Source organism: Passer montanus, unplaced genomic scaffold (assembly GCF_014805655.1).
Source record: "Passer montanus isolate IOZ18808 unplaced genomic scaffold, ASM1480565v1 scaffold10, whole genome shotgun sequence".
Lineage (NCBI taxonomy): Eukaryota > Metazoa > Chordata > Aves > Passeriformes > Passeridae > Passer > Passer montanus.
The window spans coordinates 6,754,628-6,826,716 of NW_024356505.1; the positions used below are offsets into that span (position 1 = coordinate 6,754,628).

At 37.9% G+C, this 72,089-nt stretch overlaps 1 long non-coding RNA gene across 3 annotated transcripts; it reads left to right on the top strand.

Moving 5' to 3' along the window:
- Window positions 1-3,823: 3,823 nt before the first annotated feature.
- LOC120502713 lies at window positions 3,824-58,915 on the top strand. 3 transcript variants are annotated; one of them, XR_005627579.1, is made up of 5 exons: window positions 3,824-3,953; window positions 28,888-28,975; window positions 54,284-54,455; window positions 57,513-57,675; window positions 58,402-58,915. It is a non-coding gene; the product is annotated as an uncharacterized LOC120502713 (long non-coding RNA). The 3 variants fall into 3 exon arrangements; XR_005627580.1 differs by having other exon boundaries at window positions 58,414-58,915; XR_005627581.1 differs by lacking the exons at window positions 57,513-57,675; window positions 58,402-58,915 and adding an exon at window positions 55,140-56,005.
- The last annotated feature ends 13,174 nt before the right edge of the window (window positions 58,916-72,089 follow it).

Genomic DNA, 72,089 nt, shown 5'->3' on the forward strand with positions numbered 1-72,089 from the left:
TATGCTTAAATATATATAGGATACTTATAATAATGGCCAAATTAATGTTTTGCTTGATAGTGCATAAGTAAAGCACATATAATTTAGCAGGGTAATTTATGTACACTTGCGGGATTATAGCATGGGGTTTACTCTGCAGATGTCAGGAAATTCACTGTATTTGAACACAGTGGATTGGTGATGTTTTGTGAAGCTGTGATGCCTAGACATACTGACAGCCATGCTGAGGGCATGGCTGCTTGCTCAGCAGACATCTTGTATGGAGCAGACAGCCTTGTGGGTTGGATCTTCCTCTTGAGCACAAGAGACCAGAGCATTGGGGAAGGCCTCTGTGAAATTTCTATATCTCTTTTGTTTCCAGATGTATCCTAAAAGGGGATTGGTATGTCTATAGGGACTATGGTATAGTGATGTTCTTTCTTAGCCTTCATGTGTCAGTACCTCCCCCAATTATCCCCTTTTATTGTATACACAAAAGTGTCAACCTTAAAGTATTCATCTTGAGAATGTACAAAGATAGCTGTAATTTGTCAACAGTTTTAAAATCTCCAAGCAACTGTCTCCCTTTCCATCACATTCTCTGTAGTTGTTGTTCTGCAGGATGACTTGAAGTTTTGCATACAGGGGTGTGTGAATGAAATTCTTACAGTTAGTTATCTTGGCTTACTTTCTGCATGGAGAAGGAATTAATTTCTAATTGTAAAATGAAGTGTCTGTATAAGATGAAAAAAAAAAGAACTGTTTCATTTGTTTATTGTGCCAGGCTATCCCCACTCAGTTATCACTCATGTGCATTTAAGTTTACATTGGTGTGGCTGGTGGCTCTATGACACTATAAGTCTTACACTGTTTGATTCCTAAGAAGTCAGTTCAATAACCACAATGAGGATGGATTTTTTTGTTTGTGTTACAAACCTGTCAAGTAAAGGGATATTTTTCTAAGCAATTGCTCTCCAGGAGAAGCAGAAAGGTGGAAAAACGGCATTTGGTCTGACCTTGTGCTATTGAGCCAGGACAATATACTGCAGAAGAAAAGCTGTCAGCAGCCTATTGTGGCAAATCCTTGCTGCTCCTCAGGGCCTCACACCAATGAAAATCTGTGCCAAACAGATAACTTGCTTTCTAATCTTCCTGTTCGGCTTGTTTGTATCTGTGGCCAACTATAAAATATACTATGCCTCAAAAGACTCAGAGTGGATGTGCTTAAACCTGTCCATGAACCCTTCCTCCATAACCTGAGCCAGACTGCAGCTAAGATAAAACTGTCTGTATGTCTGTTCTTGGTGACAGCGGCACATTTCCCTTCCTGCTACATTGCACCTGGCTGAAGATCATCTTGAGTTATTCTGGAAGGACCCTGATATGTGGTTCCAGAAGAATTTGGCTCTTTAGTGCTTGTTTACTCTGCTTGTATCTTCTGCTGCTGTGAAATACCAAACTGGTAAGGGCAGCTGGATTAACTACTTGCTCCTCTGTGCCAATCTTGGGCAGCAATTGTTGTTAGAAATGTGAACTTCTATTACTCTGGTAGATGCTTCTGCTATGTAGCCCAGAGGAGAATTTTCCCCGTTATTTCCTCTCCCGTCTTCCTTGTCCCCAGGCTTTTATAAGCAAATACTGTGAGAGCTTAACTCCAGCCCTTCATCCTTCAATAGCAATGAGCTTGCTGTCTGATCAGGTGATAGGGGATTTTTTTTCCCTCCAAACTGAAGACTTTGGAAAATTAAACTGCAATACTTCATGCTGAAGTTTTTCATGTGTTTGAGTGCTCTTTGGATAGATGGTTATGTTTACACTGTTTTATTCCTCATTCTGTGTGTAGTTCATTATGTAGGCAGTCATTTGGTAGACAAAAAATAAATTCTAGGAAGGCAATGTACTATTAGAGTTCATACTAGAGCTTCTGATGTTGTTCTATTTAAAACCTGATGGCTATGCTTTTCCACATAATAATTTTTTGATGACTTAACCCAATGCAGTTCAAAGCAACTAGGACTGGTGCAAATGGCTTTTCTTTACCACATTCCCTCACACACTGTTTCCAAAATATACTAAAGATAATGCTACTTTTCACTTCCTCTACCTAAAGTTAGATGTGTTTGTGCTGTGCTGAATCAAGGATTTTAAGGCTCTCAACTTGATATACATGAAGCAGCACTTCCAGTACATAAAATTTTGAAAGAGTACTTAGTACTTACCAGGAAAGATTGATTGGTTCATTGGAAATGAAGTGAAGAATTTGACAAAGTTACTTGGCATGAAGAAGAGAAGCTATATAAGCATATGTATGTGGAGTTTTTTTCCAAATAAATCTCCCTCCCAAACTGAAATCAACCTGCTGTAGTTTCTTCCCTGGGCTACGTGACCGGTCTCCACACAAAAGCCACAACAAAATGAGGTTTTTGGCCCCTGTGGCTCTATTAGTCTCAGTTCTGTTGGAAAATTAGGCACATGGCTGATCACTAATTCTTTTCCTAATGCTGTTATTTGTTTTCCCTGCTCCTCTCCCATCCTTTTTTTCTTATTAAGAAAAGGTACATTTTATAAAGTGAGTGTTTCTGTGTATTATCTCTCAAGGAAAAGCCCATCTGTTTAACAAGCTTCATCAGATACATTGTTCAGTACTCCTTACTACTCGAGCAAAGATGATTAGTTGGCATGTACATGAGATAAAATATCAAAGTGTTTAGGACATGAGCTATAGAAGAAACAGAGAGAAAAATGTAGCATGAGGGGTTAATTTTTTTTCTTAATCTCAACATTAATGAGCATTTAATGTGAGTGTATTATCTCTAAAGACTAGGAACATAATGAGATAGTAAATTGGTGTGTCAAGAATTTTCTGAAGCAGAGAAATCTTTGTAACCAACTTGACTTCAGGCAAAATAGCCAAATTGCTGCCTTTTGACAGTGTATTATAATATATCAGGCAGTGATGTAAAACATCTTAGGCCCTGGGAAATGTCTGTACAGGATAGGTGCAAATGCACTCTTGAACTTGGGAACAGGGAAAGAGTTGAGGGCCATTTAGTGTTGTGCAGGTCGTGTGCCTGGACCAAACTTAGTGTTTCCAAGTAAACACACAGCCTATTTCTGCCCCATCATTTACACTGTGGAGCTGAAAAAAAAAATCCTGATTGCACCTGCCCACAGGAGATTGTACCAGCTCACAGGCATAGAGCAGATAATGGAGGAAAATCCTGTGCGTAATTTTGTTGAAAGTTCTCCTCATAGCCAGCTTTTTAATCTTTCCTCACCTCCTCCAGGGAGGAACATATGTTTCTATTTCTGATAATAGCTGTAGTCCATAATAGCCCCTGTTATGAAGGTCTAGGCAGAATTATTAAAGTAAAAGGTCTCAAAAAGTCACTCTAGGTGGCTACCAAAAAGAAAAAAAAATTCAATCAGTCTTCAAGCATTCATGTAAAGCAGTGACAGTGATAGTGACACTAAATCAGCTGAAGCTGACTAAAGAGATTGAATTTTAATGGTTAGAATAAAGTGTCTCCCCCCCTTCTAAATTAGTTAGGGGAGCTACGCTTATGCTGGGTGGAACTGGTTGCTATGACTGGGGTTATCAACAGCTCTGGATGGGGAGATTATTTTCCAGGCAGGAGACAGACATACTTACAACATCACTCAGGCCAGACCTGGCTGCTGTGTTTGAGCCCAAATGGAGCCCTGGGTAGTGGGCAGGGCATGTGCAGGTGGTAGCCTCAGCTGAGGCCTCTCAGAGCAATCACAGCCTACAGACATCCTCAGGTGCTTGGATTTAAATTGCATTTAGTGGCAGGGAGGTTTGTATCATGGAAAGATTCTGGTTAGACTGTTCTTTGCTCCTGTGCATGCTGCAGACGTGGGGAAATGTAGGGAGTAGCTATAGTTCCCTGTGGATTTGTTCCAGTTCTCTTCAAAAGCAGAATGTGGTGGAGCCAGGCACTTGAGTTCCTCAGGTAATAGTAACAACCTTGTTTGTGTTTTAAGTGTAGCACTGCCTGGTGAAAACCTGTCCTGCTATGTGTCTGTGGGGACAGTGGGGAGTCAAGCTTGAGAGTGACCTTGTGAAAGAGCTTTGCTCTGATAATTCCTTACCTGGCACAGAAACTCAGCTGGAATACACATGAGGGAAGTTGTGCTTGACTGTACAAGTAGGAGCTTTCAAAACTCATCCAGAACTTTCACCTTGCTGAGTAGTTCCAATAAGGACACTGAAGCAGAGCACATAAATTTCAGTGAACGTGATGTAGTCAAGCTGAAAAAGTAATTTTTCTTTAAGTCAATAGTGTAATATCCAGGATTTAGCACGTGCAGATACAGTATTAAAGTTCAGCAAAAGTAGTTTCAGTGACCTTGAAAATGGGCCTTTCTATGGTAAAGATATAAGCAGCGCTGTCTGAAATGACCTGCAGAGTCAGCAAATGTGTGGAAGCTGTTGGATACAGCTTTTAGCTCTATAATGTACTTAGAAGTCTAATCAATAAGCCTGACTCTGGGAAATACAATCTTTTTCTCCTCCCTTTGCAATAATTATGATTTATATTCCCTTTCAAATCAGTTGAAAAATACCTTTCCTATTGTCCAAAACTCTGAATTACTAGGTACAAGGCAACTATTTTCTTGTTGAGCAACTGTTGAAAACTTTCAGATAAATATTTTCAGTGTAGGTACATCTGTGCTAAACCCTTCCTCCTCCCCTGCCCCCCACTTCCAAGTATTTCCTCAGGGCTTGATTTAAGAACGTTCTAAGGAAAAAAAGAAAAATAAATCCCAACACATGATGAGGTCTTGTTCAAAATCAGATGTTTGCAAACAAAGACTGAGGATAAAATACACATCAGAGGCGAACTTTAATGCTGATATAGATGAAAACAGCCATGGGGAAACTCGGGTTTGCATGAGGTCTCTTAAAGGCAATGAGAGCCTCTTGGCAATTGTTTGCAGCTAGTCCATTGGAGGTTAATGTGTTTCATGTTTGCTCCTCATGATGCTTTAACAGGCCAGCTCAGGTGCTACACAGCTTTGTAGGGATTCCTAGCCAGGAGTTGCACACAATCGCAGCATTATGAGTGACTTGGAAAGCTTTTAAACTTTTCCAAAGCTTTCTACTAATGATTGCAATTGCATTGTGTTCCTGTGGGCAAATAGGCTGTTGCAGGAGTTGCAGGCTGATTACTACCATTCCCGCTGCGTTAATTGCTGAAAAGCCTCCTGAGGTTTTAATGGGAATCCTTGCAGAGTAAAGTGCTAGCTAGGTGAAGAAGGGAGGCAGCCCTCTGGTAAGATCCATCGTTTTCAGCACAGGATAGAGAAATGTAGGGATAACTCACATTCTCCTCATTTTGCAAAAGGAGAACTCATGAGAGGAGGAAGAGGAGAAACAACTCACACAGGGCTTGGGGATTTGGCAGACCCTGGGTGCTGCTGCAGTTGTTCATGCAGTTGTCATGTATGTCTGGCCCAATGTCAGTGAGTGTCAGTTATTAATATTTTATCTCAAGAAAGTTTCTGATCATGACAATGTAATATTTCCTCTGTTTTGAGATTACTCAGCCATTTTAACCTTAAAAAAAGAAGGCAACAAACAGATCTACTTGGGAGAAAATCATCAATGTGGGAAATCTTAACACCAGTCTCAGCTTTTCATAGGTCTTCCTTTTGTTTTTCTTTGAAAGGTCTTCTAAATGCTGAAGGTATTTGGTGTCTATATCTGTCAGTTCTGCTGCGTCTTTGGTTTTTTTTTCCCTGAATTTACTTTTCTGGTGAGCTTTTATTAATATGTAAATTCATGTGTATACAGATCATCAGTGTCTGGCTTCTCAAAGTGATAAAATTGGCCTTTTTTTGTACCTATTTTAAACTTAGTTCTTGAATGTTTTATCTTCTTTCATTTTAAACAAAGGAAATTATTCATATCATACCATTTTTTTTTTCCTTAGTAGACCATAAGGGATTTTCTGTTTATTAATACAAACATCTGGAAAACACTTTGGAAGTTCTTTATGTTAATTTCCTTAACAAGGTTCATATTTTAAGAACAAGTTATGCATTGTGAAACAATTTCTGAGTGAGTTTACCCACAGCACTCTTATCTTCTGAGTGCTCATTGCTAATCTCTTGGTGGTAACTGGAAAACAATCATCTTGGAAATGTCAAAGTCTTGATACAGATTCCTAAACTTTCTGGAACAAATTCTGCACTCTGTTTTAAGTATGTCTGGAGTCATTGGATTTGTGCTGGTGTAGCAACCAGATATGACTGTCTCTGAGGGCCAGCTGGAACTTGTGTGCAGCCTGATTTATTAGAGGTCACATTAGTAGCAGACTTCATTATGGATCAAACAGTAAGATATTTCTAAACTATTTTGCACATGATTTTGTTATGTGCAGCATGAATTCTCCCAGAGAGTGTGGACCTGGAGATTAAACTACAAAGTTCCAGCGTTATCATTGGAAAGATTTACTTTGGCTCAGCAGCCTTACTTCAGAGCAGTGATACAAAACACTGCATGTGTATGTCTGAAGCTCAGGGCTGGCTGTCTGCAACTTATATAAGTCCTGTTCACAAGCTGTTTGAAAACTTTTCAAATTCAAAGTTTTTTGCTTTGATTTTTCTGTGACTGCTGTCAGCTTGTTTTAATTGGTAATTTTCCTTGGAGAGGAGGACTGTGTCTTTTCATGTCTAGGTCAGGGCTCTGAGAGCAGTGACTCTCAACTGTACCCTGCTCTTTCTTCTCAAGAGTCATGCCATTTTAGGGAGCCAGGATAATGGATGCTTTCCTTCAGGATCTAAGGGGGATGGAGTGATGCAGTGACTCGTGGTTCTATTTGTCTTTTGGATTTATCTCTTCATAAAAAATGGGTTTCTATTAAGTTCTATGGCATTTATTGAATGGTCATTTTTGCATGTGGATGTGTGGGTGTCTGGAAAGACTTACTGGTGTGTCACTACTTGGATACTGAAGATGGGATCTTGAGAGCCTGCCAGATGTGCTGCTGGAGTCTGCAGGTGTTTCATTCCGTGGATAGGAGAAACATAATACACAACTCTATGCAAATGCTGTTAGTATTGTCAGAAAAACCTAGCACCTACAGCAGCCTTTAAAAGGCTGTGTTCTGCAGGATTTTTTTTTTTTGTTGTTTTGGGTACAAGCTATGAATATTCATGGATGAACCCCAGACTTAGTAATGAGATGCAGAGCTTTTCAGTATGAGAACATTGCTTTAGAGATTTGGTTATGAAGCTAGTTATTACCTAGTGTAAGCTTTGTTGCTGTGAAGGGACCTTCCTCAACACAGGTTTTATAATAAGCTCCTTCTTTGGTCCTATATGGCTTTGTGTTCAAGCTACAGTTATTCATATTTGAAAATGATGATGTGTTCAGTAGGAAATAAATCTGTCTCTGGAGATAGCTGTCCTCATCATCTCATATTAGAGGGATCATGACTACTGGGGTCTGGAAGACAAAAGAGGAAATGAACTTTTAATGTGAATGCTGTTAAATTTTACAGGGGAACTTTGGCAAGTTATTTTTAAAAAGAAAGCCAATCTCCTTTTGGGCTTTGTTTCTTGTATATGGTGAAATATGACTGCTGAGTGGTGACCAAGTCTCATTTTACTGTGGTTTGACAAGACTGAAATCCAAGAAAAGAAAGGTAGTTATTTTTAAATCAGTATTTAAAACAAATCTGATGCACGTAGATTTCACTTTAAAAATAACTTGGATTTCTTCATTAAATCGAAGGAATCTTAGATTCCTTCTTTGCTGTATTCTTACACACTACTTTTCTATCAACAGCTCTCAGTAATTTATAATGGAGGCAAATGTCATAATTCCTTTTTGCAAATGAGGATCCCAAGGTGTGGGGAAGAAAAAGTGTTTTCCTTGATGCCAATAAGAAGAACAGTATCTAGTGTGATTGCAGGCTCTAAATCTGTCACATCCATGTGAAATGCTCTGCTAGGATTTTGTGCTGTAAGTGTAAAAATGAGATCTTAAAATCAGGTGTGTTCCATCTATTGTGAGGAAAAAAAATAGAACTAATTCTCTTAGTGCTAAAATGTACCTCTTATCTGCCCCTGAAACCTGTATTTGTTTTTAATAGACATTATTTCACTTGTATTTAACAGTATAAAGTGCTATAACTGTGAGTACCCACCTCACAGAACATAAACATTCACTTAGTTTGATTGGCATTAAACATCTTGATTTGTGCAAAACAGGTTTATCACCAGCTTAGGACTAAAAGTCTGCAAGTGAACTCCTTGTTTGAAAGTGATTGAGGAAGGTATTGCATAATAGGTAGACAAAGTATTTTTTATGGCTGTAGAATGTGTCCTATCTTATCAGATCAACAGAATCATTTCAAAAAATCTAGCCCAAGTTTTTTAACTCTGGACAATCTTTACTGGCTTAATGGTAGTTGGCAATGTTTTTCTGACACTTGTGAATTCCAGGGTCTTACATTTTTAATGAAGAGGAAGTCCTGAAAGTTACAGGACTGTATTTTTCAAGCAGAGAGGAATTTTGCAGCTAAATATTTAAGTTTTTTGCACAGGAATTTTAGTGAAGTAAGCTGAGATAAATTAACTTTGTCAATAAAAATACGCTTTGGACCTATAAATACTTACTGGTAGATATGCTTTGTATAGGTAAATAATATTGATGATTGCTTCAGAGATCCTTGCAAGCTCTTTTACAGAACTAAATTTAAAATAGCCGTGGAGGAACCTAGGGGTTGGTTTAGTTTTAGATCTGAGACTTACTTCTATGTATTCCCTAACCGAGAAATTCAAGGGTGTTGCTGTCTACTGAGCCAGGAAAACACCTTTGTTCCAAAGCTAGAATGGACATGACAGCCTGAGCTCTACCCAAGATGCAAGTATAGCTCTTGACGTGTTACTCCCATTGTATCTGGTAGGCCAGTATGATAGGCTGATGTGAAGGCTGGTGTAGATCAGAAGAAATAGGAATGCTCATATTCTTTGGATCATGCCAGTAGTACACAGTGTTATAAGGCGAGGAAATATTAAAGGCTGGTCTCATTTGATGTTTGACTACTGAATCAGCTTTAGTAGTCAAACTAGTGTTGTGTCCGTTTGGTGTTGGGTAGATTCTTTAACAAGCAAACCCTGTGCAGTACAGGGTGTGAGAGCTAGATGTGAAAGGCTGGAGGTGCACTCTTAAATAGATCTGCTTGCTTTTGGAGCAGCAGACTGGGAAACATCAACAGAAAAAAAGTGCATAACTAACGATTTATTTCCTTGACCATGTGGGTTGTAATATATCTCTCTTTGATCCACCTTTGAGACACTGAGGCATTTGGGAGTCCTCCTTTGTATGACTATTCATTTGCAGTGAATAAGTGCTTAAGTCCTTTGTGCTTTATTGCAAATATGGATATTAGGTCATGAAAAATAGTGGCCTGCTTATAATTAATTTACTGCCATTTATCAGAGACTTGAAACTTTTATGGCACAGAACAGTAGTTGGCCACAACACTACTGAAACTTATGTGAACAGAGGATCTGGCACAGTGCCCCCAGCTGCCTGTGAATAAAAAATTAGATTAATGTTGTCCAACCCTTTCCTTCTGCATGCTATTCAAGAGAAATATTTTGGCCCCTATTGTCACTTAGCCAATTTGTCAAATGCTTGATTTTTAGCATAGTGTCATTGGAGTATATATGAGGTTTTTGTTATCTTAATTCTTCCAAATTAGTCCATGTTATTCCACTCAGTAAAAGAGGGTTCAGTTAAAGATACTCAAAAATCTTATGTGCAAAACTCTGACTTTGCTGCTTTTGAGATCATTCTCTCCAAGTTGCTTTTGCTTTGTGGTGGCGAGTACCCTTTAGCTGAACTCCACTGTATGTTCTCTGCATTGAGCCACCACCACTGCTGAGCTTCTTATCTGTTGATCTTGTGCCATTGCCAGGCGGTAGAACACCCTCTCCCACTGAGAGTTACTCAGCAGCTTCTCTCTGCCAGTTACTCTGGTGAAGCCTTCAGGTGCATCTGTTGTGGCTCTGCAGTAGCTGGGAAATAGCAAGGATCAGTTTCCTTTTGCCTCTGTCACCACTGACTACAGCACTGGTCCCTCAGACTTTCTTGGCTGCTGTTTTGCTGTCAGATTTTATTGCTTAACATGATTTTTAAAAGACACTTAAATAGCAAAAAACAGAGTAGCAAGGTGGCAATAAAAATGGGTAAATGTGTGGAGGGTCAAAGCATGCAGGAAAAAGAGGAAAAAAAGATTAGATGAGTTCAGAAAAAGAGAGGTGTGTGTGGATGACTAATATTTCACTGTGCTTCATGATCTCCTTTCTCATCCTGAATATGTCAAAGGGCTGACTATAATTAGATACAGCCTCTTCCTGGGTAGCTGAGTGAGCCTTGTAAATATGAGGATCTCTCTTTTAGCTACATGTTCCTTTCTAAATCACTGATTAGACAGAATTATTTAATCTTGAATGAGGAAGGTGTTGTGGCTTTAAAAACGAAAAATGCTCCACCTTCCTCCATTTTACAATAGCACCATGACCCCTTTATCTTATATAGTATGTATTAATGCAAATTAATCATATTGCACACTGAACAGACCCAGGGGTCAAAGTTTTTCCCGGGGGAAAAACTTGGGTGTTTTCTGGTGTCTAAGTCACTGGCTGGTGTTTTTTAATTATTAAATGAAATTTTAATTGAGCTAATAGAGTAGATCCTGTTGGATGAGACCTACAATGGTCAACAGGTCCAATGGCCTGACAGTTTCAGGGCTGGCTAGAAGTTAAAGCACAGTACTACAGTAATTTTCCCGATGCCTCTTAAACACTGATGGACTTGGGGCATCAACCACCTCTCTACAAAACCTGTTCCTTAGTTTGACCACCCTCTCAGTAAACAACTGCTTCCTCCTGTTCAGTCTGAACTTCTCCTGCTGCAGATTTGAGCCGTTCCCATGTGTCCTATCAGCTACTCTCTCCCTTTTCCCTCTTCGGGAAGCTGCAGAGAGGAATGAGGTTTTCCCTTGGCCTCCAACTCTCCAAACTAGACAATCCTAAAGTCCTCAGGTAATCCTCACAGGACATCCCTTTCAACCCTGTCAGCTGTTACCTCCTCTGGATGCATCCAAGGACCTTTACATCCTTCTTTAGCTGTGGGACCCGGGACTGCACTCAGTGCACATGGTGAGGCCACACCAACGCTGAATGCAGTGGGGTGGTCACCTCTGACTGGCTGCTAATACTGTATGTGATACACCCCAGGATGGGGTTTGCCTGCCAGCATTCCCAGACTCTTTCCTGCAGGGCTGCTCTCCAGCCACTCATCTCCCTGTTTGTACTTGTGCCCTGTGCTACTGTCCCAGGTGCAGAATCCAGCATTTGCACTAGTTACATTTCATACTGTTAATGGTTATCCAAATCTCTCTATATCCCTCTGCAAGGCATGCTGTTCCTCCAGGGACTCAACAGCACCTCCCAGTTTACCATCACAGGAGTCTCAGCAAGTGTGCAGTGTGTCTTTAGTCACACTTTGGAATGCATACAGCTGAGGAAAGGAGGTGCACTTGTGAAATGTTACTATAAATGTAATACTTGCATTTTTAAAAATTGTTTAAATGTCCTAAATGCTGGTGCAATACTTTGGGCTTAGTTTGCCATATTTTGAGGTTTTTTCAGTAATTTTCCAGTAATATAGGCTTAAGATTATCTACTTGAAATTGGAAATACTTAAGCTTTATAAGGAATCATGTTGCCCAGAGATTGATATCATTACTGTTTGCTGAAACTGGCAAAACAAGAAGTTTAGAGTCTGGTGCACAACTGTTTATTAGTTTAGTTTGAAGCCTATAGGTAAATGTGAAGTATGAAATTTCTATCTGTTGAATTCTAAGGAGGTGTCAAACATGATTGAAATAAATGATTTGTTTACACAGGTGTTTCACTGGACATCACTGGAGGGTGGGGAGGAATAAAGTTGATATCATCAAGTCCTTGCTGGAAAAATCTCTCTTTTTTTTAAATTAGGAGAAACAGTGCATTCTTGAAAAATGTTCAGGAGAAAATCCAGTAACATTTACATTCCTTGTTTCATTTGGAGAACACTGGAGCCTTTCCTTTTAAATTGTGTTTTCATATGTTGCACAAAAAAATTTGTTTTGTATTATGTAATAATCTTCAGTTGAAGTAACTATGGGAATTTGCGTGCTTTCTTCACGAAAATAAAAAAACATCCTTGTTTCATTTGGAGAACACTGGAACCTTCCCTTTTAAATTGTGTTTTCATAATATGTTGCACAAAAAAAATTGTTTTGTATTATGTAATAATCTTCAGTTGAGGTAACTATGGGAATTTGCGTGCTTTCTTCACTAAAATAAAAAAAATATTTTGGTAATTCCTCTGATTAAAAAAATGTATATTTTAATTGCTTCTTCCTTGAAGAGGGATAAGTGGATTAATTGTTAGTTTTGTACCTGCTATACTCAGTTTAAAACAAAGATTTCAATTAATTTTGAACTCTCTGGCAGTGAGAGTGGCAAAGAGGCGTGGCTCACTCAGTTTGACATTTTTGGTTATTGGTTTGTGTAATGATTAAAAGATAATTGAAAGGCTGATCTTTTCTTTAGCAGCAGTGTCAAACTTATGTACAAGCTTGCTGTTTTGCTTTAGGTGAGCTTAATAATTCATTTTCTTTTATTAATTTGCTAATGAACAAAATTAATGGATATAGCCCAGCTCATAGGACATACTAAAGGATTTTTAGTTGACTTTGAGTTTTATTTTTATTGTATAACTTCTAATATTTGAGGTCATGAGGAGTTTCAGAATATCTCATATTTGAGTTCATGAGGCATTTCACAGACACCGATTTACTTGTTGATTAAAGAAAGACAGCAAAGCTGTCTGTAGGGTAATTTCTAGCTTGCTGTTCAGGAAGATGCTCTCCTGAAGACCTTACATCTTGAACATAGCGGTAGCTCTGTTCTGCTCTCTGAAGGGAGGAGACATTCATTGTGCCTCCTAGACTGCCAGTGAGCTTTCTGGGACCATCTGTCAAATATTTTCATATTTTAACATCGTGAACTCCTGGAGATTTGAGGCATAAACTGAAGGGATTGGCAAGTGTGTAGGTAGGGGCAGGGTGTTAAAGGATAACAAATCTTTTCCGCATACCTACTTTGTAGATTTGGACAAAAAGGATTTTGTAGCACACAGTTGCCCAAGCTTAATGGTCCTTCAACAAGGTTGTTTGCTCTGCTCCTGCTAGACTGATGGCAACTGCTTCTCCTCCCCTGGAGAAGGGATTCAGCTGAAACTCAGGTGCCTCTTAGGCTTTTGCCATCTTTCTATTGTCCCAAGCATGTAATGAGGCTGGTGCTGCAATAAAAGCTCAAGGAACTTCTCCCAGCAGTCCTGTTCTGCTCATTAAAAGAAAAAACCTCCCAGCACAAGCCTGTTCCTACTCTTGATACAGGTTCATGAGAAGGAGTCTGACTCGACTCACCTGGAAAGGTGTCCCATAAGAAACCCATAACATCTGTGTTATCTGAGCCAGGGCAGAAGTGCTGGAGCTCAAAGCCTGCTAAATGCATTCTCTTGAAACAAGGGCTCCTTCTTTTCATTGCCTTCAATTCAATGCTGAGTTCCCTTCCCAATGGGATATAATTTCTTCTGTGTAATTTTTACCAAGAGCTAGTTTCCTTTTGGAAATGTGTAATTCTCAAACCTGCAAAGGTTCTGGCAAGACATGGACTTTTTTTGTTTGCCCCAAATAATCTGAGCTTCATAATTTAGCTAATATTACTTCTTATTGATTTTATTTATTGTTAAAACCAAAAAGTAGAAGTCAAAAGTAGAAAAACGCAGCCAGTTTTAATCCTGTCTATGCATTGCTAAACATCTACTTCCAGGAAGAAGGCACACATGTTCTTTACAGATATGTATTTGTTTCAGAAGTCTTTATCTATTTCAGGTGTTAAAGGGTATAGAAAAACTTAATAGCTAGTTTCCTTGATAGTCACTGCAGTTAAACTGAAGAGCAGACTCAGTTTCTTCTAGTCTGGAAATTCAGATTTGATTCCAGATGTTGTGCTCAAGACATGTATCTAATTTTATGTCATACAAGCCGTTAAACATTCTAATACAGATGGAATTGCAAATAACTATTTCTAACTGCATGCTGACAAGTATTTGCTTAATTCCTTGAATGGTAAGTTTTTTTCCCAAATTTATCTTATAGAGTAAGCAAAAATCCTTTCTGGAATTGCTCTTCAGACAGAGTCTGTGCCTTACATAAAGCAGAATTAGCCATTTCTTGGGAGCTGGCTTATTAACAAAGTAAAACATCTCAGATATTCTCTTGGCTACAACTGGGATTACCCCTGCTGGAACTCTATGCTTCTGCTAGGAACGTATGACTAACAGTTGAAACATGCAGGAACTTAAACTGCCCAAGAAAAGTCTTCAACATTTTCCAGTTATATAGATATACTTTTTGCACAAAAAAAAAATTCCCAAAAAACCCAACCCATCTGAAGATTTGTAGTCCAAAGGTAGCCAAATATTTAGGGAGAGGAAGGAATAATTTTGTTTTTAAAAGTAATGGGTTCTTTGAACTCGCCAATTTTTCTTGTTTCTTTTTTAATGGGTCTCTGAAACACTACTTTTCTAAAGGGACTTGCCTATCTTACCTGAGGGTGTGGACTGTTTTCATATAAATGATCAGTACTCTCAAGGACAATAAATAGTCTGTAGTGATTATCCCTACAGAAATGTATAAAGTATTTTTTTTGTTTAACTCCTAAAAAATCCCGCTATTGTAACAGCTAATTTCTGCATACCTATTTTTTCCCACCTGAGCAACTTGAATACAATGGAGGAAACCCTTCATTGTATTTAGAGAAAAAGGTATTTAGTTTCTGGCTGATAAAATACAAGATACAGTGAGATTTAAACAGTTTTACTTTGAAAATATGCTGCAGAAATGGTTCATTGGTGTAGAGCATTACCACTAACTTTCCTTATACATTACCTTTAAAAATCATGATTTTATTGGTTTGGCATGCTTGATAACATAAAATACTTGAATTAAGAAATATGAGAGTGAAAGAAGATATCAAAGGTGTATATATCTCACTTTAGCAGGCCAAACTTCTTGTGGATTGGAGGGCTTCCAGTTCTTGAGGTTTAGGGAAAGAATATGAGAGTAGGCAGGCATAAAGTGTAGCTTTTCCCACTCCATCAATTGCTTTCAGCAATCTGTGTCTTAGGGACTCACCAAGTCAAAGGTTGTATCCATTTCTCCACATTTAATAGTTCTTGTTGGACTTTGTAACCTAAAGCTGTCTAAAAGGAAAGCTGCCCTAAAACTAACCCAAAGGCAAACAGCAGATAGCAACAGGCTTTACTCTGCTTTTTTCTTCCTTTTTCAAAAGCATGATATTCTATTTTGTTACTGGACGATTTTTGCAGCAAAAGCAGGATTGACATTTCCTTCAAAGAGGAGTTGCAAAACTGCATCATCCAGACCATGAAAAATGGCCAGTCTGAGATTGAGGGATGAGATGCTTTTGCTCAGACAAGCTACTATTATTTGCAGAGTAGTTCTTGCTGCAATGAAATTGGTGTTCTCAGATGAGAGAATTGGTGTGAAAGTGTTGCTTATTGCCTTTCTAAGGAACTTATCTCTGCCTCTCTAACTCAAGTTCAGGGCAAGTTCTACTTAATCCTGTTTATGATTTTGTCCCTCTAGATTTCTGGTTATGTACATTTTATTGAATTAGTGCTTCTTGAGGGAAATACTATCTAATAGGCTTAATCAATTTTCTTGATAAAAAGAGCACTCAAGCAACCTTATAAACGCTGTAAGGCAAGTGTGTGTAGTTGCACACTTATCCTCTAATGTAGGATGTTGACCCTGTTAAAGTTTTTTCTGGGAAGTGTATTAAAATTCCTACTGTTTAATTCAAAGTACTTTTTACTAACAACTGCTAGCTTAAAATGCACCAAAAATATTAAATTTTGAAAAGAAAGTGAAGACAATGATGACTAAGGGGCATTAGGTATTTAGACCCACTAAGACTTAATAGGATTTAATTGGTTGAGAATTCTTAGCCCTGTTTCTTAAGATCAGGCTTTTATCCAAGAATGGGTAAGATTGCCCAGAAGTAGTCCTTCTAGATCAAATTTCTCTTGATAACTTACAAGCAAGAGAGAGAATCTCTAGTTTGTGAAACTCTGAAACTGCATTTCTGCCTCTTTTATCAAAACAACCCATTGGTTAAAAAAAAAAAAAGAGCCAGATGATAGAAGTTTGTTTGTGTATCTTAGTTTATAACAAGGGGATGATTAATTGGGTAAGAAAATCAGGAAACCAACCCCCTGGAAAAGCAACATCTACTGTGATTACCATGCTGCAGAGTATGTGTGAAGTGCTTAGAAGTGATGTAAGTGGAGTCTCTCAAGGTTCTGGTTTCTTTCCTTCAAGGCTGCCCTGGCCATTATGTCCCTGCCAAATGCCATTTCTCCATTTACTTGATTTCCAGTCTGTGAAGTCTTTAAGGCCAGATGCTCCAGGTGATGAATTGGCAACAAAAATCTCTCTTGGTAGTTGTTCAGCAACTTCATCCAAATCACCTCAGAGACACAACTCCATATTGCCTTCTGCTTTTCCATTCTGTTCTGTCCCTGCCCAGTGCAAGTGCCTGAGTGCTGCTGAGATTTGTCACTTTTGGTCAGGGTCACGGTAGTGTGGAATTTGGTGATGGGCACTACTCTTCCCCTGCCCTCCTGCAATCAAGGGCTGTGTCTCACAAGCAGGATATAGCAAAACTTTGTCACAGTTTTGAAAGGACTGCTGCCTTGAGCAAGAAGGATTTCACGTTCATTTTAAAAAGTAACTATAAGTAAGGAGCATAAACCTGGTGCTGCTTAATGTGCTATGGGTAACATAGTTTCTTCCACTTTTGAGTGAAAATTATTGTTAATTGTTTTTTTATCTTTTCAGAATAATTTCATACCATTGTCCTATTCTGAAGCAAGGAGGATTTCATGTTCATTTTAAAAAGTAACTACAAGTAAGGAGCATAGACCTGGTGCTGCTTAATGTGCTATGAGTAACACTAGTTTCTTCCACTTCTAAGTGAAAATTATTGTTAATTTTTTTTTTATTTTTTCAGAATAATTTCATACCATTGTCCTATTCTGTAAACACTTCAGTGAAATGTTTCAGTGGACTCAATGTTTCTGTAAATTTATAATGTTTTCTCTAAGTTTATCTTATCAGATTAATAAGCAAGTCACATACTGTTATTACTTGCAGGATAAGGCAAACACATTTAGACATCAAAGGTCAATTTTCCCTTTCTTTTACCGTGAAAATTTCCACTACCCTCACATGTGTAAATATGTTTGAGTAATACCAAAAGAGGAAATTTAACTTGATTGTGGTTTACTCCCTTCACTTCCATCCAGTAGCACTCTTAATGCAGGGTCTCCTCTAGTTTCTACTAAACTAACAACAGTTTAGTCATGAACAATTTTCTTAGCGTTCTGCACTGGAGATAGTGTCCAGGGCAGTATTTCAGGTCAAGTGATTTATCTGATCTATTCCACCAGCAACCTTATCAGGTAGAGCTTTATCTTCTTTCAGTGTTGCCTTCAGAGTCAGATACTCAATACAGACAATGAATAGGAATTCTCAGGTTCTTATACAGAAAGTCTCACCTTTCCCCACTACCTAATTAAAAACCTGCTTCTGAGAGTTTGAATCTTAAACATGAGGCACAGTTGAAAAGAATGCAAATAGATTTAGGAAAAATCTAGCGTTAAGTCTTCTAGATAATTAAACTTACAGTACAATTAAGTGGCTTGGCCTAAAATATCAAATTCTTATTCTATGAGAGTTGGGATTTTCTAACTCCCAAAAAAGCTCTCAACTTTTGACCCAGATATATGGGCTGACCTGACTTAAGAAGTTTTAAATGAAATACATTCCTTTTAAAAACTTAATAGGTAGGGAAATGATGTTTAATAGTTTACTGATGTAGTATTTTTAATTAAAGACAAAAGGTGCTAAGGATGGACTTTTTGGTGAACTTAATGGCAGAATGAGAATCTAACAGAGGAGAAAAATAGAAAACTTTTTTCTTTTATGAAAAGTGCTGTTCTGAAGGAATGGTTACACACACCTACCAAAATTCAGCAGTTGTATGTCAGTCTTGTGACCATAGAGCTAATGGAAGTGTATGGACAAACCAGAGACATAAAACCCCAGATGAAATTTATTAGCTGCTGAAAAGTAAGTTCTGCAAATCTGAGAAAAGGCATTTATCTTTGTTTAAATCACTCTAGTCTGCAGCAGGGTTTTGTCTGAATCTCACTGTGTTGTCTTAAAACAGTCTCAAGAGGACTATTTAGCTGTTTCAGTATAGATTCCTAAGAGAAGTAGTTATCCCTTAATAGGTAATATTCTTGCATGACACAAAAAATGACACTTCATTTGCATGGTTGTATGATTTGATCCTTTGAAATAGTGGAACATTAATTGTCATATGTATGCTGTATAGTACTATATTGGTCATTGAAATAGATAGCATTGAAATTCTTTGCTTTTAGTCTTTTCCTAACTAGTGTAACAGCTCATGGCTTGCTTATTTCTGTTGGCTTTGATGGTCATGATGCCATGGGATTCTTGGAGGCTCTCCTGCTGTCGTTAGGTACTGGGTTAGAGCATGCCCGAGGGCATACTCCCAACCTGCATACAGGCCTGGCTATGGAACAAAGATTATCCACACAAAATAACTGCTCTAGTATTTTCCAACCAATTTTAAAGTGCTCTGGCTCTTTAGACACACTACAGGTCTTTGTTGCCATGAAATTTCTCCCAAGCTTTTCAGGGAAACCTTCCGAAATAATTTTGTATTCCTTTGCCTCTAGGCTGAGTGTTTTGTTATCTACAGAATGCCAGGAAAGATTGTTGATTTCATACTTTCACATTTCAAACACGCACTGTATCTATTTTTGTAACATCTATACCTCAAATTCTGCATACTTCTAGATATTACACACGTGTATTAAAGCAAAAAACCATCCTGGCTTCTGGATGTGCCATGTGTATGGTTTCCACAGTGGATTAGCCCAGTTTCAATTTAATTTTTTATAATTTGAGTCCTGATGGTCCAAACATGTGTAACTATATCACATGTTCTGTGACAAAGTTTCTACTTATGCAGATATGGGACTTCTGGCCAAAACATGATTTTGGGAAATTTCACTCTGTGGAAATTCCCCAGAGGGATTACTTGGTTTCTGGGAAAACAAACAAACAAACCTCTCAAAAATGGGAGGAGACAAATTGTTCTACTCTGACTCTGCTTTGCCTGTCTGGCTGAGATCACAGATAAAGACAGAAAGGATGAAGTAAGAGTTTGTCATGAGTTGTGTGAGCTTTTTAAAACAAAAAACATTTTAGCGCCACTGCATTGCTATATTGTCAAAAAAGTTTGAAGACTGATTTTTAAAATATTTTTGTTTTTCTTAACATGCTTTCAATTAAGTCCTCCAGTTAGTCTTACCTGGGGTTTTGTTGCTACAGATGTGTGTGGTTTGGCATTTTGTGTTAATTTTTGTGCAGAAGAAGTAGTCAGCTGTGTTTTCAGGAATCAGCCTTTATGTGGTCAACAGATTTTTCTGGGTAGAGATAACTGAAGAAGCTGATATCACACGCACAAAGTCTTCTTCGTTTGGAAACTTCATGCTGTATTACTTTGGATGCCTTTATTTTGCTTTCTTTTTCCAAAAGCAATCTTATGCGTTCTGAATATTTTGGGAATTTTAGTTAATGACTGGTCTGAAGACACAATCTCTTCCACAGTAAAATTGCTTCTTAAGTTTTTTTTCCTTATTTGTTCTTCTGACTCTGGGTTGGAGAGCTATTGATTAGGAGTAATTTAATTTGTTTCCCATTAACTCATTGTTCAACTTTTATCTCTAGTTTTGTTAGTAATTTAAACTTCCCTTAGTTTCTGTTCCCACAAAAGCTTGGGAAAGATTTCTTCTCCCCTTACCCCTTGTTTCCAGTTGAGATTTTGTCTCTGAAATAATGTTTTTCTCTAGACTGCAGTAATTTTTTAAGCCTTTGTTATCAACTTCCCTTTAAAATTTTAAAATAAAATGTGGACAACTTAAAATCATTGGTCCAGTAAGTGTTTCTGCTTAGCACTAGGCGTGACAGTTGGCCTGCCATACCATAGGTCCTGCTCAGTCTACACACTGCCTGTCTAGCCCTGTGTCCATGACCAGTAATTCAAGGAACAAAGTGGTAGTGTTGAGCCCAGGGTCTACAGATATCAAGTTTGGCCGTGGAACATGGTTTAGTACATGAGCTTTAGTTTTAGTGTAATAAACAGCAGTTTACACATGGGAAAATAGCACTATGTATTCCATTGTTGATAACAGACATAAATAAAATCTGCAAACAGGAGGCAATTTTTCTACTCTACTGTCCCCTGTAAAGAGCAGATATCCCTTGTATTTCTTAAAAATTTTTGACCTTGACTTCTGGTTACAAATGCGTGGAAGACCCTCTCGGCCCATTAATGCAACATTATGTCTGCTTTACTGCTCCCATAAATGTCACTTTATATAAACAGTACATGTGCTGTACACAATGACTTTTTAAACTTGCCACTTGATGTATGAACTCATGATCAAAATGCAATCTTTGTCATATGTACATAGCAATTGTCCTTACATGACCTTTGATCATCATTGCATCCTCTGAGTGCCAGTTCTACCAACTACCTTAGAATAAGCCTTTTATCTAGCCTTATAGCTTTTTTAAATTTTTTTTTTGTATGCTTTGGGTTTAATTTGTTTGGGGGTCTTTTTGAGGGGGTTTGTAGTGCCTCACTTACTTCTCTTAACCAAAATCCCTGAGCTCAGACTGGCTCTTTTTGGTCTTCAGGGTTTCTTAGGGTGTGGTTTTTTTTTTTTTTTAAATACACTTTATAATAGCATATTATTGTTTAAAATGTTGAAGTGCAGACTTTTTAATAAAATATTGAACAACTTATCTCAGCACTTTTTGCCAGATTCCATTAGAACAGCTAAAAGATTGGGAACTATTTTGTATGTCATTCTCATTATTGTCTTCCACTTACAAATTCTACTTAGTTTGAAATGGAGTGTCCCTGTGTTCTGCAGCCCTGACCTTGCAAATGTCACTTTTACTGACATATGCCCTTTATATCACAATATGTGCTCCACTGACGTTCTGGCCTTTGGGGTTGTGTCTGGATTAATAAACTACACTCTGTGGACAGAGCTGTCCTGCTGAAAAGGGAGCACAGTTTAACCGTGTGGATGCAAGCTGCACTGAGAGACTTTTCCTCAGGTGCAGAGCAGGATGTGTGCCATCTGGCTCACTAGAGCAGGCATAGCTTCTGTTGGCTCCCTGAAAGTGGGCACAGAGATCACTCCTTGTGCAACCTTAATTTGTTAGTGGTTATAATGCCCTATGTGGTGTTTTCTTTTATTATGCAACATGCCACTGTACAGGACATTGGCTTTGCTACTGTGGTCCTGGAATTTAATGTTCCTGGACTTGGTCCCTACAGATCCTTCTCATAAGAGAAGGATAGAAAAATATCTCAGAAAATGTTTTGGTTTGGAAAGGAAAAGTTAAGGCTTCAAGGAGTCTCATAGAGAATTTGTGGTTTCATACCTGTTTAACATGAAAGGCAATTGGAAATTGCTGCATGGCTGTGGGAAGTCCTGAGATAAGACATATGGAAGAAATATATATGACTGTGACAGGTGGGTCAGAAATGCTCCCTTTATTAATTCTGAAGAGAGAAGTAGTCTATGCAGAGGTAGAAACAGGAATAAAGGCATAGATTTCAGCTGGTTTCTTTTTACAGTTGATCAAACCATGTGATAAGTACCCATTTCTCTACATGGGTATGGCTTTGAGGGCTTTATGCCAACATCTTGTTTCCATAGCATTGTACCTCCTTGGCTCAGTGGAATCATTGTAGATTAATTTTACATATGAAGAAATGACTAATAATCTAAGAGACCACTCTCCCTTAAGTAAGGGAGAAAAGATGCTCCATAATGTAGAAAGCTATTATTGCCTTTTCTGTTTTGATACAGCATTAATGTATTGCCTTCTCTATAGTTATTAATGCCCTTAAAATAGATTCTATCCTCCTTGACATCTTCCACTCTGAATTTAATAGACTTTAATGAAATTTTCATAGTAAAACAACTTGCCAGAAGGTCAAGAAAGCCAAAAATAAAACTGGGAATGTCAGTCATCTAAATGTCCTTTTCTTTTTCATTTGTAATGATAGCACTTCAGGCTGGAAAATGAGCTAGAAGCTGATTACCAAAGATGGGGAAGAGAGCATAGGGAGGGTGGGGGTTAAAGATAATGGAACATAGCATAAAGTGTTGAGAAACCAGTCTCTTTTGCTACAGTCTGAGAAGTTTCTATTCAATAGCTTGACAGTTATAAATGTTGCGCTTCCTTAAATGCTTTCAGAATGACTTACACAGAACCTTGTTATTGCTTATTACACAGTTCCTTGAATCTCTGGTTTTGGCTTGTGATTTTTTTTTTTCTACAATATACTTTTCTTTCTTTAGAAAACAAATTTTAAGGGACTGTGTGAAATGTGCAGCACTGAGCAGTAAATGTAGCCACTCAGCTTAGTCACAAATAGTTGTGTGTGGAAGCACCCAAATTTATTTGGCTAATTGAGAGCTGTGTGGCATAATGTGTTTCTCGGCATTCTCTTGAGTCTTTCCAAAATACCTAGATCTATTAAGGACTTGTTCCTGTGCTCACTGGGAGATGAGGTCATGCACTGCTTTTAAGCACTGGGTCTCTGGTTGCAGAAATACAGTTTGTAAAGCATAAACTGCCAAGATACCAAGAATGTGTTTTGTAAGACATAACTAAGAGAAAAACATGTACTTATCAAATTAGCCATTAAGATGGAGTAAGTGCCTGTTTTCCTAAGGAATTATATTTCAGGAGTAATGGACTGATTATTAAGGGCAAGATGGTGGTGTAGGCCTGTAGAAGCTGAAAGAAGAAATTATGTTCTGTAGCCTAAGTCTCTTGCATTAGCACAAGAGTGGCAGGCACATGTGGAAGATGTGTGCCTCAGGCTGAGGTTTGTTCTGTCTGTGTAGACTATCTATAGAAAATGAAGTGTTGTGATGAGGAAGACTAATCCACTTCCTTCTGATAGTTTTTGAGGGGATCAGTTATGGTGCTTGTGCTTGTGAAGTCAGTCTCAAACTAGAATTCTGAATTGTTTGAGAAGTCTATGTTTTCCTTGGTGTTGTCACCCACTGGGATTAAGCAGCATGAAGTGGAATACTTTGTCTTCAAAACAAAACTTCAAGGGGTGGGAAAGTAAATGGGTGTATTCCTTGCTTACAGACAGGTGACCATCTTGGGGATACCCTGTGGTAGTTTAGGGAGCACTGGTAGAGGTCAGCAGGGAAGGCAAAGCAGATGGAGAAGCTTTCAGCTACCAGCAAACTTCTGTTCTAGAGCAGTATGGATGTGTAATCAATTCTCTACACTCAAACCTTGCAGAGGAGTCTTACACAAACACCTCTATTGTTCTAGGACATCTACAAGGTCAAAAAAGCAGAGACAAAATGACATGACCTGTTGCTGGTCCATATTATGGTGCTTGTTCTAAGGTTTAGGTGTGAAGGTTAAGTGGTAAACAAAGCACGTGTATCTCCCAGACAGTGTCTGCTTGGAGTATGTGTGCAAAGAGCTTGAGTAGTTAATGTAGCTTATTAGTCTTCAACATGTTCATTAAGAATGGCTTTTTCTGTATCAAATCTTAACAGCATGAGACATTTTTTCTGTTGCTAATACTACCTTATTTAAAAAACAAACCCAAATCATCCATCACTTGGACAGATGTTCATACAGCTCAACCTTTTGTAGAGACCATTCCTCACCTAAGTATAAGCTTCTCTGGCATTTATAGCTGCACACATTAAATTGAGAGTTACAATGCTTGCACGGTAGGACTATTTGAAAAATAAGATTGTAAATGCCATTTACTCTGTCTTTGAATTAATAGGGGTAAGAGTACAGTAGAAGTATCTTAGGACCAAATGATGGGAAGGGACTGCATCTGAACAAATAGTCTGGACAGTATCCTGTCTGCTAAGTTGTAGTGGGATCCATAAATAGGTCTTCATCTAAATGAACTATGAGATGGAAGTCCCAGTAATCTAAAATAACACTATTTTTTACAGCAATATACAAAATATACAGTGTTTGAGTGCAGGCGTGATCACAGATTAGTGGCAGAATCACAGCTGATCCAAAACACAGAACCACATGTAATTTTAAAAATTGATTTCTGCTTTGGAAGGGGAAAAAAATGCACATTTTTATACAAAATTGGTACAGCTGCAGACTTGACTAACTTGTTGTAAAATATTCTTTTTCTGCCTGGAGGGAAAAATTGCAACAAGAATCTTGTTTCCAGAAAAATTCTATTTCTCAGAGTAACGATCTTTAAGTACAAATGAAGGCAGGAAAAGAAGGATGTGTAATATAACCTAACTTAAAAGAAGTAAAACTAAAAAATCAAACAAAAAACCCTAGAAAGGCATGTTGTATCACAAACCTTTCCAAGTGAGTTTGATTTGGAGAAGATTATTTAATATTGCATTGGAGAGAGAGTATATCTGTGAGGTCAAACACTCAGCCAAGATTTATCCCTGTGCTGTTAGTTAGCTGGTAAAGCAAGTACGCAGTGAAAATCCCTGGCTATTACCTCTTCCTTCTTTTTGGATTTTTAAGACTGCTCACATTCATGAGGGATTGGAGAAGCAGGCCCTTTTTTAAAAATTTTTTTTTCCTACAAGTTTTAATAATAAGGAATACTTTCAGGATGAAGCATTCTGGTTTGAATTTGGTTTGTGAAAAAAGCACTTGGCAGATGTAGAAGGTGGTATAGAACATCTCTATTACAAATCATCTTTATAGTGCCTGGGGAGAGGTCAGTTTTGTGATGCCCTTTGCCAAGAGTTGCAGAGGAATGTTCCTGGACTGATCCTAGGAATTAAGGATTATGGCCACTATGTTTGTTCATGCATGTTCTGCTGTCTGGCAAGAGGGTTATCCACTTTTATCCTCTTCCCTCCCAGAATTATTTTTTTATTCCTGGTAGCAGTAATCTGTGCTGATGTGAGAGAGAAAATTGGAGCTCTCATAGAATAGTGGGTACAGAGCAGTACAGATCATTAGGACAAGTTCATCATGTACCAGTGTTGTTGTGCTTCTGATATACTTGAAATCCTTGTAATTGATATTTTGCCAATATACTGAAAAAAGTTGCTGTAATTTATGAAATTTAATAAATGATTGATTTCTAGTAGCAGAATGGAGACTGGGGTGTGTGATGGTTGTATTATAGCTGATGTAATGTGTCTCAAGGGTTCTGAAATAATAAAAAAGACTTAAATAGTTTAGTCTCTTGATGGAAGGATAAAATATTTCATTCTTCCTAGATGAAGTAGGTAAAAGTGCAGACAAAATTTTTGGTTTTGCTTCCAGAATATTCAAAGAGGTAATTCCTGTTTTGGTTCAAGGTAAGTATATGAAGTAAAAAACCCTTGGCCAAGAAACCCTGAACCAAATGAAGCTGTGTTTAATAATGAATAAAACTCAAGGAGAAATAAGGATTTCATTATTGTCATTTAATAATAAGTGAGCAACATTACAGATCCAGTGATCAGAATCACTTTCAATAAGTTAAGACATATTCAACATCTCCAGTTCCTGTCACAGAAAGCTTAATGTTGTATTACTCTGTCAAAACCACATTTACAACATTTATCTCTGTAGATGTAAATTATTTTAGCAGCAGCAGTAAGACCAGGAGAAATAGTTTGGTCCAAGAAGTATATGTTGGTTAATGCCTAATGGCAAATACAGAGAGTACCCTGCATTAATCCAACTGCATGGCACATGAAATATTACCACAGATTTTTGTTTTTGTTTTAAACTCTCAAACAATAGCTGTCCAGTGGAAGCACTTTTGAACACTTAAAGGCTGCTCACGTGTGATACAAGTCTCCTGCTGTCAGCTGCTGAGTGATGTCAACTGCTTCAAATGCCCTTTACAAAATGCACTATATGGATGCTGCATTCTGGTCTTCTGTTTCTTTGCACTACGTGAAATTGAAAACAGCAAAGCTGACATTTAATACTCAGTCTTCCGTATTTGTTTAGTGTAGGAAAGTTTAAATTATGTGTCTTTGAAATAACTCTTCAGAGGCCACTCAGGATTATTAAGAATAAATCAAACAACATAAGATCAAATGAAGATCTGTGACTTCGGCTTCCAGCAAAGTCAGCCTTTAAAGTCAAATCTGTATTCTGCATCTTCCAGTGAGGTGTACAGCTGGGCAGTTCAGAACATCCAAGAGGGACTGAGGAACAGGGCCTTATCAGAAATCTACTTTCATCTGTTTGGCACTTCAATCTGTGAGACTGTATATACAGAAAGCAGATTGGTGTTTAAGCTCCCTATGGACCACAAAATATTGCTTTCTGCTATCTTCAAGGACCTCAATAAGGAAAAACTGCCAGTCTTTCTTTAGAATGATTCCTTGGAAAATAGTGTTTGAAAAGTGTGGAAGGATGACATTTTAATTCAAGGAAACGCTTCACTTCCACTTACCTATCTAATCAGTTGACTGTGCTGACTTTAGCACTGCAGTGTGTGCCAAGGAGAAGGGAATATTTGGTTTCTCCTTGAAGCCATAGTCTTTATAGTCTTGTATCTGAGAATTTTCTTTTCTGAAGAAGCACTCCAGCATGAATGCTGTGGAAGTTGTGAAGCAAAGCAATTACATGTAGGTTGTGTGCTCATGTGAGGGATGTTCCTAGGGACTGCTGCATAAATTACAACAGTAATTAATTTCATTTAATACACAGTTTTGGCAGAGTTGGTCCAGGTTTTGGGCAACATCATGGAGGATATGAAAGGTGTTTTAGAATAACACCAGGTTTACTTCTTCTCTGGTATGAAAAACACAGGGTTGTGTGGGTTGTGGTTTTTTTTTTTTTTTTTTTTTAACCTGAGCTTTGAAGTATTTGTTTTATATTCACTTCTTAACAAACAGGTTGAGATGTATGCTTTTCCCAGGTTTATTTTAGCAAGTATGGTATGAGAAGGCATGGTCCTACCTAGATGTCCCAAGGTCCTGGTTGGCCCTCCAGTGGCCACTGCAACTTGCCTTTCTTCCTCTGAAATAAGGAGGAGGAAAGAATTCCTTCTGAACACAAGCCCAAATTCAAATCCGTGCCTCTCGTGTCCAGATTTGATTAATGTAATTCACATGCTGTGCTCTGGACTAAACCTTTTAAATCAGCCTCAAGTTGATGAAAAATTACTTTGATACCTGTGGAGCCTGAGGCTTTTCTGGATGCAATTCAAGATGCTGGGTTTTACCTTCAGGTCCATAAATGTCCCTGGAACTTTTTCAGTTAGCAAAAGGATTTTGTTTTTCTTATCCTCAATATGAAGAAGTAGAGCACGTGAGCTGAATCAAACTTTGTTTAATGGTGTGAAATGCTGTTAGCTCCTTTTTTTTTGTGAGGGTAATTCTTTGTGGGGAATTGGGGGAAAATAGTAGGGAGAGGAGGAATATGATATGCCATTTTGTGATGAATTATTGCTGTTTATTTCCTGGTTTGATGCATTCTCTTGACTTTTTTTTATGTTGTATCTTAAATGTACAGATGTGCTCCAAAGACCAGATTAGTGCTGGTCTCTACAGTTTTCACATCTCTTCTGCTGCAGCTCCATGCAGTGATTTGAAATAAAATGTCATATCTGCAAACTGGCACGCAAATAACGTTACTTTCAGTCTTTTTCCATTTCAAACTGAGGTGTCTGAAGAGCTCATGCAGGTTTAAAATTCTATATAATTTTATATAATTCTATTTGGGGTTATAAATTACAGCAGAGAAACTGTATCTATATTCACATTACAAGTCTAACCTGTCTCTGACTATAGGATTATGGGTGGGATAGAAAGGAAATCTTTGCAGAAACCTCAGCAGCAGTGGAAGATCTAGTTAGTATGTTTAAACTATTTGTGGCATTCTTATGCCCTAATCAGAGTTTTTCTATGGAAGTCAGTGGTTTTACTGCTCTAAATATGTTACCAGCTGCAAGTTAATTACTGCATATGAGGATTTGTCTCTTCTGAGATTTTTTTTTTTAACTGAGCTGTTGCCTTGTGGTGTATGAGTGGCAGTGTTGCTCTACAGGTGGATGGTCCTCTCTCCTCAAAAGCAGTTTGACCAGCAGGCATGTTCCTTGTTTAGTTGCTGATGCAGTCTTTCGTGTGGAAGAAAATCAGTGTGAATTTAGCAATTCTAGTAAAATCATTTGACAAAAGCTGGTTAGTTAATAACAGAGAGTTGTTGTCTTGAGCATTGTGTGGTTGATGAATGGACTTAGTAATAAGGTATTAGTTGACAGAAATGGACCATCTGCTTTTGTGTGCTGTTGAATGATGAGCACAGTGGGTATGGAGTGAGGGGAAAGGAGAAAAAAAATACTGGTGTTCCAACATGTCTTTCTCCCTCACTTTCTGCAAAAATAAAAATGAAAGAGTAGAGTGCATCTAAAAAATCCAAGTACAGATATCAAGTAAAATTATCTTAAAATGGCTATATAGACAATATTTGCATTTTCTGGATATTTTTCAACTTTTGTACTAAAAATGTACAGTGGCCTTATGGAAAGAAATTAACTGTATTTGTGTTGGTGGTGATATTTCTTTCCTATAAGTTTTCCTGTGCGTGTTGTCTTCTTATTTTTCAGAACACTTTCCCAACATGTGTGCACCTGTAGAGTTTGGAGACTATAGTGGCAATTTATGCCCTGCAATTTAAGGGAACCTTCAGCTAAGGTAAGTGTGTAATTTTTTTTATTGTTGTTGAATGTTTTTCTCTAAGACTCTGCTGCCAGTCTGAGCAATTCAATCACCAATTCTGACTGAGAACATGTTTTCCTTTTATAGACAGATAGTAATGCAGACACTTCATCACTCCTGTGTTCAGGTTTACTTATCTCCCCAGTATTAAGTGTGTTTAAGAAGCTTACTTGTCCAGTATTTTTCTTGCTGCCTTTGCAGGGTAAGTGACTCTCCATCCACTCTCTCAGCAGTACACTCTGAAGGATCCATCATGATTGTGCAACTGTGGGTTATGCCCCATTGTACTTGCAGAAAATTATGAAAATTTAATATAAAGACTATTTCATATAGTTTCTCTTGTCCCTCTCTAAAAAGCCTTCTTATTGAAGTGTTTTCTGTATCTCGTTGTTTTATTTGTTTCTCTTTGTTTGTTTTTTGGGTTTTTTTTCTTTGTTCTTAGTCATCAAATGACTTCTTATTATTCAAGTGTTTTTTGTATCTCATTGTTTTATTTGTTTTTTCTGTTTGTTTTTTGGTTGTTTTTCTTTGTTCTTAGTCATCAAATGTGATTATTTTTTTTCCTCCAAAAGGATACTGTGGGAAATGTGACCTTCATCTAAACCTTGCTTGCTGCTGTACATCTTTTAACAGGAGCACCTGCTGTTACTCTGGTCTTGCAGTGGATGCCAGATAGTTAAAAGGACAGTACCCTTTATAACTATGATTTTTGCAGTACTCATCTAATCTGTATTTAACTGGAATTTAATGTGTCCTGCAGGGGATGACAATACTTATCTCATATATTGTCATTAGCCTGGGATAGTAACCTTGAGGGAGGAGAAGCTTAATAAGACTTTATTTGCTTCTAACTCTTGCTATGAAAATGTTGGCCTTTCTTGTGGGTGTGATACCCACTGCTTAATGGAGCAGGCACGGGTGTAGTGGCTGGGGAGATCTCCAAAAGTACTTCAATCATACTGTCCCATGCCAAGAGGCTCAGTACAGAGAACAATACAAACCTGATGAGAAAACTGAGGCAAATCAGTGGCCCAATCCTCCTTAAAGCATACAAGTGCAGCAGAAACCAGAGGGAGAAAGAAGGTGCTCCTGTCCAGGCAGCTGATTTTCTCTTATGCTCCCTATCCCAAATCTTCCTCTTCCTTCCCCTCCCTAATCATAAACCTTCCTATTCCTCCACAAATTAATTTTGTATTCAGCAAACATAAATTGCTTGTATAAGGGTTCCTTCAGGAACACAAATGCACATTCCTGTTAACTTTGCAAAATATACCCAAACAAAGTGCTTCATGTATTCTGTGATTATTTTTTAAGAGAGATTTTGGGCAGGAGACCAAAACTAGTGAACACTTTTATTAATGCAGTATAGTAGCAGATGGTCAGAAACAGCCCATGGACTCAATGCCTCTTTTGAAGTCTAATATGATACTAAGTAGCAGAAGTAAAGATAACGAGGTGAGCAATTTGGTTTATGACAAGCAGGGGAAGAAATTTGCTTTCAATTAACCTACCAACATATGAGACCAAGGTTAAAATTTTCAGAAATATAGCAGCAATTTGGGTTTTAGTGCTGTTCAAAGTTGCATCATATTTTCCACCAAAAAAAAATAAGTATTGAAGTGAGTGCTTTTAGGCTGGATTTGTAGTTGAGGATCATGGGAAGAGTTGCAGTAAAAGCACAGGCCAGATGAGTTACTCTGGGTTTATAGGCTGATACATTACATAGTGTTGCTCCCATTGTCTTCAATGACTGGTAAAGTGAAGCTTTCAGATACTTTTCACATATATTAAATATTTACTTCTAGGAAAAGGTGGAATTTATTCTAATTATTCTGTTTCCAATTACTAAACCATATGCACATAACCTAAACTCCTTAAAAATGTAAGTACTTGAGTTACTGAGTGTCCTGGTGTGTGTGGAGGTACCCATGATGGTTTGATACTTGAATTTATGCTTTTATTAATACATTACTCTTATTAATGGATGTCTTATACACTTTATACCTAGAAATTTAATTTTTATCTTTGTGTAATGTGCACAGATGACACTTTTTACAAACTTATTTAGCAGAACAAGATTTTTATGTGTTTACCAATGTGTATTTTTTTATACTTATAAACATTTCCTGGTCCTAAAAGAGAATGGACAGTATGAGGTGTGGAACTGCCCCTGGAATTTAGGGCTGGAGCACTGTTCACCACTTGCCTTGGCTGGGAGCTGTCCCAATGTGGTTGTGTCAGGGAACCTGTGTGTGTTCCACCATTCACTCTACAGTGACATACCAGGCCTGAGGATGTGCATGACGCATTGATGTGGAGCTTATCTTCAGCCCTTTTCACCTCAAACTGTTGTGTTTTTCTCCTGAATTAAGTAAATAATAATAATAAAAGAATCTGGATATTCTGAGTAACACTAAATGGAGGTCTCCAATGTTGTGTACGTGTGTAAACTATAGCTCTTAACCTTTTAATATAAGTTTCACTTTGCTCAGCATATAATATTCTGTCATATAAAGAACTGGTGTACAAATCCTAGAGGATGAGATCTTGCTAAAATGACCAGTTGCTTAATATCTTGGAAGATAAAAGTCACAAAACCTAAATTTTACCCGCATGTTTAGGGCAGGGTATTTGAAGATTTCTTTTATTATACTGGTACTGTGTCACATGCTTGTTGTAAACCTCCAGAAGCACTGAAGAGTGACGCAGATTATCTTTTCAGTGCTTGCCTCTTGCTCCAAGGCCAATACTGTTACTGGTTACAGATTTTTTATGTCCTGGAGGCTATTACTTCCAGGCTTTAGTAACTCCACATCCATTTCCATATGAAATGCATTTCCTGCAGTCCCTTTGTAGGACTAATGAGTCCAATAAACTTGTTAAAGGGATCTAAAGACTTTTCATGCAGTTCAAATGAGTTCATGTGGAAAAAATTAGCAATCCTCATGCTTGTTAAGTTTACAGTCTATCTGCTAGATCAGAGGGAATCTACCTTTCAGTTATGTTTTGTCACTTGTCTACCTGAAAAAATGTTTGTAATAGCATGAATTCACATATGAGGGTATTATCAGCAGCATTTACAATGCTGAGGCTTGAAGTTGATCTTCTATCAGTCTCCACATTATTTTATGATAGTGCAACCCTTTTAATTTCCAAATCCCACTCTTGTGCCTTTTTTCCCCATAAGCTTTGTGCTCCTAGAGAACATAAAGGAAATTATATGTATAAGCAAGTCCCCTGTGAGTTGAGTTCTAATGCTATGATGGGATTAGATTAACTTTGCACAATTCTGATTCTCATTATGAGCCCTGTCAGAAAGCTGGATTCATATTGTGCCATTTTCTATCCTCATTACCACTTTTGTCACAAAAATGAAATTTTTCATCTGTCATACAGGCTGGAAAAGACAGAAGCTGGCAACAGTAGTGTGATAACCTTTCTAGTGCTGTGCAGTTTGACAGGCTGTGCCTTTCTGCTTTGCTCACTTTAATGGTTTCTCAACCTGTGAGAAGGAGAGAAGGGATGGATATCCATCTCAAGGTATAATATATGATTAATAGTGCTGTCTGTATTCAGAGGACTTCAACTTTCCAAACTGAGCTGTTTGCAAAAAGAATGGCAAATATTAGAAACATTGGTATTGCTCACTGGGCCCTGTTTTCATTTTCATGTTGAACTTATTCTAAAAATATTAAATAATCTAATTTATACCTGTGTTTCCACAAATTCTTGATGGCTTTGGTGTGCTAGTTTACGTGTCCCAAACAACAAAGTTCCTCCGTCAAACAGATATGACCAACTGCCAGTGTTTTATAATATTTGACCTAAAATTTACTACTTTTAATTTATTTTCATTAACATAGTTTAATGCCCTGCAAATTACCCTGCTATATAAAATTCCTGCCCTTCTTTACTGTTTATGTCAGTAGACCAGAGAAATATTGCTGTCTTTTCATTATTCCTCAAATGCTCTGTAATGAAAACTACAATAAAAGGGTTTTGGGTAGATATCCTTCATTTTTATGTCTCACATTTGTAATACCTCCTGACCTTCTCTATCTGGAAGAGAAAATAATTTATGGTTCTGTGTCTATATCTTCCCTGTGATGGTATCCTGATCAAACTACCTGCATGATGAGAGAGTGTGATAGCACTGCTCCTGTAAGGACTAGCAGAGAGATGCTAGGATGCTGCATGATGAAGTTAATAAATTTTTGCCTGAGTGAGAGCTGCTGAATTGTGGATGCCCAAAGGCCTCAGTTGTTAATACAAAAAGGCCTCATAAGTAAATATACAGTAGTGTTTTGTAAGAATAGGGCAGGAACCACAACCTGTGGTTGTGAGAGACAGTGTGTTTGGAGAAAGTTCTTGTGATACACCCTTGTAAATTATAGTCTGACCATTTCTTGCCCACGTTTTCCTTCTGAAATGTATTGACTGACCAAATGTCACAAAGGTGCTCATCCTATCTGCAGTACCTTGTAAGAATGAAATACATCGTACAGGGCGTTATGCAAAGGACATCAGGCTTTGTAAATTGTGGTATTTGTCAAACTGATTTGTGTAACTAAGCTTTCGTCAGCACAGTGGGTTCTTGGAAGTAAACACAGTTTTCTTGTATTTAAATGTAATAGGTGTGCCTACTTATTGAATAAATATGTCTAAGAGCATTTCTACAGCAAATGTGAAAATATGGAAAAAATCTTCATTGTGCTAAATTCTTTTCTTTAAGGGCCTTTACAGAAACACAGGGGTTATAAAATACGTCTGTCACAGCTCCTAAGTGTTACACAAGCGCGCCTTTACATGAAGACATCTGGAACATAAAGTTCAACTAAATCACTGAAGATTCCATCTCAAATGCAATCTATTTCAATGTGACCTTACATCAGAGAGCACTTGAACTTTGCCTGATGGCAGGCAAGGTCTGACTCCAGCTCTCTCTTATCCTTTCACAGAGCTGCATATCTTGCCTCAAAGTGTTGTTTGGGTTTTTTGTTTGTTTGTTTTGTTTTTTCCCTCTACTTTTGTTTTGGCATAATGGAATGCAGCTTCTTTTCCTGGCTGCCCTGAAGGCTTGCAACATCACTTGGTATGTCTTTGACCTTCCTCTTCCCACACAGGAAAATCTAGCTAATTCAGATTTCTTCAATAGTTTTCTTAATTCAGTAAATTGTATTACAGTAAATGCAGGTATATAATACCCACAACAAGAACAGAAGTTAATAGAGAAATTTCACCCCAGCATTAAACCAATTAACCTAATGTCATCTATGCTCAAAGGAAGCAAGCCAGACTAGTACTCTTGTAGTATATATTATTTACTCTTTACTGTGTCCTATTTAAATCAAGAAGTTGAGACAGAGGAATGTGTTTAAATAAAGGAATTATTCTGATATATTTCATTGTAATTTATAACATCTTCTGAAAGCCCTTATGCTTTATTTACTTTGGAGATGCTATGTATAAAACAGGCAGTAAAAGCTGAGTCTATGAAGTAATGAGGTTATACCAGGAATGACTTTGGGTCCATTTTACTTGTAGCTATTCTTGAACTATTAACCTTTTATTTTGTTTGATTGTTCAGTAAATGAAAAGGTCTTAAGGATCCTAATCTATCCTGCGGAGTAGCTAAAATGACAAATCAGTTTTAAATGTATGCTTAGAATTAGAGAATATATAGCAGGTTGTGGGGTGGGAAGGCAGAGAAAGGAATGGTTAGTAACAGCTTGTCCAAGTGCCTCAGGGTGCCTGTAGAAATTTATTTATTTTTACTATCTCTTTCCCTGCAACAAAATAAAAGCTAATTCAAGTGTACAGTCTTCATTTGCATCTGACATGCAATGTGTTGTATCTCAGACGTGTCAGGACTTGAAGACTATTTCCATTCATTTTTTTTTAGCTCCTTTGTCAGTCTGTAAAGTGCCCCTGGCATACTGGGAGGCACTGACAGCCTTGTTACCCTGATAATTTCCCTTTTGGAAGAGGCATATCTACTTGAAACAGTAACAGAAACACCATACCAAACAGAAGGGTAAAATCAAGCCAACAGAGCAAAAATTGTTTAAGTGGCAAAATAAGAGGGAGCTTTGTCTTTTGGGGAAGGCAAGTAGATAAATTTTAAAATTTTTTTAGAGCTTATAGGGAGGATGTGTATTACTAAGAACTTGTCTATTGATCCATTGGGAGAAAATCTTCAAGTACCTATTGTGTGTTACTGGACTACAATTTTTGGCCTTGTTTCTTCAGTTTCCTAAGACTGTTTCTCTCCTTTACCCTATGACAGATTTCATGATGGAGAGAACCCTTAGGTAAGAAAATAAGTGATCTTTGCAGCATGCTATTTTCTGGCAGGATGAGGTTAGAAAGTAGAGTATACAATTTCTTCTTTCTTTTCCTTGTCCAGTTCCTGTTTTGCTGTGAGATTGTTATGAGTGCGTGGTGCAGACTCAGTTTTCTGTAGCTTATAAAAAATATACAAAAAAAGCACAACCAAACAGAAATAAAATCTAATATCTAATCAGCTCTCTATAGTGTGTGACTGTAGCAATATCAGCAATGTGCTGCTAGTCAGGCATGTTCTTGTAGCCAGCTCCTACACTTCAGAATCATAATACCATGAAATTTCCTGCTTTTAAAGCCATGGATGAAAGTCTGGGGCTTGTTTTGAGAATGTTTAGGAGCTCAGTTTTATAATCAAATATGTTACTAGTAAGTGGACGTTCAGTAAATTGTATTACTGAATTAAAAATTAGTTTTAGAAACGAATAATGTTGGTAAATGTCTAGGCAGATGGAAAGGTGTTTTTAAGCTATTATATTTGACCCCAGAAATAATGTTATTGCAATAAGAAATAAAAATCACTGAACTCTTACATTATGCAGGGTTAAAATATGAACAGGTTTTGTTTATTTTTCTCCACTGATGAGTCATTATTTAAGTGTTATGATTTGTAAATTGAGTCATTATTTAAGTGTTATGATTTGTAAATTTTGTGTCTATATTAAACAGCTGCTAAGTGCCCACATTAATGTGTTTTTTTGGTTGGTTATTTTATTTTTTTTTTACTTGAGCAGATCTGTTGTCACTGCATTAAGAGATGGGCTTTGCCCGCTGTACTTAATTCTCAAAGCCAGTAACATTTTCTAATTCAAACTTCATGGAAAAAGTTAAAGCAGAGTCAAGCCTTCAGACTATATACCTTCAGACTTTCTAAGATTATCCTGCACACTCTTTCCCAGACATAAGGAGCACATGGTTTCTTGCAGTCAGGGAATGCATAATTCTCTTTGATTTGCCATATATTATAAACCAGTAAAATATATTCTAGTTTGTAAAAGATGCATTAGCTGTGCAAGGCTCAAGCTGGTGATGATAAAAGCCTCTACTGGAACATTCATTGTCACAATTTGTGAGAGTTGTTTTGGATGTTACTGCCTAAAGCTCTTCAGTGACTGATATGAGGTGGGTTCTATCTTGATTAACTGTTTGCCATCAGAGACTTTTGTTAGTAAACCAGGGTTTATCCATCTAAGTGTCTTTCTATATCTGCAGAATCATCTTTTTAACATTTTATTTTTTAGATTTTTTTTTGGTAGCATATTTTCTTTGTTTACAATTTCTAATGAAGGACAGAGTCAGAAAGATTTTTGTATTTCCCATCCATTTAACACATAAAGGATTTGTGCTGGTTTCAACATAGGGAAGTCACTGCTTTTGGGAGCAGGCTGCAGTTGTTCCTTTTGGTTTCACTCCACGTTCCCCAAGATGTGGGCCATTTGTTTTGAAATTGTATTGGAGCAATATCAGACAGTGTTTGGTTCTTTGATTTTTGTCTTTGAATATGGGCATGTGATCCTGTGTTAGCAGTGTGTAGAGGGGAAAACCAGCAGTGTGAAGGCAATGAACTGCATTGAAGCACCTTTTAAATGATGCCAAATCTTTTCATAATTCCAAATCTTTCTGAGTAAAGATGATCTTTGGTTGGTGTAACATGATAGTTTAGATACTGCTAGAGAGCAATTGATGAAATCCATCATGTGGAAAAAGAATTTCATAGTGTAATACCTCTGGTTGTCAGAGTATATGAGCCAAGAGGTAATAATCACAGCTAAGAAATAGCCCTCGTTCTTCAAGATGAATTTTTTTAATAGTAAAGAACAAATTGTTGCTTTGAACAGAGAAATGCAGTAGTTGGAAGAATTATCTGCTGCTTCCTGGTCAACAGACCATGCCAGTTTTGAATTAGATAGGTAGTGTTGGTTGGGACAGCTGGTGGTTTTTGTTTGTTTGTTTATTTTTAAAATTAGAATCCATTTTTCAAAGGTGGTATTAGGAGCCCCATAGTGTGTACAGAAACATACTGTGTATTACAGAAGATATGACTTCAGGTCAATTTTTTTTAAAAATAAGTAATTCATGTGGTTTAGATTGGAAGGGGTCTTAAAAATAGTCAAGTTTCAACCACCCTGCTGTGGGAAATGATCCCTTCCACTGGACCACATTGCTCAGACCCCCATCCAACCTGGCCTTAACATTTCCAGAGATGAGACTTTCACAATTTCTCTGGGCAATCAGTTCCAGTACCTCACCAGCCTCACAATACAGAATTTCTTCCTAAAATCTAATCCAAACCTACTCTCATTTTAAAGCCCTTATCCTACATATCCTGTAACTACATGTCCAAAAAAAAGGGGCAACTAAAATTGCTTCAAGTTACAAGAAGCTGGTGTGCATTTTGTTAATCTTTGTAAGAAAATGTCAAAATCCTTTTTCTGATATGTATTAGAAGTTTGGCCTTTATGAATAGTGGCCAAACCACAATATCTTTCATTGAGTTAGCGAAGAAGTTGGAAATTTTGGATCAATTAACATAAGTCATCATCAATCCTAGTTCTTTCTCAGAGACAAACCACAGCCTGGAATATCTGCTATTGTAAAATGTCAGTTTTAAATAAAAATATTCAATTATGCAAGGAAATAAACTAGTTTTTATGAATCTAGAACTATGAAACTAATTGTAATAACCCGTTTTTTTAAACTTTCTTGATATATGTCACTTGAGCACTTGGACAGCAGTTTGTATGCAAATGCAAGAAATTAACTTGAATTAAGAAAATACAATGCTGCTGTTTTATGGTGTGGGAGAAGGATTCCTTGTCAGGAATGGGTTGGTCATGAGGTAAGTGCAGGATGCTCCCTGCTGCTGTATGTTCTTACCATCAATATTCATCCACGTTGCAATTTCCATTTCAATTCCAAACCTCAGAATTGCTGTGCTTTTGTGTAATACACTGCTGGCACTAAATCATGCTACCTACTGATGTTTAGTGACCTGAATGAAATTGTTTCGATGTAATTGACTGACATCCTTTGTGTGTAGAAATAAGTCTGCTCAGCAAAGGCTAAATTATGTTTTTAAGCCATAAAAAAAAGGGCCTGTCTACTTTAGATTTTGAAAAACAGTGTAGGCCCATTGATTTCATCCAAAAGAGGTAAAATACATCAAAAAGTACACAATCTTAAAAGCTACTGCTCAAGAATTGCACTCTACTGTTTCTCTCTGTTTTCTTATTATAAACTATATTTTTTCCTCTTGTGATATGCTTCTCTGATCAACACTGTGCTGCTCTTGACTGGGCGTACAGCCTTAGTTCACTTTTGGAAATAGGTTAGGTGTGGTTGCCAAAAGGGAATGCAGCATACAGCAACAGGAACATGCAAAGTGGGTGGGTATGGGCTGTGTGGTGATGTGTTAAGAGTCCATTCTGCACCAAAGGCTTATTGTTTCCAGGTGCAACAGTACAGTATTTAAATCTTGTTTGGAAATGTTTGTTAGGGTAGATTTAAACATGCTCTGTGCTGCGTGTCTTCCTACTTTGCACCTGTACTCTCAGTGTTAGTGAAATGTGCTATAGTTATCACAAATTATTTTGCCCTTATGAAAAAAAAAAGAAAAAAAAGAAAAAAAAAAGAGTTCCCTGTGTTTTCTCAGCTTTAGGAGGGAGCATGTATGATCTGGCCTGAGGGAAAACCACCAGAATAAGGGGAGACATTAAAATTGTTCTATTATTTTTATTGACTTGGGAACTAGCTAATAGTTCTGTCTAAAATCTGCCCTTTAGTAATTTTGTGAGCTCCTGCAGAAAATCCCAAAGTCAGTCCCTACTTGCTTTGCATCCTTGGATTTCCATCATCTTTGAGGAACAGCTATAAACTCTTCTCAGACCTGACTGTCCATGTCTGGGCTCACTGCCCACATGGCTAAACATTAACTCTCCTGACCTGAATTCTTTGTCTTTGTTGTATGCCACTTAATTTTAGCAGGGAAACTTAAATGACTTTTACTGCTTGACACAGGTCAAAGACAAAATTAACTCCCTTTCCTGACAAGAGAAACATCAATCAGGGCTCTGGGTCTTTGGCTTACTGTGTCCTCTGCATGAAGTCGCAACCTGTGTGGTTTCCTTTGCCTCCACTTTCCTTGCACTCTCTGGGTTGTTTTTATGTAATCTTTCTCTGTAAGGTTTTGATTTGGGATATGTGGGGGATTTGAACAATGTCAGGTGTTAAAGCTGTGTTCCTAGTTGTAGGTTCAGATTTTTTCCTGTCTAGGGTGAGAAAATATAGCCTTTGAGGATGCCCTTCAGACTTTAAAAAAATCTTAACAAAGGAATGCTGTGAAAAATGATTATCAAAACCACCATGCACGTGTATTTAAAAAATGTATATGATGCATCATGATACCTCTTTATGGTTATAAACCTTTCCATGAAAACAATAATTTGTCCTGGGAATACCTTGAAATACCAATGGTAACTTCATTATTCCAACCCATATTATTTTAAAGAAATGTAAGCTGCTAAGTGTGTGTGGTGCTGGGAAGTACAGCTGGCAAAAATGTGGTAATCATCTGACGGAGGTGTGTTAAAACAAGCATTTTGAAGAAAGGTAAACCTTTATGTTGCGTGAGTCTTGGCTGAGGGAAGTGACACATATTTCATGCCCTGAAGGCTGTCTCCAAAGGGAGAAATTTGGCAGGAGCTCAAAGGCCCTGAGGAGCCTTTTGGGCTTCAGCTTTATAACTTCTGTTCACTAAACAATGAATCTGCTGGAAAATGCTGCCCATTTTGGACCTGATGACTGCAGTGTTCCGTGGAGATAGCACACCTAATCAGTGAGTTGAGAGAAAGGATAAGTCTGTAGCCTTGTAGGTGATGTGGAGCCTGTGGCACAGGGACGACATTCATGGAGCAGAGAGGGAAGGAGACACAGCCTCACATTCTGCACCATAAATCTTCCACTTCTCCTTTGTATTTCTTTCCACTGTCTTGGTAATGTCTGGTTTGATTGAAGAAGCCCTCCTCTCTGTAGCCAGACACATAAGGGATTTCCATATGCTAAAAGAAATGCAGAAGAGCCACTGGATCTGCTCCTCAGAGCTCTGCAATAAAGTGAGACATAGTACCTGCTGCAAAGAAAATGGTCAGTGCTCTGGTTTATTGATGCATAGACACAGTGGCTAAAATGTAGACATGCAGTATTTTAAAGGAAGCTGAGGATCTGAAAGATACTTTGTTAGATACTAATAAGCTTACAATATAAGTCAATCTATTTTCTAAATATTTCTTTTAATCCTCAGTACCGTTGTTCTTCTAAACTGTGTTCTTCTACAGATTTTTTGGTTTTTCCAGGTTTTGACAGTTACTAGATTCTTGGAAAGTTATCTTAATTGCTTTTTCATGCCATTTGTACCCATTTAAATTGTCCCCTTAACTTTGCACATGTAACTTGCATCACAGTATATTTCTTACAATGTAAGTAGAAGATCTGGTTTTTTTTTTCCTGTCAGGTTTTTGCTTATGATTTTGCACAAGTGTGCAAAAATCTAAACACAACCCCATCATTCAGTCAGAAAATAATCTCCTGGTAAGGTCATACGTGAGGCTATGGTTAGCTGTAATGAATCTGACTTAGAACAATGTTTCTTCTTTTCCTCCCTCCCTAAAAATAGGAGCTGTGCCTGAGTTTTCAACTAACTAAAGCTCTGCAGACTATGAAAACCAAGGATGCTGGGTCAGTAGGCTTCTCTTTAAACATCTCATTATACTTTAACCTCAACTAAATATTGAGGGAGTTTTTTGGTTTGTGGGTTTGTGACTGTACAGTACCTCACTGTCTATATACTCCTATCTGCCCCCTCTTAAATGGGACTGGAAGTCTACATTTTTACTGTTTTATCCAGGTACCTATTTGTGTCTCGAAGGTGTGTCTTATATTTGTATCTCTGCTGTGACCTTTTCAGGAGACAATTTTTTGTCTTCTTTGCATACATATAGTTTACATTCTTCAGGCCTATTTATAATTTTTGTTTTCTAAAGCATTTCTGCTGCTGTGCAATTACAGGCACTTTTTCTTTTTCTCCATTTAGAGACTGTGCAAAAGAAAAAGGTATAAATTTCCCTCATTCCATCTTTCCCTGCCAGCTCCTACATACATTGTTTTGTGCTGTGGTTTTCCTAGACTTATTAGTGTTTATTGATTTAACCCTATCATTCCTGTACCTCTTGCTTTGATTGCTTTACTGTTATTTCACTGATTAAAGCTAAAAGTACCACCCTTGTACTGCTGAGTGAAATAAGATTGTCTTCACAATTTCATGTTCTTATCAACTGCAAGCACACACATCAATAAGAAATTTGCATGTCCCAGGGAAAGCAGAACATGTTCCTTTTTTGCTGAATATAGGTTTCTAGAAAAATTTAGCTTGACAATGTGTTATTTATTACTCAGATGTAACCTTCATTTCTGTGAGCGTGCACAGGTCCAGTGGCCCCTTCTATACAGGTGTCGACAACTACATTTGGTGTGCACGACACCATAAAGCTCAAATTGCTCTCACCTTTTTTTTCCCCCTTATTTTTAAGTTCCTTCTCTTTCTGCCTATCCTTCAAAGCAAAAGGATTATTCTACTCTGGTAGGTCTTTAGCTGTCTTTTTTGTGATTTGTGTCACCTAGACAGAGCAGTGGATAAACATCCTAAAATATGGTCAGTTAGGACATGACAAAGTCCAGCTTGCCATAGCTAAATGCCTAACAGAATAAGTAGTTCAAAGGCATTTTTTTCCTAGGTCCCAGTTATGTTTTTGGTCTCTTGTACATCAAACCAAGTTATAAACATGATAGATTTTGTATGTTTTTCATGTACGTCCAGCTTGCGGGTGGAGACTTGAAAAGAAACTGGTTCACTTTCCTGCTGAGAGCTGCCTACAGGTGCCAGAGAGACATGTCAAATGTACAGCTTTCCCTTATTAGAAACCTGTTGAATTTTTTCGTATTTTGGACCTTTTGCATGTCTAGTACAAAAACAGAGTCATAGAGACCCACTTTTGCAGTTAGTTTCTAGCCCAATATCTACAAAAATGCAAATACTTGCTTTTATCCATTAGTTGTTCTGTTACCTTGGCTCATCAGATTCCAAATATAAGGTATTGGCAAGAAATGCACTGCAGAATTTGCTTTTTCTGACCTATTTCAGTTAGCTCTTTAACTTGGACACTAATGAAAAATATATAGAACAATTACTCTCCTAAGAAAAAATGTCTTGGAATTGAGCTTACATATAGAGGGTATAACAGAACAGTGGAGAACCTAAAAATACATTCTTAGAGTAAGCATTAAAGAGAAGTGAATAATTTTTTGGAATGATCCTGAGGAAAAAATTTTTATAAAAATGAGCTAAATCAAACAAAGTCCCTTTATTCCTCTTTGTAAATGGTTTTGTATGGTAACAAGATCCTTTCCTTGTTCAAGATGATCTCATTCTTCTCAAATGGAAGTGAATGAGAGGACAGAGAAAAAAACCTGATTATTGGCCAAAAGATTTCCAAAATGCCAGACAAATGAGGATCGCTTCAAGGTGATAATGAATGAAAATACTTTTCTGTCTCCTAACATTATGCAGCTTAATCTATACCTGCATTCAGTGAAAAAAAAGTCCTCATAAAATGAAATACTGTGTGGTAAGAATCGTATAAAAATGTAATTTATAGGAAATAATAACCTTCTAAGTTATTACTTAACTTCTTTTCTTCCCCAAAAGCTGGGATTAAAAAGTAGGTCAACAAGCCCATTTAAATAGCTTATTCCACTGTGTGGTTTAAATTAGTCCCAGTGACAAGTGTATGAAGTGCTGTGCATTTTATTTTTATGGCATATTGGTTAAATTTAGAATTGTTCAAAGTGGCTGTTATATACAAGCCTCTAGGCAAATCCTCAGATCTTTCAGGCAATAGGCTTTGTTCTTGCTTTTAAACACATAAAATGTGTTGTCATTGTGTTTGTAAACCAGGTGTTTTATCTGAGCGTGCAATTAGTGTAATGAGCATTAATGTTAGTCCAGTGGTAGAGCCTCTTGTACTGAGGAGCTACAATTTCAGCTCAAAGGGTAAGGCATTTATATTCTCTGAACACGTGATTCCTGTTCCTAGTTTTGTTCACAAGTCCTTCCAGAAGAGTGATTTTAATCTAGAGACAAGCTGAAACCGTTAAGTCTCACTGAACAGAACTGCCCTTGTAATGTTATTTAGTATTGATAGGTCAGGCAGCTTCCATCAGACAGATGGCCCGAGATGAAAGAGTGATTGTAGGCAAGGAAATGGCTTTTGCAGGAGCTCTGTTCTTGTTTCAAAAAGCCATTCTTTGGCTTGCAATCTCCCTCTCTGCTGCTTGAGAGCTGCCAGAAACAATTCTGGCCTTGAATTTCAGACGTACCTAGTGCCAAGGTGAGGAGAGAGGTTTCCAGCCCAGCTAGAGATTTTTCTCTCCCTCCTGCCTTTTTTGCTTTGCAGCATAGGGCTCTCATCTGCACCCAGACTGGGAAGATACCAGCAAAGATGAGTGAATAATGAGGAAATCCACTCACTAGTGTTTTGACAATTGCTAAATAGAGTTTTGCTTAGATCATGTTTGTACTTATTTTATCATCTATGGAGCTTTTTCTGAAAAGCTGTGGGAGTGAAGTGTTTGCTCAAAAGAATACTTGCAGGGAACTATTTCTGGGCTGTATTCATGATTAATTTAATCAAAACCCAGTTTTTTTTCTCACTGTAAGAGTAGCTGATTAATGATTACGTCATAACTGAGCAAACAGAAACAGGGAATAAATCAGTGTTAAATTTGAGCTTGTCCTTTTTCAGAGCTCTACATAATTCAGCTGCAGCAGCATGTCTTCAGAAGCTTTTTTTTTATCCTGCTCTCCCAGTAATGATACCCTTGTCAGTCTCCTCCTGCCCTGCTCTTGTATGCCATTCTATTCTATGTAGGTTCTCATTCTGCTTTCATTGTGAAGTGTATGAGCACCTAGCAAGTTTACGGTACGTGAGGTGACTAGCATCTGTCATATTTGTCTCATCCCTTCCCTGTGTGAAGCACTAGAGACTTAGTAGGAGTGCTTTGTTTTGGTAAGATTGTTATCTGCATAGAGGAAGCAAGATAGACAAAAAAAGAGTGATTTGCATTTGGAGTGAGAATTGATGCCGTTTTTAATAGTCCTTTGCCCCTGTAGGAATTTGTTTTGTAGCCTTGACTGGCTGCTGGCAAAGCCTTGTGTTTTAAGCCTGTAATAGCTGATAGTTCATTTTTGTACTTGCACGCTCCAACAAAAATTTTGTCAAGTTTCTGTCCTCACTTTGCTCCTGATCATCCCATAATTGTCTCCTAATTGCAATGAACAACTGAAGATACTGAGAAACCATGGTACAAAAAAGCTGCCAATGCAATGTGGTGGTTTCCTACCCTTGCTGCTTTGTTTTTTTCCTTTTATAATTTTGCAGTTGTTGGACAGACTTTTTGTTTGTGCTCTGAAAGCTGACACACTGACCAAGATAAGGAAATAATAAGGAAAATTACTACATATTTTCTAAGTAATTTATCAAATGCTGTTAACTATTTCATGCTGAGCAGTGTCCAGTCAAGGCAATATACTTCAGCCACGGTAAACTTTGCTTGGCAATGACTTAAGTCATTGGTAAGCTTTAGCTAATAGTCCACCTCCGTTTGGGAAAGTACTTAAAGCACATGTTTATGTTCCCTTGACTGCAGTGAATTGAAGAAAATTATTAAGCACACTTCCAATCAGGATGGATTTCCTGTATTGGACCTGTATTGCAGACATATCTTAATAGGAACTGTCACATAATGCTTCTCTTTTCTCCTTATATGAACAGTGAGAGGACTTAGGTACAGCACAGTAGGGTTCTATCATGTCACAACTAGTTACTAACATAAAAAGTAATTTGAACATATACTTCGTGGAGTGAATTGGTCTGACAAATCCTCACAAATTTCTGTAAGAAACTCAAAAGTAGTACCTCTCTAAGGTCTATTCATAAGTTATGATGCCATATTCAAATTCAAAGAACCCTTCTAGAGGCAGTTAAGTTTGGAGAGCTTGAGAGGCTTAAGAGCAGAAGGAATAAGCCTTTATTTGAAACAGTATCTATTCTTATTAAATTTGATGAATCTGAAGGACATTTCAGAAATACCTCCTGTTTAGCATTGCAAGAGGAACTCTAAAGATGCTCTGAGAAGTTACTGCTACAAAAATATTGACAAATCACTCTGTCTCAGCACTAATAGACTACTTATTCATGAGCTGAAGATGAATACCTTGTTTTCCTGTGCAAGGAAGCAGCAAACAGACAGGTAAGAAGGCCCAGAAATAATAGATTCCACATGGCAAGAAGGCTGACAAAAAACTCATACCTTCCCAGCACAGCAATGACCACTGAAATTATGAGACTCCGTCAGGAAGTTGAGTCAAAATTTTAACATATTGTAAGTGAAAATTCAAAAGTGATTATACCTTGTAGCAGTGGTAAACCGTGTATAAAGTAAATTTGCTTAAAACATAGCCCTATAGAGAGGTTGTAGTTCTAACTGAGAGTTTGGACAAATAATGAGACTTGATTGGAGTGTAATAAGCTTATTACAGGATGGCTGTCTCTCCCATAAATTCAGATACTCATTTGTTTATCTGATGTCATAGCACTGATGTATCACCAGGTACCACTCAGATGTACCACAGATATTTGCTATTTAAAATCTATTAGACTTTCTATAATAAATGTAAACAAGTTCCACAGGTTAGTGAGATATAATTTCCTATCTCTGAAAGTTTGTTTACCTAAGATGCACCCTAAAACGTGTTTCAATTTGAAGAATTAAAAACTTTGGGGCTGATATTCTGAGAGGTTGTGAGACATCTCATTTGTGACTAAAGGTTTCCTTGGGAAAAAAGGTCTAAACCAGGTGGCTTATTTTTCAGAAGCTAGTTGGACTTTGTAGAAGTACCACAACAATCCTATTTAATCACTGTTTAGCTGATAATTTTGCTTTCTTTTAATTGTGTAATTTTCTGAGTTGTTCAACCAAATTCCATGATGATCCCATCTGAGGGTTTTTCTTGAGAGACCGTCATTAATACTTGTTCATCTGTGTGTTGTTTCTCTAGGCACTTTTTGGTAATCTGGACACAATTTCTTGATGCTCATTTATGTGAACATAATTCTGGTCCTAAGAGCTCATCTAGAAAGTCAAATTAAGTAATGCTCAGAGTAAATCCTTAGGAAAGTATTTCTCTGTGAACAGACTGAGAGAGCAAGGCTCAGGTAATCAAAGTTTACCTGGAATGGTGTTACCATACATGATCCATATAGCTTTGAAATATTTAATCTCTAAGTTGATCTACTGCTGTTCATTTTGCCTCTGTTGTGTCAAAGCTTGCTCTTTGTCTCCCACAGTAAAAGGCAACAAATACACTCATGCTTTAATAAATGATGAAGTTTTTTGTTTTGCCATCATTGTTAGTCTTTCAACAGAAGCGAGGCAAGCTGGGCCAGCCAAACAACTGTTTATTGCTATTTCTACTGCACTGACATGGCTCTGGGTAAAACACACTTTGGTTTTGTTTCAGCTGCTCTTGACATATGCTCCCTATCTTAATCTGCAGCCCTGGAAAGAACCCAAATCTCATGGAGCTTGATTCTGGGGTAAAGGTTGCTAACAGGATAATGAGCTAACTTCTCTGATTTTTTTTTTTTTTCTTTTTAATTCACTCCTGTTACTCTGTTTTGATAGTGGGTAGATACAGCAAAATTTAAGATTTTTGGAAGCGTAGTGCAACCCTTTACCCCCAGCAAAACAATATAAACATTTTGAAATGATCTGCTTTGTTCAGTAGCAGCCCATGATGGGTTTTGTTGTGGTGATACCTGAATTTTCGTAATTGAATTACTCTAATAATCACTTAGCAAAAGATGTGATGACAGAAGTGAAAAGGATTTCATAGATCATCAAATCCATGCTGCTGTGCTAAGCATATTGGCATATCAACCTATTTATAAATGCACCAGCTCCACCAAAATTGGTTCAGATGTCTTCTCCTCTTACCTGCATGAGCAGACCATTCTGGATATGCATTTGTCTTATGGAGGGTCCACTCTGTGTTTATTTATAGTCTGGTTATATGCATTGACTCTTCAGTCTGCACTGCCTTTCAGCAGCTGTTTTCTCCCTCCAGTGTTCTTAACCCAGTGCATTCATATGCAGCTCTCCAAAGACTGCTGACATTTTTCTCTTTTTTTTTTTTTCTGGATTTTGTGCTTTTTATGTAAAGTAACATTCATTCCTCTCATCATCTTAGCCCTCCTCTGACTTGTAGTAGTCCTAATGCAGGATAAAACATGTAACTGAAATTTGTAAGCTTAACTCTAAAAGAGGTCTCACAGAGGTAATACATAGTGTTTTGACTTCTACCACGTGTGGTGCCATAGCATTGCACTTTTCTTTTTTCTGTCTATATTTATGGTTCATTTTCCTTGAAATCTGTGTTACCAGACATTGGCAGACACACTGGCTGTACCTTAACTGAAAGGCTATAATCAGGTATCTGGGGTTTAAGAATCAGAGGGGTTAGGAGCAGGTGCATATTCCACTTTTGTTGAGCATCTCATTCCTTTCTTCTTTCGAGAGTTTTTCAGCTTCCCCCTCAGAGCAGCAGCAGCACTAATGTGCCACCTTCTCCTCATTGTTCAGTGCCAGGAGGGTAACGAGGCCTGACTTGGAAATGCTGTGTGAGTGGCAAGCAGCTGAGCAGTCTGACTCAGGGTATCGCTGCACTACAGCACTGCAAATCTGGCAAACCTAATTACGCTCACAGGGATAATGACAACTCCATATGGGATGGAAAATTGTTTGCATGTAGGTTTTGCTTCTTAACTCTTCTGGTCTTCCTGTAGTTAGTAGGCAGGCAGCAGCCTCCAAAGCTAACAGCAATGCTACTGCTGGTCCAGCTGGCACAGAAGATTTAACTTCACAGGCGCCAGCTGGCTATCTCCTTGCCTCTTTTCACCTAAGAGACTGAAATATGTCATCCTTGAGATATGACCAGACTCCTGGAACTCACAGGTCTTTCTGGGAAAGAAACAGCATTATTAGTACCCTGTATAAGCTTTCCTTCAGGAATCTATAAATATTAAATATGGATATATGTATTTATATGCTTTATCTATCTATGTTCATGCACAGATGTTAAAATTCATACCAAGGAAACTTCAAGCTTAGAAATAGATATACAGAAAAAGAACCAGGAAATGAAGAAACAAGTTCTCTGTTTTCATTTTGATATGACTGCCTTACTTGCACTACCCTGCGTATGTGGAAGCCTTAATTATCATCTGGATTATTTAAATATGCAGACAATATTATTCTGTACTCAGAGTCATTGATACTGGGAGGATCACAGTATTTTCATTTCCTGTGGTTTTAGGATCTAATTTATTACTCTTCAAAATGGCACTAGTGTTTTTCATAGTTATTTTCCTTTCCCTAGTAAATACAAATATATGGAGAAAGATAAAAATGGCTTTTTTAATATCATTGTTTTATAAGTAGCCCTGCTAGGCTTTGAAAGTCATATCTGGAACAATGAATTGAATGGGACATTACATTTACTGATGCTGCTGTTTGGCTGAATTGCAATTTTGCAGAGGCAGCAATGTATCAGACTGAGCCATGAATCTTTCCCAAGAGAATGTAGCATTTGGAGATTACTGAAAGTGATAAAAACACAGAGAATTCCATCTCTTTGGGTGTGGTGCTAGCGCAATATTTGTAATATCTCATTAAGATACAGATGCTTCTTTTAATGTAAATTGCTAGAGCCAATCCCGACAAACTGCTTTTTAATAGCATGAAAATTAAAGGGGCTTATTTTGCATCTCCCCTTTTGGCTGCTCAAAACTTAAGAAATGCTCAAATGAAACAATTTTAAAATTACCCGAGCTTGCAGAAATGAAATTAAAAGCATGACATAAAAGCGCTTTAAAAAGTTCTAATTGTGGATTCTTGTCTTGTGTCTCATGGAGAGCAGATGTGGCAGAAAACTGTAGCAATAGTCTGAGATGTCTACAATGCAGAAGTTTATTAAAAGCAGCAAAGGAAAACCTTTACCTCACATAAGTAACAGATGCTGTTTATCTACTGAATGCCTACTCATGGTGGCACTGAGTGACTTAGTTTATATTGGCTAAACCAAGAAGACCTGTATTCAAACAAACCTGTAAATAAGGATAAATATTTATTTAGTGCAACTTTCTTCCAGGGTAACAAATGAGTATTGTGGAAATGAAAGCGCTGGATTGCACTTATTTATTGAAAATTAACATAAATGAAGGTAGGATTTAGAGTAATTAAAATGGAAGGGCTACAGATATTAGGTTATTGTAGTCGAACTAGTGAACTGCAACCTTTCTGCTCCATCAGTTTTGTTAGAGCAATGTCTACAGTGTTGCCTAATGGCTATAACTAGCTAACTACTCAGGACCCTTGGTCAAAGGAGGGGCTCTCAAAAAGCATCTCCAAGGTTATCAGAGGCTGCTTCTGCCAAGGATGCTCATTACACATTGCTCAGTGCTCTCACCTGTTCTGAACATTTGTTATTTGCTCTGTCATTTGGGGTCTGGAATCCATGGTTTGGAGTTCTTGGGAATTATACAGCATCCCTTTTTGTGCATGGCATCCAAACATGAGGCATCTTTCTTAGCATCAAAGATCTAGTGTTATGAATAATATATGTTTAGGAGGCTGAAAATCAAGCAAAATAGATCACGTGTAATTCCAAGAAAATATCTCAAAGGCCATAGTATAAGACTGTTTTATAAGATGAATTTGCAAACTCTTGTCTACTTTGTCCAACCTATAAAGATAAGCTGAAGTAAATAAATTGTGAAATGGCCTACTTGAGGTCTTTGCATATTTTGCAAGTTTTAAATGCTTTCACTGGAGGCAATGCTTAAAGTTGCTTAGCACCCAAATTATTTGCAGTAGTTTTTCAGCTACAGTATCCTTCAAAGGCATCTGCAGAGATATATCCAGGAATGCATCCAACCATTCCAAGAGCTTTGATGCTAAGCAAGATGTCTCATGTTTGGATGCCATCCATAAGAAAGGATGTTGTGCAATTCTTTAATTCTAAGAATTCCAAACTGTGGGTTGCATTGTGAAAGTCCTCTTTAAACCTTTTAAGTGAAATATGTTGTTGGAGGTATCTTCCCTGAGGATTACTGGCAAACACCTTGTGTTTATGGGGGTACCGTACAATTTAGACAGCACAGACAGGATGTCTCTTTCATTCTAATTTGTCTCTGTACATGGTTTATAACATCCCCCCAAATTACTTCTTGATGTGCAATTCTTCATGCTTGTTCTACTCTCAGAAGTGAGTCTTTTTCAAAGGATTTCAAAGAAGACCATTTTAGCTCCCAGTGTGCCGGGCGTGAAAAAGGATTGTTTTGACACACTTTTATGCTCTGGTTGCTCCAGAAGCATTTAAATCTGAAAACTGCAATTGTGATGGGTAAGTCTCAGCCTCTCAGATAAGGTGTTACAAGCACTCAAAAAAAAACATTAAAAGGACATGAAGGTTATAAAGTTAAGCACCTGCCAAAAAACAAATTAGGCAATGATAGAATGAATTGATAGTAAATCCTTAGTTCAGTTCTGCTCTGTGTATAGGTTATAACAATTTTGAGGGGATAAGGTACTATTTTTTTCATGAACTGTCTTTTTCTTTCCTGTAATGTCTTTCCTTACTGCATCAGTGTTATCATATTTGTCTTTCCAGATACAGTTTTCTCACTCAGTCATTCCTTGCTTTATCCTTCCAGACTTCTCATTACCACCCCATCCCTAACATTTCCTTGCCTCGCATTCTTGCTTTACCTTCACTCCCAAATGTCTGTCTTTTTTTTTCACTCTGTTGTTTTATACCTTTTTCCTGCAGTTGGCCAAGAGAAATGAATCTCTAAGGAGCAACAACGACAAAATCCACATCATAATTTATGTGTAATTTTCTTAAGGTGCAGAGAACTGATTTCTGTATGAAAATACGTTTGGAAGTAAACTTTTGGAGGAGGAGCTAAGGGGAACCCTTCCAGACTGTTGGTCAGCTGTCTCCCATACGTTTGTCTTGCAGCTCCTTTTCTGATGCCATGTGTTTTGGGATTTCCATTGGGGGTTTTGCTTCTTTATTTCAATTAATGCTGTGCTGAGTTTTTTAAGACTGTTAGTAGGTGAAGTTAAGATGTTAGAAAGGTCTTTTGGAGGATGCTATATAAAAAAAATCTGAGACAAAAAACATAGTTGGTATTCCTCACATATTTGTATTTCACATGTGAGCATGCCAATTTTGTGTGCAACTCTTCTGTGAAACTAAATGTTCCTTTCACTCTTACTTGCCTCATGTGTTCTCCATCTTTCCCCTCTATCTTTTTAATAAACTGACATTTTCTGTGGTCTCTTAAATTAGTTTATGCCTCTGGGAAAGATTATTGTGTTTATGTGGCATCAACTGGAACAAACCCTTGCAGATTGAAGGGGCATCACTGGTCTGTGCTCTGTACTCCTGCTGTGCCTGGAGATTAATGTGCTGGGAGGTGTGAACACACTGAGCAAACCAGGGAGCCTGGCTCACTGGGTGAATTTTACACTGGGTGAATTTTAACTTTAATTTAATTTGAAAACTTCCAGAGCTTTCTCACTGATACTGCAAAAATCTGACGTACATTCCTAATTTTCTACACTGTAAGTAGATCTGGCTAATTTGTTCCCCAGCTGTTTAATTTGCAAAGGGGGCTGTCATTCTGTGTTAAATAAAACTGGTAAAGATGGAGCCCAAGGAAGATCTGTGTAATGATGAAAGTTTGTTCCAGTTCAAAGCTGCTGTTGATGTTGGGTGTGATCCAAAAACTCTTGATGCCAGATGCAATGCTTTCATTGATGTAATCAGATTTCAAATCTGGGCCAGTGTGTGTTCAGCCCACTACTCCTTTAGCTACTGCTCTGGTACCTGACTGGGAGGATGAGGTGTGCCAACAGCATTTAGAAAAACACCATCCCTAGTTGCCCTCTGCCTTAGTACTATATGCAAGGGCTGCTCACTCCTAGTTGTATAATTCACTCTGTTTCTCCCCCCAGGAATGTAATGTGAGATATTTCTTTTGTCTTCTTCAGTCTAGCCTTGCTTTTAATTTGTTTTCCTCAGGCCAGATGTGCATGGTTTTGTGTAATCTGCAGGCATTGTGGACCAAATCTGAGCGACTCTCTCTGCCCCTAAATCTGAGCTGCTGGCTCATTCAGCCAGGAACTGATTTCTGAATAGTCTCTTTGGACTCATTACCTGAGCCTAGACATGCTTGGTGGCCTCATCACTGGCACTTGCTATACTTCTATATTAAGAAAAAAGAAAAAAGTTAATGTTTTGAAAATTCAGGCAATTGTATGAAAGATAATGGATGAATGAGGCTTTATAGTGATTTGATCTGGTATTATTGTGTGTTAGAGACTCATGCCAAATCATGGTCTTGGCAAGCTCCACCAGAGAGTGACTGGCCCTGCGGCTGACAGAAGCTCCCTGGGGGAGAGTCTGGAATTGGAGGTCTTCTGTTTGACTTCACTTGTCAGGGAAATGTGCCACATTGGACAGTCTCACAGCTGAATTGGTTTCTCAGTTGCCTTATGATTCATATTACCCTTTGTTGTTGCTGATCATACTGTTTTCTTTTTTGTTTCATCTGCCTGTTTTTTCCTGGCTTTATCTGTCTCTGTACTGCTAAAATTCCCATTTTCTCTTCCAATTTAATTTTAGAGGGAGCAGTATGGAGACCCCGGCAGATAATCTGTCTCTGGTTAAAAAATGCTGATGTCCTTAGCAAGGCAATGTCTTATATCAGTGTGGTGGGCAAAGAAACCAAAATACTTCTCCTGCTGTCAGAAAAGAGAAAATATTTTTTCTCTTTCCAATATGCAAGTGTTTCCTCTATGATTTTTAACAATTGTTAATAGCAGCTAAGCAGTTATGGTAAAACTTTGCTTTATGGACTGTGTACTATTTTGGGTGCTGTGCTGGTGGGTGAAGAATCCTGGTATAAGTCAATTTTCTATTCTGAATCTCTTCTCCCACATATAAAAGGAGAATAAAAATGCTGGCTGGATTTGAAATCCACTGCTGAAAAATGTTACTTAGAAGTTGGGCATTATGATGTATAATTATAATCAAGCCCATATAAGCATTATGTATGAGAAAGTAGCCTGATAGCATATATGGCTGTGAGTGTAAAGAAACCAGGAAATTCCTCCTGCTGTTGTAGACAAGTGACAATGGAGATATTTTTAAGTACAGATATTAGCTGTTCACTGTGTCAGTAATGCAGAGAACCTGGGAAGGTGCATTGCTACTTGTTAAAATTCCTTCCTGGCTTTAATTTCTCTGTCATGATTTTGCATTAGCATAATCCTTTGACCTAAATAAGAAAATATCAGCAAAGGCATGAAAACTGAAATCAGGTTTCCGAGTTGACTGTCCTGCTGTACTTTGTGAATGGCATTAGCTGGTGGAGGTGAACAGGACAGTAGGAATTACTCCCCCCAAAAATCTAGAATTGTACATCAGAACCAAACTTATTTTTTGAAGTTTCACTTTCTGTTGATGTATGCATTTTTTACTTGTATTGAAGAATTCTCTCCTGAACTATGAGAACCTTGGAAGTACTTCAGGAAATCCTATCTAAACCATCAGCTTCTTACTGGCTTACAAAAGTAAAAAGTAGTTTTGTTATCTCAAACAAATGCACATTGTTACTGTTGATTTAGAAAGTATTTTTAGCTCATGAACATACCCAAAGCATGAAGTGTCAACTATGAATCTTTGTTGTTTTATGATTTCAGGTATGTGAATTGCATAGATCCACAGGAAATTCTATATGTGAACAAAGTTTGAGATCTGCCTCCAAAACTCCAGTTGCTCCTTTTTCTATTGTCACTTCCCTTGCTGATCTTGCCTGGACACCTCACGACAGTCCAAGGACAAGCTGCTGTCTGAGAGACCTGCATTATAAACGTATGTTCATCAAAATTAATGTCTTCTCCCTTACTAGATTTTTTTTTTAATTAATTGGTTTCAACCCCTGGCATCAGCACAGTAAATTTAAACCCCGTCAAATCTCTTGACTTCATTTAATACCTGTTACAAAGAATACCTCCATATGATTTTTTAAAATGGAAACGAAGTAACTGTAATGACTCAAGCTCCTTTGTTAAAGGAGCAAAAAGGTTGCAAATTGCACAATTCATCAATCTGAAATGCTTGTTCAGTCCAGTTCTGTTCTCCTATTTGTTTGCATCATGATACTGACTTATAGTATTTCACTTGTGTAAAAGCTCAGAACAAACCCTTGTTTACAAGTGAAGTAGATTACACAGTATAAATCAAGATAGCAAATTGAAGCTGAGACTATTTCTTTTTTCTGAACTACAATCCTTTCTTGTTACTGAGAATATTAATAATACAGTGACTACAAGGTAAAACTAGCTTCTTTGAAGTTTTGAAAGGGTTGAGACCATACTGTGCTAAATACACCTGAGGAAGTGGTGTGAATTTCCCTGAAGGGGAATCAGGACTGGTGTGGGAACACAACACAACCAGACTTGTTATAACACCTCTTATAAACTTGTTTTTTATTAGTAGACTCAAGATGTTAATGGCAGAAAGCTATTTCCTCTATTAATTCACTTTTTAGTGCAGGTTGCACATCTGCACACAGCTGGAACAGCAGTGAGACACCAACGCTGCAGTACACTCACTCAGAAGTGGATGGTCATCCTGGGCACAACTGTGTTTTCTAGCAAGGTGTTTGGAATCTCCTTTGAGGTGCCTGTAATCAGGAGGTCTGTGCCACACCTGTAGTTCCTCTCTTAGTGCAGCAGCTCATTTCCTCTCTTGGTGAGGTCAGCATAATCCCATGACTGGTTGATGGGCACCTTAATCAGCCTTTTGTCTTAAATTCACTAGTTCCCGGGAGACTTTGCATGTGCTATCTCATGGCACATATATTTCTCATGGTTTTCAGGTGATGGTCCCTCCATCCACATGTGTAGGTCCCTTGTCCCCCTTCAGGGATGCTGGTGCAGAGGGGTTTTGTGGCAGGAGCAGCGCTGCTGCTGAGCCTTCAGCTGTTGCTGAGGGAGACAGAATGTGTGTGGGAGAAAGGAAGATATGACCCTGTTGTGTAGGTGGGGAACTGGGCCACAGCATTTTGCTGATTTGCCTCACCCCTGGCAGGAAGCTGGCAGCAAGGCTGTGAGCTGAGTCCAGGATGTCTGTGTCCTCCTGGCCCAGCCTTTCACTCTCAGGAACAGCTGTCTCTGCAGTTTTTGACTCCTGTTGCTCTTCTTGCTCTGCTGCAAGATATGCAGTTACAGCACTCCTGCTTTCCTGGCTATACTGTCATAAGTGGAGTCCAGTTTTTGAGGAAAACCTCAAAATATTTGAGACTGGGTTTCTAGGGCTTGGTTGGCACACTTACTGGGACTCAGCCTTAAGGTGTTTGTTCCTCTTAATGAACTAGAGACATTTCTTCTAGTCTTTAGTCCACAAATTGTGAATGGAAAATGAACAGCCCAAAGGAGATGTGTTGGGTGTCTGAGAACAGTTGCATAGAAGAGTTCATTTTCCCTGTGACTTTTTCACTCAACATATCTGAATTATTTGGAAGAAAAGAAAAAAAAATGCTAAACACTTGTAAAAAATTATATCCAAAAGGAAGACTCAAAAGAATTAGGAGAAATTATTATTGAGGCTGCGGTTCATTATGATGTGTTTTTGCTGAAGTCACTTTACCAGTCCTTACCTTTCCACTGTTCCCTAGCCCAAGTACTGAAAACAACAGTTGACAAAATGACCCTTGTTTTTATTTGTTCAATTTGTTAATATTTCTTTAGATTGCACTGAAAATTGTACTTGAGTGTTGTCATGGTGTCGGGATTAGACTCTAATGAGGGTATGAGTCATGAGCAGGCCTAGCATTGTAACTTCATGTTAACCTTTTCCCTAGCTCTTTTTGTTTCATTCTCTGAAAGTTCAATAACTTTTATACATGAAAGACTGTGTGGAAATTTCTTTTATCTTTAGGTTCGTTCTGTTTAATGGAATTCACTGAATCAAGAGGCCAGAAATTCCTTTAAATGCCAGTAACTTCAGTAATTTGGAGTTAATCTCCACTGAATTGTCTTAGTTAATTGCTGTCATATGTAAACCAGGCTTTGGTTGACCAAGGATGATTAAAATACACTTTGGGTTAGAGCAGTATATTTAAAAAGACTTGACAGTTTCTTCAACTGTCTTTTTGCTCGATGAAAGAATTTCATTTGAAGATCCTCATCTTAAAAATATTCTTGAGAGTCTCACTTTCTTTTCCTGATAGACATAAGAGTGGTTATAATAATAAAACAAACTCCTTGTTATAAATCGTACATACATGGAGGACATGATTCAGAACAAGAAAAGATTAGATAATTAAACTCCATGTAATTAAATGAATGAGAATGTCTTCTTGAAGTAGAAGGGTGGGATGACCTCTAGATTTGGTAAGCAAACAGCCTATTGCTAACCCTGGGAGGGAAATAATAAAATAAAATTAATACAGATATCTTTGCCTGAAATGAAATTTCCCATTTTATCACTGTTTGAATGTAGTCTTACTGGTTTTGAATATTACACTTGCAGCAAATAGCTCTCCTGTTTATACATGAAAACCCACTAGACTTTCTGGGAATTTAAGGAAGGGAAAATAACACTAGGACTTGGCTGACCACAATGTATGCAGTAATGTTTTGATTGTCAGATGAAATATGTTGGAAAACTTATGCAGATGTATTTTGGGTTAGGAAAATTGGTGTCCTCACCTAAAAGGAAAAAAGAAATCCTTTGGAGGTTAAAAATGAGAACAAATTCCAGCCTATACTGAAAGATTTAGCAAATTCATGTCAATTTAGAAAACCAGAAAATTACAACTACAAGAGAACACTGTGATTATTTTCTCACATGTGATTCAATTGGGACTCATCGCTCAGGAAAGCCATATGATCAATAAAGTCTTGTTCTGTTTAATTATTATAGAACAATTTGACAAACAACTGAGCCAGTTTCCCCACACTGCCTCAAACTTGGAATAGATAGAAAAAGCATCAAGTTGATTTAATGCAGAGCTATGGATGAGTAGTCAGAAATGGAAGGAGAAATGTGGAACAGTTCTGTCAAAACCCTTGATCACACAAAACAGGTAAGTATTGGACTCCTTTGAAATGCTGAGATTATTTTTAATGCTAGGACTAGATTTGCCTAAAGGTGCAATCAGTAAGAGTTAAGTGCCTTACCTCCTTAATCATTTGTGGGTGTTGAAATGGATTACTGCTAAAACTCAGGTATTTTCAAATCTGTGGAAGGCTGTGTTTGTGCTGGAGCCCTGAGGGCACTAACAGACCTTAGTGACCAGCCTCACCTGGAACTTGCAGGATTAGTGTGTTTAGCCCTCTGCCCTGGGATACAGAGGGGAAGAACTGGTCTCTAGCACAGCTGCAGGCATGCCCTGCCTGCCTGGAGATTCCCTTTTTGCAGAGCTCAACCTGAGCACTGGTAGCTTGGCTTCAACTTAGGCCTGCCCTATTGCCATGGCATTGCCTCATGGCTTGGACCCTCAGCTGGACCTGGATGCTCTGTTGGGATCTGTCCTGCTCCACAGCTCAGGCTGGGGACAGGCCCTGCCTGCTGGGACTCTGCTCACCTGGTCTTACAATTAATCATGTTCTGTGGACTCATCCTTCAGTCCTTTGGCTTCACAGAGATGTTTGAATTATATCTGATACACAATCATTAAAGAATTAGTGCTAGATGAGCAGGAGCACATGCACAGTGAATACAGAATTTCTCATTTTTCTCTAGGATTTCACATTATTTGAGTTTTGTTTTTTTACCTAATTATCTTTCCTGAGGTTTGGCTGCTTCAAAGACTTTCTTGCAGGCCTCTTCTATAATAGATCTTCATTGCCAGTCTTCTAAAGACCAGATGTAATCTCTTCATCTATCTTGTGTGGCTGTTACTGCCTGCTGCAGCAAATCAGCACAACTTTAGCAGCTTTAGATGGATATCTATGTAATCTCTTCATGGGCTGGCCAGCAGAATCCCACTACTCCAGTACACTGATCCTTCACATTCATCATGTGAATATTCAAGTGCTTAGATTTTACTAATGGAAGTGCCCTGGAGAGAAGATAATGAACTTCAAGCAAAGCAAACATTAATCTTTGGTTTTGAGGTATTTGCTGAAAACATCTAAAATTGTCTATCTGATTTTAAAATTTCCAAGTTGAAACATATTTGGCTATTTACATTAGCTGGAGAACATGGTCAATAAAGTAGTACTTGTGTGAGGGAAGTTTCAGTGGAAGTTAATTGCAGGTAATTAAAGGATAGACAAATGATACAATAATTGATCCTAATGCTACAAAGTTAATCAGAATTTTGTCATTTATGAAGCCTGGTCCATTGTGAAATCAATGACAAAATTCTGAAATAACTTTGTAGCATTATTTCAGAATTTTGTCATTGATTTCACAATGGACCAGGCTTCATAAAAGACATATCTGACTTTACAGACAGGAAACTTTCCTCCTTCTTAAGCCCGTCTAAGACATGTCTGACTTTACAGACAGGAAACTTTCCTCCTTAAGCCAGTCTCATGTTACTAACCATTTGCTGAAAGTGTTTTAGCAACTAAGAACATATGAAAAATTAAATACAAACCAAATATTGTCAGAATGTGACAATTGTCAGATTTTGCTTTGTTCAATTCCTCTTCTTTTTTTCCTGTAACTGCTGGCAATATCAGCTGGTATCACTAGCTCTCTGTGGCCGAAAAAGTCAACCTGATTGATGTGACACAGTTCAGTCCAGAGAAAAATCTGCAGTCAAAAATGGATCACAAAGTTAGTTTTACAATGAGTCAGGGCAGTGAAGAATGAAAATACTAAGGTTTCTTGTGAGTGGAAGGAGGATGTGCAAAATGTGTCTTCTCCTTAGGGAAGCAGCTGTACATTTTGTAATGATGCTTTTCATTGTAAATTTTTGTTTCAAATAAATATATGTATTGGAAATATCAAAAATTCTATCAAGTTTTAAGGTTCAATTATCTCAAATCAATAGGAGTGTAAAAATAAATACTGTCCACTAACATTCTTTGGTTTTATAGCACAAGAGAATTTTTTCTGTTTTGTTTTTTGGTTTTTTTTTTTTTTGCTTGTTTTTTGTTTTGGGTTTCTTTTGGGTTTTTTTGGTGGATTTGGAGTCTTAATTATGTTTTGTTCAAATTAAGACCTTCAAACTTATCAAAATGTGAATCTGTGATAAAGAGAATTTGATAAAGAGGGGAGATGTTACATCACCCAAGATGCAAAAGGACTTCTCACTCTTCTTGAGTTTTCTTGCTTCATTTTATTCTTATTTTTAAAAGCCTCTGGATTTTTAACTCATAACTTGGTTCATAACCAAGTTTGGGGTTCATAACAATAGAATAGAATTATTGGTGGCTGTATTTAAAGGGTCTGAAATTTGTACGACAAATATCTGTAGATCTGAGGAGTAAGTGACCACAGGGCTGAAGAGGAAATGAAGTCCAAGAAAAGAGTGAGAAAAGTAGTGGCTGTAAGCAATGAGGGAGTTCTTTGGTCCTTATCACACTGAGTGGAGGTGTGAGAGGAATGGGCACTGAAAAGGCTGAGATAAACCAAAAACCAGAGGGAGGGACAGTCAATTCCTCAGGAAAATCAAATCGCTGGGGATGTTTACACTTATAAACTTTGGTCTTATGGGGTTATATTTTCATATTTCTAACACATGAGAATAATCACTACTCAAACTGAGAAAGTTGCTCATATCCTGTGGTGGAAGAATCAGCTCCAGGCATCAGCTCCGGCAGAATTTATTTTTGCTAAATAAATAAAATCCACATTAGCTGCCAAATAAAAATCATTATCACATGAGTTTCTATTATGCTTGCTTAGACTGTAGTGCATGGAGTAGATATTGCTAATTTATCTTGCATATCTCACACTGCCCAGCATGTGGCTGATAATGGCTTTAGGCTGGGACCAGGCAGGATCATGATGTGTGGCAAAGTCACATCTCTAGTCTGTGTACTGGGTCAGTCTTGAAAGCACACCTCAAAACCACAGCTGTCATTCAGCCTCCTCCCTACAAGACATTCTTGGCCTTCTGAATTCGCTTACAGCAGTCATTTTACCCTTTGGGTCTGCTTCAGGCAATTTAATTCATAAAACAGAAAAAACATACTGTAGATGTTTTTATAATTTCTTTCCTGGTTTTTCTATTCATTGTTTCCAGTTAGTTAAATTTCTTTTCTGCTGTATATTACTACCCATACAATGCAGAGCAGTACAATTGTAAGACCAGAGGGCAGTGAAAAGTCTATTTTTTCCCTTGTGTGCATTTTTTTTCTTTTGCAGTTCAGATCCCCAGAGGGAAAGGTATGCTATTTTTCTACATCTTGTGTTTAATGCTAAATGTAGTCTGCAATGCAGAGATGGGTGCTGCTGCTTGGGGTACCCCTTCCAATTTATGTTGCATCTACTAAAAAATTATATAAAAATGGTTATGTACCAATTGCTGGGAAATGATGCAAAACTCCCATATTCATTCCAGAATATGAAAAGTTGCCCCAAGTATTACTCTCATTCATTTAAAAGGGCTTCCTTATTTATCTTGGTTCCAACAAGACAAGGAATAGAGTTGGTTTGTGTGTGTCCTATTTCAGAGGCTGAACAATGCTGGAGGGACTAATTTTTCTGCCTGCTGTAGCTTCCCTCCTTATTCTTTTAGCCAGATGTCAAGCAGAAGATGGAGAAAAACTTTAGGTGCTCTCAAGAATGATGGTAATAAGAAAAGATGATAGAACATAACTGGATTGTACTCTTGCAGCTGAATTGCTATTGATTTTAGAGAATGTAAAATCTCATTGCAAGACAGGCACCTCTCCAGCCCTTGGCAATGCTCTGGCACCTGCCTGCATGGGGCAGGGTGGCTCCTCAAAAACAGCTTTGCTCTTTCCAAGGAGATGACTTGTAGCAGGCAATTCTGCCTTGTATATGGACATTTGTCTTTCTGACTAGTCCTTCTCCTATTGCAACCATTCGTAGACATTATGTTGACTTCAGCTGTGTTTGTATTTGAGCAACGTGGTGGTGACATTGTATTCAAGATAGCATTATGACATTACTTTCATGTTTAAGGGTTCTGTCGTAGATAACTAAGATACAGTTCCAATCTCATAAAGTTGAAACTAATATGAGCCCAGAACACATTTCCGAAGCAGTTGAAATACAATAATTTTTTTAATAAGTTTTTTTTTTCTTTCTTACTTTTCAATTGCAGATTTTTTTCAAGGAAAGTATATTTTTCTTGCCTAATTTCATTTTGCACATAAGGAAAGAACAGAAGAGGAAATATTTTTGCCAGTGTTTTGCTTTTCCTATAGACAAAGAATACTAAAAGAAAAAACATAATTCTTTATCAAGAAGATAGACCAATAGTTATTAATTATTGTAAAAATTTTAAAGCTTATCTGTAGTGTTCAACTGCAGCAAATAATAGTGTCCAAGTTGCATTTTGTATGGCTTTATTACTATAAAGGACATAGGACAAAGGGAAATGATGCTATTTCTGGTTTAACTTTTATATGACCATGTACAAGAAATGTATGTGGTTCTAAATTGTTTCTTGGTATGGGTCCATCTCAGCAGAAAACCCTTCTGTTAAAAGATATTGTTTTACTGGATAGCCCATAGATGTCTCATAAGCATATTCATGTCCTTTAGTCTTGAGAAAATATTTGTTTCCAGGCTGTATCAACACAAATTGTTTTGCTGTGTAGTGTATATATCTGCATAACTAAGGAAATATGTCACAAATAATTCTACAGGATGTAGCTTTCATTTTCTTCTGTAGTGATATCAAACAGCAGTATAATTATGAGGAACACTGTGTAGGGATATCTTTAACTTGCAAAGACAAGGTGTCACATCTAATACAGAACAAATCTAATAGGGTAATACAGTGTGACAGCAGAGAGTTCAGACTCTGCGTGCTCAGTTACACACTGGAATACGTGTTGGAACAAAGCAGCAGACAGAGTTCAGGAAGCAGAAGTCTTGTGATATTTATAAAGCTTTAAGTATAAAAAATATATTCTCCTGTCCTTTTGTTTTGTATGTTAGCAAAATCCTGGTGGCCCAGAATCTGAATTGTTTTCCAGATATCTTATTTTTTATTAAACTTCATGGTATTAAAAAGAGGCTTTTACGTCCTACTTGTGTAGCCAGGTACTAGATTGTGTTAAATATATAGGTTGTCTTCACCTTTTCTTAATTTCTTTTCATTTTCGTGATGCAAAATGCCATAAACATTGTATTCCAGGCTTCTTTTTCCTTTGTGATTTAAAGTAATATCATAATAAAAATCTAGAAAATATGGGTGACCTGACTTCACGGTGTGTTTTGGACCACTCTCAGTCAGGCTTTGCATGTGATCAGCCTGAACTGCTGTCTCCAGGAAATCCATTATAAGTTCAAAAGGTTTCTACTCCTGGGATAACTTCAGTGATGCACAGCTGAAAGAATAATTTATATTGTTATTAACAGATATGAATTAGGGAACTTATGATGCAGGCATTTAGGAGTATTGGAAAATACGAAGCAATGCTTGGATGCCTGAAGAGTTTGTATTGATTAAGTGCAGTGACAGTTGATGTGCTTCTGTTCAAGGACCAATTTTATGCAATTCAGCTTGATAGATTAACTGGAGATAAGCTATTTTTACACAGTGTATACTGCTTGTTAAGGATGATAAAGTTTCTCTTTTTTTCAGACAGCCATGTCTCAGAGATACCTTGTGAGTCAACACAATTCTTCCTTATGCATGATTTTTCATCATTCTTCTAGTTAAATCACTCAGTACTAACAAGGCAGAGAAGGTATCTCAAACAAGGCTCATAATATTTTGGGAAAACTAGTGAGCGAAATGCTGTTTGCATGGTCACTTGTTGATAGGAAGCACTGGCACAAAGAGAGCAAGAAGGTAATGTTAATTTAAGGGCCAGTGTTCTTGTACTTTATAGCTGAGTCCAACATCCCCATAAGTAATTTTTTTTTTTCCCTAGAAAAGATGCATGACCACCAAGTAGAACTTTATCAGTCCAGAGCAAATCATAAAAGATAGTTTAGAGGAAAAGTAAAATTCCTCAATCCACTTTCCTGTCTGCAGGAAAGGACAGCTTTTCTTTTTCTGCCCTTGCAGGGCTGGAAACTCAATTTTTTTCCCGAAAGACCTAAATATTCCTGGAAATGTTCAATGCAACAGCTTCTGCCTGCCAAGTGAAGCAGTAGGTGTACCTGGGGGGGCATGCAGGACCTGGTTGTATGGCTGGGATGCAGTCCAGAGCCTTGTGGGATGACTCTTCCTTGGGCATTACCTTCTGGAGTCCCTAGATGGAAATCTTGGTAGTAGCACAGTGGGCACAGACTCCCTGGTTGCTATAGCTCTGTCCATCAGAAACAGCTGTGTTAAAAAGTTCCAGCATGGACTACATGGCAATGCTTTGTGGTCTGCAAACTGACCCATGGGCTGTGCTTCTGGAACCCCTGCTCTGAAAAGGTAGATTCTGCCAGGAGATGTTGCTTTCCAGAAACCTCATGTGTAAGTAATTTCAGTATCCGAGGCCACTCATAAACAACAGGCTGTTTCTGGAAGTCCTTTCTAGTATATGCTTCCCTACTCCGTTAACCTGGCCTCTTTCCCTCCTCCTTGTCACTTGAGAATCCACATAAAATGAAGAATGCAGGACATTCAAAGGAAAGTTCCTGGAGCTGAAATGTTACAGCTGTTCTGTCTCCGTTGTCTTTAAATCAGTTTCAGTTTGTTTTAGTGGTGCTGAGGAGAATTAAAACCTTAGAAAAAGTTACTGTTGACATCTGTGGCAGAGGGTACCACCCCCCTGCAACACAGGAGGGAATATGAGCTCTTGACACCTGAAAGAACTGGATTTTTTTACTACTTTATGTTAAGCATATATAGTATGGGCATGAAAGTAGTTTGAAGAGCAGTTTTCCTGCTCTTAGGACAATTTAGTATGAATTTTAACTTAATGAAGGCTCCTGGCTCTGCAAGACACTAATATCCTGTCTGATTTCATGGCTGGAAGATATCCTAACTGGTAAATTTCTATCACCGGTGTGTGGCTCAGAATGGTTCTTTGCTGAAATAACATTTCAGATACCAGGAAACATTAAGCATTCCTCTTTCAAAGGGATGCTTTCTCCTAAGTTTTACATAGTGTACTTTTCTAAATTTTGGTAATTTTTTCTGCTCATATACACTAATTGGATACTGCAGGAAGATACAGCATGGAGAAATGAAAAGGGGAAAAAATCTATTTTAGCAGAGTTTGTCATGAGCTCTGATGAAGATGGCTGTGGGTTTGAACTCATTAAAAAAGGAAATGTTGATGCACTTTTTATTCATTTGCATGTTACTGTATGTAAGATGAAATGCATCCCCAGTCTCTCCTTTTTCTTGCCATAAAATTTGTAGACAGACAGACATGCAGTTGCAGATGTACCATCTACACCTGAGATTAGGTGCAGGATTGTTTTGTGTCCTGTATTTGCACAGAAAGAGGATAAAAACTGGAATATTGTGGGACCTGGGCATTCAAATATCTTTAGGTACTTTTGGAAGACTCTGTCTCTCTGTGGAACTGCACCTTGAAGTTGGTGCCTGACTGGTGGCAGGTTGGGTTGGAAAGAGCTCACTAGCTGGCATCAGCCAAATATAAAGGCCAAACCAGAAGCAAAAACTCTGTGGTTAAGGATCCATTTGGAATGTTAGTCTTGCTATTCTTTTTATTTTTCTTGCACTTATTATTTTTAGCCAAGTAGAGATATCAAATTTCCAGTTCTAAATAACCTTTGATGAATTGAACATAACAAAGTTATTTAGAACTGGAAATTTGATATCTCTACTGCATCAGACTTAACATTTGTTTTAAAGGAATCTCTCTATCAGGGAATGGTTTCTTAGGGTCAGCCTCAGGATTACATTACAGCTCCTGTCTGTGCTAGAGCTGCTGTGTATCAGGAGGTCAGTGTAAATAGTGAAAATCTGTAGCCTGGAATGATCCAACGTGACACAGACAACCTAACCCCACATTACAATTAGCATGCCAGGACTTAATTCCTTGTTAAAGCACAGTGCTTCTTTCACTTGGGAATGTAAAAGTGCTTATAAATCTAATTTAAATTCCTATTTGAAAAAGATGATCTAGTCTTGGATTCTCTTGGGCACTTAAAATCTCAAATATGGAAGGGCCTGTTCTTATACTCAGGAAGATATTGATAATAGCAGATAGTTTGATAGCATTATGAAAAAAAATCAATTTGTGAAATGATTTTACAAGACTATTTGTTTATCTTGGTCAGGCTTAATTTTCTGCCTTGAGAAATCAGCACTCTTTCAGCACTCTTCACGGAAAGGCTGTTGCTGACCCTGCTGGTTTCTATTGAACTAAACATAGTTAGCAAAGTTACATTTGCCTTTTACTCAGCAGAAATTTCAAAGTTTCAGTCTGTCTCTAATTCCCAAACAATTACAAGAAAAGCCAGCTAAGGAACAACACAAAGGAACTGGCAACCCCACTCACCCCAATCATTCCAACATGAAAAATGGTCTTGGATGCAAATACTAAGAGAACAGAAAGTGATATAAAGATGTATAAAAAGATGTGAAACTTTTTGAGAAATGGTTGCAATTTATACTTGAAAGAGCCATAATGGCACTGCTTCTCTGCACTTATATTAGGCATTTCATCTGAAGATCTCAAAAGGTATTGAGGGAGTGAATTTAGTAGTATTGTAGTCTCCTCCTTCACCTTTAACAGGTTGCAATAGCACTAGGGGAAAAACTAAGGGAGGACATTAACGGAATTCACAATGTCCTCTCCAGCTTAGGCTCTCCAATAAATGATCTGCTGCCACCTGACCTTGCCAGTCTAGGTATAGCACATAGAAAATCATAGGTGCTGCAAAAACCTGATCTGCTAGAAAACATTATGCAGGAGAAAGTCTACAAAGTTCTGTCACAACCAGAGTCAGAGGTGCACAATGTAGCTGAGGGGCCCTCATGCCAGAGTTCTAAAACATAAAAACCTACATGAGATCTTGGTTAGCTGTCTTGACCCTCCTGTATGCTCAATGAATGGAACAGCCGCTTTTATCTCACAGTTTCTGACCTATTTTAGGTGTTTCTTTTAGCACCATTAACTGAAATGGTTAGGTAGATGTTTAAAGTGACGTGAAATTATCTCCCCACCAAAAGTAAGCACTTGGTGGTATTACAATTGGGCTGAAAATAGAACTTTTGATTTAGATTTTTTGATTCCTGGGTAAAGACACTAGTAAAAAGAGCATTAAAGTCATTATGAATTTAATGGAAGTTTCCTGAACTGCTGTGCTTAGTGCTGGACTGCAGGTGGTCTTTATGCAATTGACATGCTGTGAGTTGTCTTAAACAATGAGATCCTACAGGGACCAAAGCAGAGAAATAATGCCTTTATGTCTAATACTTGCACCACAGCAGATAAATATTCAGGTCCCTGGAGAGTCATGATTCTGAATGTGTAAGCACATTTTATCTCTCTCAGACTGCGCAGTTAGGTGGCTACTGGAATGTGAGATTTTTGGGTTTTTTTGTGGATGCAGGATCACCAGCAGTGCTGTTTTGTGTGACACAAGCAGTGCATGTTTTTAGGCAGCTTGCTCTGTATGACACTGAAAGATTTTCTGGGAAATGGGAATGACAGCCCTAGCATGCAGAAGATGGAAAAGGCTGTGTTTAGTATATTTTGTAGCTGTTTCTTGCAATCAGAGCAAGAATGAAACTGATCTGGTTGTCTCAATACCTGGTGTGGATCAAACTGGTAAAGAAAATAGAGGGGAAACAGCCCAGTCTGGCTTCCTTCAGTTAGTGAGTCCTAATGAAGGTCTAGTGTTGTTCCTGCTGGGATATATCAGCAGCTTTGAGGTAGCTAAAGAAATACCTTGTATAGAACAGACATTCCCTAGAAAAGCCTCCTACTTGTTTGTAGACTGGAGTTTTATGATCTTTATGGATGGTAAAGAGTTTGCAGACCAAAAACCTAACTCAAGTTTATGCTGTAGTATCCAAACAGGTTAAAGGTGTGATGCTAGCAGCCTACTATGTTAAAAACTTCTGTTCTTTCAATAGCTTCCTGCATTGTATTATATGGAATTTTTTTTTTTCTGATGAGGCTTCAGTCTGCACACAGCTTTCTCAAAAAGCTCCTGAAACACAAAATCTTGCATGCATTTGCAGAAGCAGCGGGTGCTGAGGAAGTGGCAGTTACAGTGCTGCCACCAATTTCAGTGGCACAGCAGGAATGGTCTTTAAGAGAGGAACTAGACTTACAAGCACTCCATGTTCTTGAGAAATATTCCTTATTACAAAACAAAACTCCTTTCTTAGAAGGCTTGAGGCAAAGAAATGACTCCTTGCCAAGATAATGTCTGCTGCTTTTGGTTACTGGCCTCAGTAGACCTTTCAGGAAAAACTTGGTTTAGGAAGTGGTGAATTGAGCACTTTCAAGAGAGTATTTTTTAGGGAATGTCTAAGCTGTGCCATATTCAATTCTGGTCTTGGCAGCTTAAAACCATTTGCTCAAGTGAGGGATTCAGCAGCCCTCTAGGTTTCCCCTCCCTTTCATGTATTTGTCCAAAGTCCTTTGACACATTTTGTCATCTTAATGTCTGCAGAGAACTAACTTAATGTCTGTGTACCATCTGCTGGGTAAGTAAATATCTGTTTTGCAGCATGACAAGGCACTACTTGAAGATACACACAAGGCACTAATGAAGATCTCTAAGAGGTGTGCCCAAAATCATGGCACTGTTCAGAAGGTTGAAATACTTTTGTTTAGTTTGTGTGCTCCATTTTCAGTTTTCACACAGTTCTCCAAGTATTAGACTTTTTAATTTTTTCTGAAAGAAACATTTAGAATATCCTGACAGAGGCGCGCTTTTTTTGTTGTTGTTGTTGTTTTTGGGGTTTTTTTGGTTTTTTTTGGTTTTTTGTTGAACTGTCTCTAATTAGGAGGCAGGCAGAAGTGGTTACTTTTGGAATTCAGGCAGTATTTACAACCTGATTAATGTATAAGTGGCTTACTGCTTCTATGTTTCTGTATCTGTACTGCATCTAGAGGTCATAGCTCTGTGAGGTTGGTACTATACACACATGACCCCTTTACTACTGAGAAGATGCCTAGGCCCACAAATTAGAGAGAGCTGAAATGTTGTCTTTTTTCCCCATACAGAATTTTTGGATCCCTCACTGCCTTCTTATTTTGTGACTGGGAGGAGGCTTTTTTGGTCTGGGCTTGCTGTCCCAGGTCTCTTGCTCTTTTTCATTTTCTCTTGGCATCCAAGTAGTAGATTTTTGTCAACAATAGCATAATCTTACTGACAATCATAGGAATTCGTAGACAATTTTTCATAATTTCAATTACTTCATGTCTTGAAAAGAAAGCAATGAGAGGGATAAATGTCAGCTCTGAAGCTGATGGCCTGGATGTTGGTGAAAGCTGGTGGTTGGGGTAGAGCTTTGGGGAAGCTTACATGGCTCTGACCTGAGTATCCTAGTAGTGATCAATCCATTGAATAAAAAACTCAGTCATAAAAGAGGGTAAGTGAATTTATATTAGCAAGTGTATTACCTGTATGATGTTTTCTGGGTCATTCTGAATGACATACTTTGAGAAAACCTTCTTTGATTTCATTTTTCAGAAACATTTGCTTCAGCCCTCCGGTATCTTCCAGCAACTTGCTGTTAGTGATTTCATCTTATGCTGTATGACTTTTTAGTAATATACTGGGAATTTTTTCTTTTATGCTTGCCTTTTTTTTGTTGTTCTTCTGTTCAGACTGAGGAACTCAGAGCCTGGGCTTCCCTAGAGTTTCAGCTATATTATTCTCTTATTTTCCTTTTCCATCTCAGCTGCTAATTGCATTTTCTGTCTTTTTGTAACAGTGGGATGAGCTGTTCTTATCCCACCAGAAGTCTGGTTTCTTTTGGATTATTTAATATCTTTTTACTTAAGAGACTTTATCAGTTCCTCAAGCATTCTGTTATGTTTTATTTGCTTTATTGTCTGTCTTGGTATTTAATAAGCCTGGTGCAGTGCTTTCCCAATGGATTTCCTTTGCCTCCCTAGTGTAGAGTCTTTTTTAGCAATTAGAGAAAGTGTTTTTCATTGGTTTCCATTTTTTTGGGCCGATGGGCTCTTCCCTGCTGTTTGACTGGCATATTGCAGTGCTGGCTTAGCCACTTTTCCCCAGACTGATTATCTATTTTCTTGTCATAGCCTTCCAGAGCTTCAGCTATTTTCTAAATGTTAATCTTGAAGTTTTTCCTGTCTTCCTTTAAGCTTGCTTGCAGGGATGCAAAGTGATTTTTCCCAAAGGCAAACTGAATTTTTAGCTCTCTAGCCATATACATACACTTATTATAAAAGCCTTGTAGCATCAAAGATGATTCAATTGTTGTGACAGGGCAACTTCAGGAGTCTCCCAGCTCTGCTGCTGTGGTTGACCAAGAAATGGACCCTGACACAGACCAATAGGTATCTTATGTGTGCCTGAGATGGGCTTAAATGCTGGGGTTTTTTGAAGTGACATCCAGACAGCCTCCCTAAGATCCTCACAGCAGCTGACCTTAAAAGATAGTGATAGTGCACAGAAACCCCGTGTTACAGACCCACCTGGACACTAACTCATAGTGTTCCCCACCACAGGAAAAGGAACCAGCTCTATGTAGCAAAACCAGAAATTATAAGCAAGAAAACAAAAATCTAATCAGCACTGAAATGTAAAGTCATATTCTTAAAGCATTTGTATAGCTGTGTTTCTCACCAGCACGCTTCAGGGAATGGGGTTTGGGAAGCTGAAACACAGGCTTGTATGCATTCAAACTTTTATGGTGATCCTCTGAAATCCTTAGCAGAATCATATCTCTTGAATACATGGAGATGTGAGATATACTGACCTCTGGCTCAGATTTTTTGGACTGAATCTTTCATTGTCATCCACATTCTGCCATAAGTCATCACAATCCAGTCCTTATTTTACACACCTCTTCCTGGAAGACAGCAGAATAAGTCTCAGGCAGAAGCTATGCTGTGTGGAGCTTCATCAGCGTGGGCAGGTCACTAACCTTCTGCCAAGCTGGTACAGGTCACTTCTTGTGAACTGGATGTGCTGTTTGTTTCATGAGTTCATCTGTTACAAGCTCAGCATTGTACAGTCAGATCAAAGTCCTGCATGGGGAGGATAAGTTTGCAGGGACAGGCAGAATCAGTAAAGGCTTCCTCATCTGGATTTTGCACTAACTGACTGAATGCAGTTCCTTTGATCAGTTTATTTCTTTTTGTTCTTATGAACCTTTGCATTTCTTTCTTCCCATGTCCACATCTAAACACCTCACTTTAATTTTTCTGCATAAAACTCCTAGGAGGTAAGGTTGTAGCTGAAACTTGGGGAGTTGAAATTACTTTAACCAGCTTCCAGAAGGCATTTGTGACAGGACTGGGACAGAATTTAGGATTTTAGAGACTTGACATCAGCACTGTTTTCACTCCAGTGCTCCAGTCATTTGGGAGGGCTTTCCTTATATTTGCCTTATCTGTCTTTTAGGAACTTGCTGTTGAGCTTCATTTAATGCAATCCCACAGTCTGCCTTCCAAAGATGTAAAGATGTCATTCAAACCACTGTTTTGTTTTTTTGTTTTTTTTTTTGTTTTTTTTGTTTTTTTTTTTTTTTCTGTTGAGCTTCATTTAATGCAATCCCATAGTCCCCCTTCTAAAGATGTCTTTCAAACCACTGTTTTTTTTTTATGATCTTGTGAGTTTAACTCCCTTTTATGATAAAGAAACATCATGAAGTTTACCTCCCTTTTATGATAAAGAAACATCATGATTGCAAACTCATATAATGGTTGAGGTTGGAAGGGACCTCTGCAGGTCATCTTACCCAATCTCCCTGCTCAAACCAGTCCACCTAGAACTGATTCTAGCCCATGGCTGGATGGCCTTTTAATGTCTATGAGGATATTATTCCTTGGGCAACTTATGCCAGTGCTTGGTCATCCTGACAGTGAAAATTTTTTGTCTAATGTTCAAAGGAAAGCTCTTGTATTTTGGTTTGTGTTCGTCACTTCTTGTGCTATCATTGTGCCCCTGGCTCTGTTGTCTTTATGTCACATTCATATTTTCTGAAAAGTCCCTTTGTCCAGGATTTTTTCTCCTGGGAAGCTGAGAAGCCCCAGAGAAAAAGGAAAATAATATTATCTCATTTGCTTCTCCTGTGTTTTGCTCCATTGGAATGTGGTTGGAGATTGTTTACCAACAGGTGGTTGTCTCATTGGGTTTCTGCTGTGAATTGTTTTGACTTATTGGCCAATCAGTGCCCATAATCTCTGGAGAAAGTCACGAGTTTTCATTATTATCTTTTTAGCTTTCTGTAACTATCCTTTCGGTAAGAAACTAAAGAATAGTTTAGTTTAG